Raw genomic sequence first — 59,132 nt, forward strand, 5'->3', positions numbered from 1 at the left:
CCCTTCTGCTTGTGGAGCAGCATGCTTGTCCATGTGCCCACCTCTCCCCTTCCCTCCTTTAAGTCCTCACACATCCCTACCCCTGCCTCCTGTTGGGGGCCCCCTCCTGGCCTGGGGGTGGGGGTGAGTCCAGTGATTGAGAGGCCGGGAAAGGGAAGGGGGAGTGTTCTCCCTCCTCTTGGCCCCAGTCAGGATATGGTCGCTCTGGGCCCAGCCCTGACCCGCTGGGTGGAAACAGGAAATATGTGAGACTTGGTGTTCGCTGGGTCTCTGCGCCTGGCTCCACAGCTGATAAGGGCCATTGTGTGGCCACCGGGGATGAGCCTGCCCTAGATAGACATGCTGCTCAGAGGAAGGAAGGAAGCTTTGCTGGCCTTTCCTGGGCGGGGGAAGCCGTGGGGAGGGAAGGAAAGGGTGCCCCGGGGGGAAGGTGCCCATCCAGGGGGCTGTCAAGGCCAGCACCAGCCCACTGGACTTCACCCCTCCCAGGCCAGTGCCTCTCTCTGGAAAGGTCACTTTTCCCCATCCTCTTTCCCTTCTCACTTCCGATAAGGAACGGCTGAAGACCTGAGGGCTCACTCCCAGGCCAGGAAAGTGTCAGCTGTGATTTAGCAACAATAAAGAAGAAAACAGGAACGCCGGGGGTGAGGGGCACCTGAGGGTGCTATGGAAAAGTAAGAAGCCGACAGGGCTACAGCTGCCCAGAGCCAAGGAGTCTGGGGACCAACTTCCCAAGCATTAAAGGCTCCAGAGGACGGTGGGACGGGGGCCTCCTCCCAATGTCGTCCTGCCTCTCTGGCTAAACCCCCTCTGTCCAACATGGCCAGCCCCCAACCGCTCTGGCCTCTCAAACTTAAGGGGTTTGCCCGCTGCTGTGGGGAGGTAGGCACACTGGGGGAACATGCAGGAGGGGCAGTGCCTATTGATGGATCCTGTTGGCTTAGGGCGGGATGTGCTTCTGGTTTGGAGAACACTGAGCTCTACGGCTGACACCGGTGAGTGGGCAGCAGGAGAGGCCTGGCCATGGAGCTGCTGTGGCGAAGGACCCTCCTAACCTTTGACCTGGAGGCCAGGGTCCCCCACGGGTGGCTGCATCAGCTCCTCTGGTTACCTGGGACAACAGGCATTTCCTCCATCCCTCGGCCCCTCCTCTTCCTGCCCCAACCCGCTGGGCCAAGAGGCCTCCCAATCAGACCTGCGCTGCTCCAGCTGTGTCCTGAGGAGCTGGACCAGACACATCCCCCGGGGCCGGAGTTGAAGCCGAACCAAGTGGCCATCCCAGTGTGAGACCAGATTCCTGACTCCGGGAGCAGCCAGAGCCAGGGGGCAGGCAGGCTTTTGCTCAGCACACTGGCTCTCCATCGGCAGAATGGCACTGCAAGTGGAGCTGATACCCACTGGGGAGATCATCCGCGTGGTTCATCCCCACAGGCCCTGCAAGCTTGTAAGCTGGGATGCCCTGGGCCGGGAGGAAGGGTGGCAGCATCTCCCCAGGGCCCAGCAGCTCCCTCTCAAGCAAGCCCCTCAGGAAAGAGGTGAGCAGTGGGGAGGGGTTCTGATCTTTGGCTGGACAGGAACAGACTGGACAAGAAGGGGTAAATGAAAGGAAGGGGTAAGAGTTTAAGCACCTCTAGGAGCAGGGTTTTTCTAAGCAGGGATCTAGGTTTGAATCCCTTCTCTCCCAGCTCCCTGATCCTCAATAGGCTGGACTATAAACTGGCCCTAACACGTAGGTGACAGGACTGCTCTGGGGCCAAAGGACCGGCGGTGCATGTAAAGCTCCAGACGCATAGTACAGGTTGAATTAATGCCTCCGCTTCATTCAGCCCAAAGAACCAGGACTGGCCAGCTCAGAGCGGTAGCTTGGGCAGGGAAGGAGGGGGAAGGGAGACAGGTAGGCACAAGTGGGGAAGAGCTGAGCTGGCCTGGCAAAAGCGGGGCGGGGGTCGGGTTTGCTCTGAGGATGCAAAGCGGCCCTAGGATGGGGAAATGCATCCCCTCGACCCCAGCGCTGCAGCGAGTGGGCCAGGTGTGGAGAGTGCGTGAGTGTGTGTGTGTGTGTGTGTGTGTGTGTGTGTGTGAGAGAGAGAGAGAGAGAGAGAGAGAGCGAGCGTGAGCGAGCGCGTGTGTCCGCGTGTGGCTGTGACGCGCGCCCCGTCCCCGGAGCTGGTTGCGGAGTGTGCGGCACCGAGTCTCGGCGGACTCAGGCGGGGGCCAGGGCCGGGGCTGGCCGGGGCGGGGCGGGGCGGGAGGGTTCGCGCGCGCGCGCCCGGGCCTGGGCCCTGCCCGGGATGACGACAGGCAGCGGCCCGGCCCCGGGCGGGCCCTGGGCGGGGAGAGCGTGCCGGGGCCGCGGACTCCGGAGCCGGCCACGCCGCCCAGCCTGGCCCCCGCCTGCGCACCCGAAGAGCCGAGCCGGTGGGTACGGGGGGCGTGGGCGCACGGCGGGCAGCAGCCGCGTGGTCTCGGGAGGGGTCGGCCGGCGGGGGGAAAGGGGGAAAGGGCAGGTGGCCGAAAGCCGAGCCCAGCCCGGAGCTGCCGTGCGGGAAGGCGGGGGTCGCCGGCCTGGGGATCGCTGGGGCCGAGGGTCGGCCCGGGCGGCCTGGCCCGGCCCGTGAGGGGTCCCAGAACTCGGCCTCGTGGAGACTTAGATTACTTGCAGGTAACGTGAGGGCGGGGAGGGGCGGCTGGGGTCACAGGATCCAGGCACCCTGTACCCTCTTTGGGCCCCTCCGGCAGCCGGGGCTGCCTCTGGGTTCCGGAGAGGACGCACGAGCCCCGCCCCTTCCCGTACTCCGCCCCCGGGGCCCTGCAGTGCCAGCTTCCCCGCGCCTGGGCGCCGGTGAGTGCGGCGGCCGGGGTCTCGGAGGTGAACGAGAGAATGAATGGTCGGTCCACGGCCTTATTCAACTCCTGGCACGCTCTGGGCTCTGTGATTCGTTCATTCATACAGGCGTCCACGAGGGGTTACTGAGCCCCTACTGTGTGCCTAGCCGGGGTGTACGCCCTGGAGGGAGTAGTCTCCCGGGAAAGACTGACAAGGAAACTGGCGATTGGAGCACGATGAGATATGGAGGGGGCTATGTGTTGGGGGAGGCAGGAAGGGGTTCTGAAGGAGGTGATACCTGAGCTGAGTCTTCAAGGATGACTAAGAGTCAGTCAGGTGGGGAGAGGGAGGGTGCGCCCAACCAAGGAAGGTGCAGGTGCAAAGACAAGAAGCTTAGGGAGAGAGCGACGTGTGATAGGGATGGGGGCAGTTCCTCCTGGCTGTGTGTGGTAGTGAAAGAAGGGACTGGAGAGGGCCACCCCTGTGGTCACACGGGAACACGGCACATCGGGGTGAGCTGAGGACAGAGGGGGCTGCTGGAGTCTATATGCAGGTTCCTGGCAAGAAGCATTAGGTGTGAAGTGTGGGCTTGGCACATGGAAGGGTGCCCCATAAACTTTCACTCCGTTAACATAAGATGTTAATTAATCAGACTTGCATTTGTAAATACTACAGGCTGTTGTGGGAAAATGGATTGGAGGGAGGAAGGCTGGGAGGGCAGTGTGAAGGTTGCTGCCTGATCCAGGAGCACAAGAGTGAAGGGGGAGCAGAGGGAAGGTTTTAGCAGGTGGTGACTCCTTGGTGTGAGAAATGGAGGGAAGTGAACAGGACTTTTGATGCCAGATGGTGATGACTAGCTGGAGGTGTCTTCCTCCTTTCTACATATAGGATATTGAACAAGGAGGATAGGTCAGGGAGACAAAGTGCTCTGTTTACTTCTGCTGGACCCCCAAGCAGAGGTGTCTGGCAGGCCAGAGACCCATGATTCTAGAACTAGAGTGTACAGCCCTTGACTGGGGCCCTGTGAACAATCGGGTAGAGCCCTTTAGTCCCCACCTTTCATCTCCCTTGCCCCTCACAAGTTGCCCTAAGTCTGGAACAGTCCTTGGTGGGGCAGCCTGGGCCCAGATCTAAGATACATCCAATAAATATAAACTGAGCATAATGAATATAAACTGAATATAAACTCTTCTGTGCCCAGCACTACACTGTGGGTGAGAGAGGCTATGAGTCTGTTTCCCCAAAAGGCCAGGAGGCTGCCTCGGTGGAAATCAGCTTTTAGCAGAAATCTGGGGATGCTCAAAACACCCTCTCCAGATCTGCATGGGTCCTTTGAGGCTCTTTGAACATCTGAGGCTGCCACTGCCTTCCCCACTCCTCCAGAGGCCAGTCTTGAGGGTACCTGGCCCACACTAGGTAAAGGGCACTGGATGACCTAGGTCTGCTGGGTCTGCCCCATCCCTGCCTTTAGAGGAAATGACACAGGTGGGAGGAAACCCAGAGGTAGTCTTGGGAAATAAGTCTTGGGTCACTCATGTGTCCATGGCTTCTCGCCAGCCTGCAGCCAGCCCCTAGGTGCAGGACCATGCTCGGGGCCCAAAGGCAGTGGCGTACTCCCTAGCTATTGCTCCTAAGGCCTACATATCAATAGTCACACAAAACTGACAGGGTTGTATACTGGGCACTGCAGTCACGGGGTTACTGAGGAAGGTCATAGCCTGCCAGGGCAGCGAGTTAACCCTTGCAGAGAAGCGGAAGCTTGGACATCCACCAGCCAGCGGGCGGGCCGCCTCTCTCCTTCAGGGCAGCCCTGCAGAAGCAGTGAGTGCTGGCGTTGCCGGTTCCAACGCCACCCCTCCTTTTACTAGTCCTGGGATCTTGAACAAGTCATTCACCTGCCCAGACTCAGTTTCCCCGCCTATAGAATGGGGTAATAACGCAGACCTAAAGGCTTGGCTTGGGAGCATGGAAGGGAGTACGGTAAGTCGGCGCTGAGAACGCAGGAAGCTCCAGGAGCTGCAGCCTTGGTCTCTGTGTGTCTCACACCCTCGGTTCCCCGCCTCCCTACCCCCTCCCTGGGGCTGGCGCTTCCGTCCAGTGAGGCGGGGCGGGCGGGGGCCGGGACCCCGGCCGGGGCCGCCCCTCTGGCCTGCCCGGCAGCGAAGACGCCCCCTCCTTCCGCCGCCGGGCGGCGGCTGTGGGGGCGCCAGCGGGCATCCCGGGAATGCGGCGGCGCGGCTCCGGGTGGGGGGTGGGGGGGTGGCCGGCAGGACCCCTCCGCACGCGGATTCCCCTCATTCCAGCCGCTTGACGCGGCAGCGGGCGGGGCGGGCTCTGCGGCCGCGAGGCTCCTCCCGTTCTCCGCTCCTCCTCCCCGGTCCGCGAGCGGCCGCAGCGCCAGCCCTGTCGCCCCCTTACCGCAGGGAGCCATGCTGCTGGTGGGGGCTCGCTCGACCTCGTTCCCCCAGTATCCAAAGGCGCTCCCCACCCCGAGTGGGCTGGAACCTGAGAACCCTCCCCGCTCCCCTTCCCTTCTGGATTTTAAACCTGGGACGCCGCAGAGGGCGCCCCCTTCCTCCCTGAGCCCGCCTCTGTTGGTGGCGTTTAATACCCCCCCTCCTCTCCCACCCATCTCCCAGCTGCGCACCCAGTCCCCTGGCCCCTCCGCAAGGCCCCATCTCCCAGCTGGTGCCCCCCCCGCGGGGTCCCCCGGGCCGCGGCTCCGACCGGGCTGTTGTTCTTGAGGTAATGAGCCTCCCCACGAGGCTGCAGCCCGCACCTGCCGCAGCCTCACCCCCTCTCGGGGGAGCCTGGGTGCGAGGGGCATGCTGGGGCTTTAGGTCTCGGCCCCGCCTTTTCCTCTCTAGGACAAGTCCGCGTTACTGTGCCTCAGGTTCCTTATCTGTCAGGTGGGAAACAGGTAAAGTTTACGAGAGCTGTCTGTAACTGGCAGGCACGCCTGAGGGGCTTTCCCCACTATAGGAAGTGTGACCTATCTGTCCCAGGGCCTGGCTCTTAGTAGGTCTGTCCCAAGCACGTGTGGAATGAATGTCGGGCCGAGAGAGGGAAGTGCTTGTTGAGGGACTGGGAGGTGCCTTCGCGCTTTATCTTAGCCTTCCCAGCAATCTTTAAGGCAGGTATTAGCCACATTTTAAGGATGCAGAGTTGGCTCTAGGAAACCGACTTGCTCCCATACAGCTCGTGAGAAATAGCCCAGCCGTTTGCAAGCACCAAAGCCTTTTAGCCATCACCGCCTCTGCCAGCGGTGGGATCTGAGCTAGAGTTTGCCCCTCGAGTGCCTTTTAAGACCCCAGCGACGGTGGGGCTGCTTGGGGCTGATTTGGGAGAAGAGTGTCCTGGGGGATCAAGAGGGAGAGGAGAGGAGCCCCTGAGCGAAGCACAGAGGCCCTCGTTAGGGTGTCTGGGATAGGGGAGAAGGGTATAGGCCCCAAATGCTGGAAGTCGGGTGTACATTTCCCAGATGGAAGAATGAGACCTCCATAGGGGCCAGACACACACCGCGCCCGGCAAAGGCTCCCTGTGGCCGTGGCTGTCCCTTGGGTGTGCGCTCCGTCCTGACTCGGAACCTAAAGAGATTTTCTTGGGCCTTAAGGACACTGGGCCACCCCCCAGAGAGTATATAGGGGTGGACAGTGTCCTGCACGGAGGCTCCGCCCGCCTGGGCGCGCCGGCCGTATTTGGACATTTCGGTCTATTTTTAACTTTCCTGGGACTTGAGGTTGGGGTGAGGGGAGATGGAAATCCTGCCTCCTTCGGGACCCAAGGGCCTCAATCTTCGTCGTGCGCCTGGCCTGATGTGTAGTGTAGACACAGCCCGGAAGTGAGTTCCGGGTCCGTGTAGACGCGGCGCCCGTGCGGGTTCCGGGCCCCACCCTGGAACCAACAACGCCCCTCCTGGAAAACCTGACTCAGGCCGAGCCCCTCCCGGGCGGGGAGCTCCGTCCCCCCCCCCCCCCATTTCCACCCCCGCACCGAAATCCCGCGTAGTTCCCACCCCACTCCCACCAGCTGGGCAGGAACCCCCAAGTGCGAACCCCGTGGGAGGCGCGGGCGGCCGGGGAGTCCCGCGCTTCTGAGGCTCGCGCAGGGGGCGGCGCGGGGGGCGGGCCGGCCCCTCCCTCGCTGACGCCGCCGCCGCCGCTGCCGCCGAGCCCCGGGCGGAGAGCACGGGCAGCGGAGCAGGGCGCCAGACCGGCCGGGCAGGATGCGCTACCGGGCGTCGGTGAGCGGAGGTGGCGGGCAGGGCGGGGGTCCCGAGCGTCCCTCTCTGCCTCGCGGCGCCGCCTCGGCCCCGCCAGGAAGCGGGCGCGGCCCAGGAATTTCGGGTGGAAAAACGTCCCGGAAAGTTGCAGGGGGAAGAGGCGGAGGCAAAGAGGGCCGCGGGGCACTCGGACCCAGAGCCCGGCTGGCGGCTCTCAGGGAGGGCTGAGAGCACAGAGACCCGTCACCCAGAGGGCAAGGGGGCGGGAGCTTTGGCCAGATTTGGCAGCAGCTTCGGGACAGCATTGGGGGGAGGGGGGGGCGGTTAAGGCGGCGAGGGACAAGCCTGGGAGAGGCAGGCCAGACCCAGAGGGGTGCCCCAGGCCAGAGATCTGGATGCTTTGTGGTTGGAGGAGAATTGATGGCCTCAGTGGGATCTACACCCCACCCCCCTCCCACACTGCCACCTTGCTGTTCTCCGAACCTTGACACTCTTGACGTCAATTTCCTAGAGCCCCCTCTCCTCCTATGTGAAGAGTGTAACCTGGGGTGAGGGCCTCGTTGAGCCTGTGTGCTCTGGAGGCAGCTGGGCTTTCCATGGTAAAACCCCCACCCCCTTGAGGCTTCTGGGGCTCTCAGGAGGAGGGTGTCTGGGGAGGCTGGCAGCTGGAGGAGAGGGTGTGGCCCAGCTATGGGAAGGAGTGCCCCCCCCCTCCTCCCCTGCAACTTCTGGGGTGGGTGTTGAGTCCAGCTGGGACAGGAGGCCCTCTGGGGAAATCCCTCTCCTGTGGTCTGTTGGTGGCCTCTTGCTTGGTCCCTGACTCTCTTCTCCTGGAGATTTTTTTTTTTTTAATTTTTTTTTTTTAACGTTTTATTTATTTTTGAGACAGAGAGAGACACAGCATGAACGGGGGAGGGGCAGAGAGAGAGGGAGACACAGAATTGGAAGCAGGCTCCAGGCTCTGAGCCATCAGCCCAGAGCCCGACGCGGGGCTCGAACTCGCGGACCGCGAGATCGTGACCTGAGCTGAAGTCGGACGCTCAACCGACTGAGCCACCCAGGCGCCCCTCTTCTCCTGGAGATTTTGATGAGTGAGGGTGGCAGAGATGGCTCCACCCTGACTGCAGAATTCACTCTGAGCCATTTTGTCCTCCAAAGCACCTGTCACACGTGGCCCAGAACTAAGGGACTTGAGGTCACCTGGTCTAACTCAACTCCTCCTTGAGGAGGAAACAACCCAGAGAGAGGAGGGGATTTGTCCAAGGTCAACAGAGCATTCTTTTTATTATTCCAGGGAGTTTCTTCTCATGACTCCTCTTTCTCTACACAAAAAGCAGTGCCTGCCTGGATTTAGTGGCCTTGCTTCACATTCCTCAGGGTCTTCCGTGCCCCAGTGTCCTGTGTCCAGGTGCCATGTGCCCCACATGGTCCTTGTTCTGTATGACCCATGTCCTCAGTGTTCCATGTGCCAGCTTCCTGTGACCCTGCCCCTGTACCCAGCATGGTCCATCTCTTGGGTGTTCTCTGTGTCCTGGGTGCATGTGCCCCTGGTTGCCCTCTTAGTCCCACAGGCTGAGGTGGAAGAGAAGCAGCCTTACCTTACCCTGCTGGCTCTGACCGTCCTGTGGTCCATTCCCTGCAGGCCTTGGGCAGTGACGGGGTGCGGGTGACCATGGAGAGTGCACTGACGGCCCGTGACCGGGTGGGGGTACAGGATTTCGTGCTGCTGGAGAACTTCACCAGTGAGGCAGCCTTCATCGAAAACCTGCGGCGACGCTTCCGGGAGAACCTCATTTACGTGAGCCCCAAGTGGGAAGAGAAGGGTTTCTGGGGGGCGCAGACACAGGTCTGAGGGGGAAAGAAGCACCAGGAGCCTCTGGGAGAGACTTCTGATTCTCCTCCCTCAACCCCCAGACCTATATTGGCCCCGTCCTGGTTTCTGTCAACCCCTACCGAGACCTACAGATCTACAGCCGGCAGCACATGGAACGTTACCGGGGTGTCAGCTTCTATGAGGTGCCACCCCACCTGTGAGTGACCCCCAGCCTCTCCAGGAGTGACCCCCCCCTTCCACCTGAGATGACCCCACCTGAGATGACTCTCACTCTAGAATATCCCTGACCTCCAACCTGGGATGAATCATCTGTGAGGGGTCCTACAATCTCTCACCTTAGAGTGACCCTGATCCCCACTTGAGATGAATCTCTCAACCCCATCTGGGGGGGGGCCTCCCCAGCCCCCACCCCACCTCACACCCCTAGCTCCTTGCCCCCAACTGTACCAGGGCATGGCTCCCCAACCTCAGTGACTCTGCGACCCCAATCTCTACCTGAATGACTTCCAGGACCCCCACCCGTGAGTGATCTCCTCAGTCCTCCATCTCAAAGTGACCCCCATTTCAGGGTGAAGGACCTTCCCTGACCCGCAGTCCTGAGGGTCCCCCAATCCCCATCTGTGAGGGTATGCCCAACTCCCACCCACAAATGAATTCCAAGCAAATATGAGAAATACGGGAATCCCTGTGCCCCATCCCCCTCCTACCTTGCCCCACTCCCATCCCTTAAGCTCCTGACAAGCCTCTGCCCCAGGTTTGCAGTGGCCGACACCGTGTACCGGGCACTGCGCACCGAGCGCCGGGATCAGGCGGTGATGATCTCTGGGGAGAGCGGGGCAGGCAAGACAGAGGCCACCAAGCGGCTGCTGCAGTTCTACGCTGAGACCTGCCCAGCCCCCGAGAGGGGGGGTGCTGTACGTGACCGGCTGCTGCAGAGCAACCCGGTGCTGGAGGTAGGGGACAGCAGTGTCTGCAGGGAGGGAGGGGCAGGGAGAGAACACCAGATATCCCTCATACCCCCCTCCGCTCCTAGGCCTTCGGAAACGCCAAGACCCTCCGGAACGATAACTCCAGCAGGTTTGGGAAGTACATGGATGTGCAGTTTGACTTCAAGGTACCTGTGGATGGGTCAAGGCAGGGGGAATGGGATTCCCAGGTGGTAGGCACCCACTCGCCAGGTCTTTGGTATCAGCAAATATTTATTGAGCGTCTACTCTGTGCCAGGTGCTGTTCCAGGTGCCAGTGGTACAGCAGTGAAACAAAATAGACAAAAATCCTGCCTCCAGGGAGATAGACAATAAACAGAAAAATGTAATTTAGGTGACGAGTGCTATAGAAAAAGTAAAATGAGGTGAGGGGTGGGACCAGTTGCTATTTTAAATAAGGCAGATAGGGTAGACCTCACTGAGAAGGTAGTATTTTGGTAAAGGCTTGATGGAGACAGGGGAGGAAGCTGTGCGGATACCTAGGGGAGAGAGTTCAGGCAGCGGGACTAACCAGTGCAAAGGCCCTGGGGTAGGAGAGTACCTGGTAAGGACAGCAAGGAGGCCAGAGAACAAGGTGCCCAGGAATAGGAGGGGAGACTGGATGGTGCAGGCACTTCTGGGTCTTTGTAAGAAGTTTAAAAAAAAAAACAACTCTGAGTAGGGGCACGTGGGTGGCTCAGTCGGTTAAGCCTTTGACTTTGGCTCAGGCCATGATCTCGTGGTTCATGAGTTTGAGCCCCATGTCGGGCTCTGCGCTGACAGCTCGGAGCCTGGAGCTTGCTTTGGATTCTTTGTCTCCCTCTCTCTCTGCGCCACCCCCCCCCCCCCCCAGCACATGCTCTGTCTCTGTCTCTCTCAAAACTAAATAAAACAAAACAAGAAACTCTGAGTAGAAGGGGAGCTGTTGGAGGGTTTGGAACAGAAGTGCGTCATGATGTGACGTTGCTCTCAAACAGATCCCTCTAGTGCTTTGTCAAGAGTAGATGGTAGGAGAAGCAGGCTGAACAAGGAAACCAGTCCAGAGGCTGGTGGTTATTAAGCCGAGATGACAGATGACAGTGGCTGGGACCAGTGTGGTGGCAGTGTAGAGTTGTGGATGTTTTGAGGGTTAAAGCAGCAGGATTGGCTGCGTGGCGGGACATGAGGTTAGGGAGGGAAAGAGGCTTCCAAGAGGAGGGCAAACTTCTTGGGTGGAGTGGCCATTGACCAAGATGGGAAGAGAGGAGCTGGTCTGAGGAGGGGACACCATGAGTACAGGGTGCAGTTCCAGGCCTGTTGAGTGTAAGCGGCTCGTCGGACAGCCAAGTGGAGTGGCCAGGTAGATAGGGCTGGACGTGCTCATTTCCTAGATGAGAACACGGAGGCCAGAGGGGGTGGCTGGCTGAGCCCATGCAGCTAGTCGCAGCTCTAGAATTAGAAGCCAGGAGTGCAGAGGAAGGCGGGGGAGGGTGGGTTGGAGCCTATCCCCAGGCCCCCTGAATAGCCACCACGTCCTGCCCTGCCCACAGGGTGCGCCTGTGGGTGGCCACATCCTCAGTTACCTGCTGGAGAAGTCCCGAGTGGTTCACCAGAACCACGGGGAGAGGAACTTCCACGTCTTCTACCAGCTGCTGGAAGGGGGCGAGGAGGAGATGCTGCGCAGGCTGGGCTTGGAGCGGAACCCCCAGAGCTACCTGTACCTGGTCAAGGTGAGTCGCGAGTGGGCAGGGCGGGTGCCACCCAGGGAGTGCAGCGCTGGGGCTGGTGACCCAGCTCTGCTCTTCCCCCAGGGCCAGTGTGCCAAAGTCTCGTCCATCAATGACAAGAGTGACTGGAAAGTCGTCAGGAAGGCTCTGACAGTCATCGACTTCACTGAAGATGAAGTGGAGGTGAGGCCCGTGCTGGGGACCCCCCCTTTCCTCCTGCCGCACCTGGAAAACCTCCGTCCGCTTTTACAGCCCTTACAGCTCCCTTCTCTCAGACACTCCCCCACCTATTCCTTGCTCCATCTGACTGCTCACTGGTTGCCCTCCTTGGCTCTCTGCCCCTCCTGTGACCCCCACCCACCCCTCCCTGTTTGTCCAGGACCTGCTGAGTATTGTGGCCAGCGTTCTGCATTTGGGCAACATCCACTTTGCCGCTGATGAGGAGAGCAACGCCCAGGTCACCACCGAGAACCAGCTCAAGTATCTGACCAGGGTGAGTGGGGTGAGCAGAGGGCGAGGGCAGAGGGGCTGGGGTGAGGAGGAGTGCACCCCCACCATGCCCACCCCCTCCCTTGACAGCTGCTTGGTGTGGAAGGCTCGACGTTGCGGGAAGCCCTGACACACAGGAAGATCATCGCCAAGGGGGAGGAGGTGAGGCCAAGCCTTTGTCTCAGGACGTGGGGGGTGAAGGGGGTGCAGGTGCTCCAAGGCCTCTTCTGAGACTCCCACCTCCAGGAACGCAGCCTCCTGTCCTTACACCGTCTTCCCTCTGATGTGGCCACTGTGGCCGCTCCTGGCGTGCCCCACCCCCCAGGCTCACCAGGAGCCGGGAGGACAGAGCGGTTGTGGTTTTCTGGTGCTCGGCCTGAGCCCATACGGGAGGCAGATGGAAAGGGGTCTGTGGCATTCATCTCCCGTCTCACCTTGGCTGGCAGCTCCTGAGCCCGCTGAACTTGGAACAGGCTGCGTATGCACGAGACGCTCTTGCCAAGGCCGTGTACAGCCGCACTTTTACCTGGCTGGTCAGGAAGATCAACAGGTCGCTGGCCTCCAAGGTGAGCTCGTGGCCCTTGGCCCATGCTGCTTCTGAGGCAGCAGAGAGGGCAGTCCAGGGAGGCCCGGGGCTGGGTGCTGGCAAACACCAGGACCCACGCTCTTTGTTGAACCGCTGGCCCTAGGATGCTGAGAGCCCCAGCTGGCGGAGCACCACGGTCCTTGGGCTCCTGGACATTTATGGCTTTGAAGTGTTTCAGCACAACAGGTCAGCCCCCCCGTCCACCTGCCCGTCTCTCCTCCCATCTCCCCTGTCCCGGTCCCTCTCCTCTTGCCCCTGCCTCTCGTATTCCTGATGAAGTCCCCGGCCACCTCAGGTCCTGCTCTGTGTACCTTCCCTTAGCTACTCCGAGTCCTCCCCGTATCTCTCCCCTGTCCTGGTCCTGTGTCCCCCTTGGACTACCGTGGGCTCTTCTGTTTCCTTCACAGCTTTGAGCAGTTCTGCATCAATTACTGCAACGAGAAGCTTCAGCAGCTCTTCATCGAGCTCACCCTCAAGTCGGAGCAGGAGGAATATGAGGCAGAGGGCATCGCGGTGGGTGCGAGCCTACAGGTGTCCCTATGGACACCCCATAGGAAGCCAGGCACTGGGGTCCCCTGGACAAGGTGCTAGGACCCCATGATGATGCTGTCCTTCCCTTTTGCCCTTCAGTGGGAGCCCGTCCAGTATTTCAACAATAAGATCATCTGTGACCTGGTGGAGGAGAAGTTCAAGGGCATCATCTCCATTTTGGTGAGTCCTTTGCTCTTTCGAGGACTCATGTTGGGGGCTGGGTGGGAGGATGTTACTCCGTTCCCTGTTCTCTTAGGCCTGTCCACGGAGGGCCTGAGTTTGGTGTTGAGTAGGGACAGGGCAGGGCTGTGTGTGGAGGGTGAGGTGAGGTGCTGGTCTGGTCTGGAAGCTGTCTGTGGGAGGCTCCCTATGATCTGCCCCTGTCCGCTGCATCTCTGCTTCCTGGCACGATGCCCCTGAGTCTCCTGTGCCCTCCGGCTCCTTCCCTGATACATCCCTCATCCTCTGCCACACCCCCCCAGGATGAGGAATGTCTGCGCCCTGGGGAGGCCACGGATCTGACCTTCCTGGAGAAGTTGGAGGACACAGTCAAGCACCATCCGCACTTCCTGACGTAAGCGGGGTGGCCGAGCAGCTTAGGGGCAAGGGCTCGCTTGGGGAAGAGCCTGTGAAGCGCGGGATCCCCCTACAATCCTAAGACCCCAGCCATAAGGAGGGATGACCAGGGGAGTTGCTAAGCTGAGGACAGGCGCACAAAGCCACAGCTTGTGGTGCATCAAAGTAAGAAGCTAAGAGGAGCATGGCTCCCTCCTTATTCTTTTTTGAGAATGAAACTTGTTAAGATTTTTTTAGCTTCCTTATTTGGAAGTTGCTCTTTCTTTAAGGATTCCCCTAATGTGGGAAGGGGAAGGAAAGAAGCAAGCACCTCTGCCCTGCATCTTTTGTGCACATCACCTCCTCTAACCTGAAGCAAGCCTGTAAGGAGGCATTCGTGGTGCTTTCTCCACTGTACTGAGGCTCCAAGAGGTGACGTCATTTGCCTAAGGTCATCACACATTTAGTAAGTTGCAGAGCTAGGACTCAGGCCTGGAGCTGTTGAACGCCAAAGCCCTGAGCATTTTACCTTTTTATTTTTTTATTTTTATTTTTTGCTTAGTTGTAACCTTAAGGGGCACCTGGGTGGCTCTGTCGGTTAAAAGTCTGACTCTTTTTTTTTAAATTTTTTTTCTAATGTTTATTTATTTCTGAGACAGAGACAGAGCATGAGTGGGGGAGGGGCAGAGAGAGAGGGAGACCCAGAATCCGAAGCAGGCACTAGGTTCTGAGCTGTCAGCACAGAGCCCGATGCGGGGCTTGAAGTCACAAACCGTGAGATCATGACCTGAGCCGAAACTGGTCATTCAACTGACTGAGCCACCCAGGCACCCCAAAAGTCTGACTCTTGATTTCAGCTCAGGTCATGATCTCATGGTTTGTGAGTTCAAACCCCGCATCAGGCTCAGCGCTGACAGTGCAGAGCCTGCTTGGGATTCTCTCTCTCTCTCTCTCTCTCTCTCTCTCTGCCCCTCTCCTGCTCATACTCTCTCTCTCTCTTTCAATTTATTTATAAATAAATAAACTTTAAATTAAAAAATCGTAACATTAAAAACCTCTTCCTGGGGGCGCCTGGGTGGCTCAGTCAGTTAAGCATCCAACTTCGGCTCAGGTCATGATTTCAGGGTTCTCAGGGTGCAGCACTGACGGTGTGGAACCTGCTTGGGATTCTCACTCTCTCCTCTCTCTCTGCTGCTGCCCCACTCAACGCTTTCTCTCTCTCTCTCATAGTAAATAAATTAACATTTTTTTTCTGATTGTAAAAATAATAATGCTCATTAGAGAAAAATTGGAATGTGTGCAAAAGCCACTTGTTATCTAGCTTAACACCCAGAGGTCATCACTGTTAACAATGTGAGGCATTTCCTTCCTGCCTTTTTCTATATGTTTTTTTTTCATAGTTGAAAACTTATTGTGTATAAGGTTCAGGATAATGTTATATCCTGAGTGTTTTCCTGGATCATCAAACAGAAAAATTTCCTCAAAACACTTCCTCCAGTGGCTCTAACTCACAGATACTCCACTGCTCTCACCCAGCCTCTGGAGGCCCCTAGCCAGCCTCCAGGCTTCTGCTGGGGTAACAAGGCTGCCACAAACATCCTTGTGCCTTAAATCTCTCCCTGTATCTCTGGTTAGTTGCTTGGAATAGTTGTAGAAAATGGTGGGGGCGGGGGTGCGCCTGGCCGGCTCTGTCGGTGGACCATGTGACTCTTGATCTCGGAATTGTAAGTTTGAGTCCCATGTTAGGTATAGAGATTACTTAAAAAATAAAATCTTAAAAAAAAAAAAAAGACAATGGGTTAAAGGGTATAAATACACTTAAGTAATCTTTTGGGGCAGATTTCCATTCTTAAAATGCAGTGGGCAGCACTGAGCCTTCTGAGCAGAGTCACATAACAGCCACAGGCAATGAAAGGAGACCTCTGCCCCGTGAGCCCCAGCCGCGCAGAGGCCTGCATCCCGGGCCTGGCACTGTGTGACCCTGGGAAAGGCCGTCTGCCTCCCTGAGCCTCCACAGCCGACGGCCCTGCCCTGTCTGTCACCAGGCATGGAGGGTTGTGGCGTGGCCCAGGGCGTACCTGCTCCTTACTGGATGCCCGGTTCGTCTCTTGAGCCTCTTCAGCAGGAAGGCGCGTGGCTCAGGCCAGCAATCTGTAGCTTCCTCTCGTTCTCCAGGCACAAGCTGGCTGACCAGCGGACCAGGAAATCTCTGGGCCGTGGGGAGTTCCGCCTTCTGCACTATGCTGGGGAGGTGACCTACAGCGTGACCGGTGAGGATTCTGGAGCTGGGTCCCCACAGTGGGCAGGGAGAGGGGCTCGCCCTCACCTCGTGTCTGCTCCCCCCTCCCAGGGTTTCTGGATAAAAACAATGACCTTCTCTTCCGGAACCTGAAGGAGGTGAGAAAGACTGGGGAGAGGGATCGGGATCTGGGCACTGGCTGACCTCTGCCCCAGGAACGGGTCCCACCTGCCCCTGTGCCCTGACTCCCTGCTTTGCCCTCACAGACCATGTGCAGCTCAGAAAATCCCATTATGAGCCAATGCTTCGACCGGAGTGAGCTCAGCGACAAGAAGCGGCCAGAGACGGTGTGGAGGCTGTGGGGACCTGAGGGGGCACGTGTGTGCACGTGTGTGTGGATGGGTGCCTGTGTGAGCCGGGAGTTGGCAGTGTGCATGTGAGCTACGTGTTCACTGGTACACATCTGTGTGCGTCTAGGAGGCTGCCCGTGGGTGCATCTGTGCTGGCTTCCATGTGTGCACCTGTCTCTACCTGTAGACCCACACGTGAACCCCCGAGTCCTTGTGGGGATTGTACCTGTCTCTTCGTCGGCACTTGCCTGCATTCACCCACTCGGCAGACATTTGGATCAGACATTCCTAGGCACTTAGGAGACCAAAATGAATAGGTGCTTTCATAGAAATGTGCACAGGGTGCTTTGGAAACAGAATAAGGAACAGCAAATTGCCTGAGGGAGTAGAAGTGGGGGGAGCAGTCTGGGAAGGCTTCCTAGAGGAAGCATCTGAGATAACTTGGGACTGAGTATGTGCTTGTCAGAGGGACCTATGGGAGAGCACAGCAGGCAGAGGGAGGCCCAGCACAGACACGCAGAACCCAAAAAAAGACCAGGAGGTTGACAGGAGAGTGACATCATCGAGAGAGAGGCTGGGAAAGGCGGGTGCGGCCAGTGGTGCCTGATTCAGGGAGAGCTCCAGTGAGCTGAGGGCAGAGGTGTGGCTGTTGGGTGTGGCGGGAGGAGGCCCCGGGTCCCAGCAGGAGCGGGCTCAGTCTGAGGTAGAAGCTGGAGTCCTGCAGGCTGAGACACGCTGGCAGGGAGGGTGCAGAAACCATGGGTTGCCCAGTGTCCCACTCCCCAGTCCCTTGTTCCCTGATGCATACCCCTCGCCCTCCCCACACACACATACCCCCCTTCGGGGGAAGGACACGCATCACTGTCCAGGCCTCTCCAGCAGGCTGCAGGTTCACGTATCCACTGATCTCCTCCAGTGCCTTCCAGGCAACCCACTGGTCTAAAATGGGCCCTTGATTGCACAGTGCCCCAGGCCTGCCCCTTCTGTGTCCCTAACTCAGGACGAGGATCACCCACCACCCAGTCTCACAGGCCAGAAACCTGGGCAACATCCGTGACTCTTCAGTCTCCCCCATCTCCCTCATCCAGACAACTACTGGATCTTGCTGGTTCCTGCTGCCTGAGTACTTCTCAGCTCCTTCCCCTCAGCCTGTCCCCATAACCACTGCTCCAGTTCAGTGCTCTGAGCCAGCCAGTGTCATCTCTGGTCTCCTCCTGGCTTCCTGGCTGCCCTTGCCACCCACCCTCCATATATTTGCTTAGAGGTCTTCCAAAATGCAGATCTGTGCCTGCTGTTCCCTCATTCCGGATTCCTCATTGGCTCCCTATTTCCCTCAGGAGAAGTCAGTCCCCCGAATGTGACTCTCCAAGCCTGTCATGATACTGCATCTGCTTGCCTCTCTAATCCTATCTTGTTTACTCCCCATCTGGATCCTTTCACTGCTTATAGCTCCCTGGGTACATGAAACTTTTGCTCAGGCTGTCCCTCTGCCTGAATACCTTCCTCTCCTCTCTTCTGGCTATCTCCTACTTATCCTTTAAATCTCAGCCCAAGGGGCATTTCCTGATGCCCCTTACCCCACTGACTAGATTAGTTGCCCCTCCTTGATGCTTTTGGAACCCCCAGGCATACACCTCTGTCACTGATGGAATTGCGAATCTGTTGAGAAGTCTGCTTCTCCCATAGGCCTGAGATCCTTGACGGTCTTGATGAACAGTGTGCAGAGACAATGGTTGGATGCATAGGCATTAGGACACATTGGTAAAGAAGGTGGCCCTGAAATTCTAGAAGGAGAAAGAGTTGTCATCAAAGGGAGATTAGAATCGGGGTTGTGGGGATACCTGAACAAGTGTTTTTGTTTTTGGTTTTTTAAGTAATCTCTACAGCCAATGTGTAAAAGATTGGATGTAGAGATTGGGTGTGGCTTGAGCCCACAAGAGTAGGTTCCAATGATTGAGTCTCAGCCTGGTGCCTCCTGAGCAGAGTTTTTAGATAGGAGTGAGGTTCCTAAGCTGATGTCTGTAGCCCAGCTGGAAGATGCCAGCAGTCTGGTCCCTCCCTCTCCTGTGAGCTTGGGGAAGCAAAAGGAAGGGCCCAAGTAGGGCCCAGGGGACTGGCGCCACTCCGCTCCAGGAAGGGGCATCTGCAGGGTTCAGCAGCTTTGCCCCAGTGAGGGGCAGGGCTGCAGGGATCCACAGCCTTGGCCAACCTTCCATTCACTTTGGCTGCCCAGGTTGCCACCCAGTTCAAGATGAGCCTCCTGCAGCTGGTGGAGATCCTGCAGTCCAAAGAGCCCGCCTATGTCCGCTGCATCAAGCCCAATGATGCTAAACAGCCAGGTAGGTGCCTCTGCCCGCCATAGGCCTGTGGGGACTGGGTCACCCCTGCAGGGGCAACAGGCTATCCATCCCTGAAAGTCCACTGACCACCCTGTTACCCCTCCCCCAGGCCGCTTTGACGAAGTGCTGATCAGGCACCAGGTGAAGTACCTGGGGTTGATGGAGAACCTGCGCGTGCGCAGAGCCGGCTTTGCCTATCGTCGCAAATACGAAGCTTTCCTGCAGAGGTGGGGGCGTGGCCTGGCTCAGGCCAGTGAAAGGGGGTAGGAGGGTCGGAAATTTCTGGATCCCGTGAGAGCAGACGGGGATTCTTGGCCCCATTTCAGAGACTAGGACACTGAGTCTCTGAGCTGCTGTGGGTCGCATGTCAGGTGACCCTCCATGCTTGAAGGCCTAATATCAAGCTAGGTGGACAGGACGCCAGCGCTCCCAACCCCCACCCCACCCGCTCAGGGACCTGCCCTCATAGAGTACCTGGTTAGGGGTCCATAGGCATGCATCCACATGCTTGTCACCAGGTGGCATAGTAAAAGTCTATGAAGAGGACAGAGTTTCCAATCAGTTCAGAAAGGATAGAGCAGCTTTGTGGTTGGTCTAAGGGGCTGGAGAGTCAATTAGATTTGAATTCCATCCCTGCCACTTTCTAGCCCTGTGGCCTTACACAGATGAGGATACATCAGTTTCCTCCTCTTTAAAATGGATGCAGTGGTGGGGCGCCTGGGTGGCTCAGTTGGTTAAATGTCCGACTTCAGCTCAGGTCATGATCTCATGGTTCGTGGGTTCGAGCCCCGTGTCGGGCTCTGTGCTGACAGCTCAGCACCTGGAACCTGCTTTGGATTCTGTGTCTCCCTCTCTCTCTGCCTCTTCCCTGTTTGCGCTCGCGCGCTCTCTCTCTCTCTCTCTCTCCCTCCCTCTCTCAAAAATAAATAAACGTTAAAAAATTAAAAAAAAAAAAATGAATGCAGTGGGGCGCCTGGATGGCTCAGGTGTTTAAGTGTCCTACTCTTGATTTCGGCTCACAGTCATGAGATTCGGGCCCCTGTGTTGGGCTCTTTGCTGAGTGTAGAGCCTGCTTAAGATCCTCTCTCTCCCTCTCCCTCTCCCTCTCTCTCTCTGCCCCTCTCCTGCTCACTCTCTCGAAAAATAAATAAATAAAATAAAATGGATATAGTGACAAAGTGACCTCTGAGGCTTTTCATGAGCTGCAAGTCATGGGTGGGAGTACCCAGCATGTACCCCAAAAAGCTGATTTGGGTCCCCGGGGGTGGGGGGGAATTGATTGGGGTGGGGCCTGGGTGCATTTCCGCTCCTCCTATCTCCAGGTACAAGTCACTGTGTCCAGAGACATGGCCCACATGGGCAGGACGGCCCCAGGATGGGGTGGCTGTGCTGGTCAGGCACCTGGGCTACAAGCCGGAAGAGTACAAGATGGGCAGGTGAGTGGTACCCGCCCACACCCAGTGTTTGGGGTGCTAAGGGGTAGCAAGCAGGTGCTGATCACTGCTGCCTCCTCAGGACCAAGATCTTCATCCGCTTCCCCAAGACCCTGTTTGCCACAGAGGACGCCCTGGAGGTCCGGCGACAGAGCCTGGGTAAGAGAGAGGCCGCACCGTCCTGTCCCAGTGGGGTCTGTTCTGGGGAGAAGGAAAGAAATCACTGCATTTGGGCCTTTTCTCCAGGAAGCCCAGTTCACTCACATTCAGCTCCCCTCCTCCTTACCAGCTCCAGTCCTGCTCCTGGATGCAAACTCTGAGCATATTCCCACCTTTCTTTGCTCCCTCCTTCACTCCTTCACGCATCGCATTCTCCTTCTCTTATGTATCCTCTCATTCAGTAGTTCCTTCAGCCACACTCATTCGTGCCCCTCAGTGAGCTCTGACAGTGCCAGGCCCTCAGCTGGTTCCCCAGGGCTCTGGCCAAGTGACTTTCTTTCCCCACCACAGCCACGAAGATCCAGGCCGCCTGGAGGGGCTTTCACTGGCGGCAGAAATTCCTCCGTGTGAAGCGATCAGGTTCGGGGGCCCAGGGGTCCTCAGAAGGGGCAGGGTCTGGGGCTAGAGTGGGCCGCCATCGTGAGGAGATTAAGGTCAGCCGTTTGTGGTCTCCGCAGCCATCTGCATCCAGTCGTGGTGGCGGGGAACGCTGGGCCGGAGGAAGGCAGCCAAGAGAAAGTGGGCCGCCCAGACGATCCGGCGGTGAGCACCGGGGCGCCACGAGGGGGTGGTGCAGAACAGGCGGTGGGGCGCTGCCAGGCCTCTCACCCCCACCCCTGGCGGGCCCACACCCCCAGGCTCATCCGTGGATTCATCCTGCGCCACGCACCCCGTTGCCCTGAGAATGCCTTCTTCCTGGACCACGTGCGCACCTCCTTTCTGCTCAACCTGCGGAAGCATCTGCCCCGGAATGTCTTGGACACTTCCTGGCCCACACCGCCACCTGCCCTGCGTGAGGTCCGTGGGCTTCCCTGCTGATCTGGGGACCGTGAAAGCACTCAGCGGAGGGGCCTACTGATCTTGTGGACGGAGAAGCATTGGAGGTCCCCCGAGGGAGAACTGGAGCTGGGCCACGGAGAATGAGTTCTTTTGAGAGAAACGGCTCAGGAATGGAAGGGATGTCCAGGTTGAGGGGGTGGGGGTCACTCCGGCAAAGGCCCAGTAGTGGGCATATGCCTAGTGTCTTCAGAGGGAAGGGAGCCGGGCTGTGTAGGTGCCCTGACCTCACTCGTGCCCTCAGGCCTCAGAGCTTCTGCGGGAGCTGTGCATGAAGAACATGGTGTGGAACTACTGTCGGAGCATCAGCCCGGAGTGGAAGCAGCAGGTATGGAGAGCGAGGAGGCAGGCGTGGACTGGGACTAGCCAGCGAGGTCGGGGCAGCGTGCTGGGAGGAGCACATCACCCACCCCCCCACCCCGGGTTTACGGTGTGATGTCAGACGGATCCCGGGCCCTATTTGGCCTCGTGTGTGAGGTCAAGGCTGGAGTGGCTCCTGGGTGGCAAATAGGATTCGTCCTCTGGGCCCACTCCACCGGACTGGTAGAGGCTCCCCAGAGCCCTGTGTTGAAAAGGCTACAGATTCAGTCTGATCGGTTGGTAACGTCTGCCGTGGTTCCACGGATGGACGTTGGTGGCTGATGTGCCTTGTGTTGGCCAAGTCACTATTGGATGATGCTGAAAGACCCACCAGCTCAGATAACCTGTTAGTAGTTTCGAGTATCAGCAATCAGCCAGCTTCAAGGTGCCAAGCTAGAGCTGAACGCCAGGGGCCCCAGGGCCTCATACGATGGGGAGTTAGCCCCCAGGTCGAGCCTAGCCCCTGGAACTGCTGTCTTGACCCTTCTGGAAAGCCTTGTGTCTTGTTAGTGGGGTTGGGGGCAAAGCAGAGGGAGAGGCCAACAGCAGGGTTGTTGGCAGGGCCTCGCCTCCTGGTGCTGGGGCCAGAGAGAAGGTGAGAGACTGTCTCAGTTCCTGGGGCTGGCCTGCCCCTTCCCGCTCCCTGATGGTTCCCACCCCTTGTAACCCCCACCTCCCGCCCTTGTCTCCTCAGCTGCAGCAAAAAGCCGTGGCTAGTGAGATCTTCAAGGGCAAGAAGGACAATTACCCCCAGAGTGTCCCCAGGCTCTTCATCAGCACACGGCTTGGTGAGCCCCTTTCAGTGCTCCGACCCTCCAGCACCATCCGACTTAAGTCCCCTCTCCCCTCCCCTGACCTCTCTCTCCCCCATCTGCGTTGCAGGTGCAGATGAGATCAGCCCCAAGGTACTGCAGGCCCTGGGCTCTGAGCCCATCCAGGTGAGACCACGGTTCTGCGGCCTGAGGGCTGCATGGGGGGTGCTCAGGGCCCGGGCAGAGAATGAGGGGCTGCCCTGGAGGCCTCGTAGCCCCTCCCCGAGCCCTCACCCCACCTTCCATCCGCAGTATGCGGTGCCTGTGGTGAAATACGACCGCAAGGGCTACAAAGCCCGCTCCCGGCAGCTGCTGCTGACACCCAGCGCCGTGGTCATCGTGGAGGACGCCAAAGTCAAGCAGAGGATTGACTACACCAACCTGACCGGTGAGCGAGAGCCCAGGGCTGCTTAGGGAGGGCCCCTGCTCTGACCCTTGACCCCTAACCTCTGCCCTTCCCCTCAGGAATCTCTGTCAGCAGCCTGAGCGACAGCCTCTTCGTGCTGCATGTGCAGCGGGAGGACAATAAGCAGAAGGTACCCTGTTGGGGCCTGGGCGGCAGGGCCGAGGTGGGTTCTCTAGCTTTGGGCAGGGCCTGACCCCTCTCTCTTCTGGACCCCCCCAGGGGGATGTGGTGCTGCAGAGTGACCACGTGATTGAGACACTGACCAAGACAGCCCTCAGTGCTGACCGCGTGAACAACATCAACATCAACCAGGGCAGGTGAGGCGGTCAGGGGTGATGAGGGGACCAGGTGTGCGTATGCAGACAGCCCTCACACACCCCCTTCCTTCCAGCATCACGTTTGCAGGGGGCCCCGGCAGGGATGGCATTATCGACTTCACGCCTGGCTCAGAACTGCTCATCACCAAGGCCAAGAACGGGCACCTGGCTGTGGTGAGTGGGGCCAGCAGGCAACAGCCCACCTCCCTATCAGTAGCCCTGGGGCTCGGGTGAGCCTCGGGTGGCCATGCTTCTCGGCAGCTTGGCAGAGCCTGGGCAGCTCATCCATGGGTCTCCATCCGTGGGGCATCAAACCACCTTGTTCTTCCCATTGCCCATCGAGGGCCAGAGAGTGGGGCCATATGAGCCTCCACGGTGCAGAGGGTCATAAAGATGGCAGCATCGGGAGGTGGGGGAGGCCTGGGAGGCTCGAGGGGAGCTGTAGACAAGGCCCACTCTGGCAGGACGGGGAGTCCTATGGGAGTAGGATCAGAGGCTCCAGGACTGAGGCCACCAGACGCCCACCCCTCAGACCGCCACTGCATTTATCTAATCCATGTAGACAAGCACCCAAAGCGCCTGGGTCTGCTTCCTACTCACCACTTGGGCTTCTCTCTCTGCCCCCATAGGTGGCCCCACGGCTGAACTCTCGGTGATGAAGGCGCGCACTGGACCCCCTCCCACCTCCCAATGCTTTGCTTCTCCCCACCTCCCCTTCCCACTTACCAAAGACTCGAGCTTCTAGACAGGGACCCAGGGACACCTCAAAGCCCACTGACAAATTCCTGCCTTTTGCTCACCCCTCTCTTGAGGGAGCAGCGGGGGCCAGGGAGCCGCCCCAGAAGTGGGCCAGGCCGGGCCACAGCAATAGGAAAGCCGGGGACAGAGGCGGCCATGCCAGCCCCACTGCCGATGCCAAATATTTGAGAGAAGGGAACTTTTGCTGAGGTTTTCTCTGAGATTTTTTGATGCTTTATAAGAAACTATTTTTTAAAAAAGCTATTTTCCCACCCCAAGACACACTGGATGTGTTTTCCCTGATGCCAGCAGGGCAGGGAGTGTAGCCGAGGGGTTGGGTGGTCTGGGCCCCGGTGCCCTCTCCCTTGCCCAGGCCACTCTCTCCTCTTCATTCCCTTGGCACCTTTCTTTCTGCCTGCCTGCCCACCTGTACCCTTTGCAGCCCACTCTGCCATCCCCTTGGGGGCTGAGACCACCTCTGCCTGCCCCCTTCTTCCTGCCTTAAAAATACCCTTTCAAAATCATCACCCCCGCCTGAGGACATCCTGGAGCGGGGGAAGGGGTCTTAGACCACAGAATTTGGAACACGCCGAGAGATCATCCAGTGTAAGCTTCCTGGTGTGACAGAGCAGGAGACAGAGGCCCAAGAGAAGGGATGTGCCCTTCATCCAGCAGGTTGGGGCAAAACCAGGACTGCAGTCCTGTCTTCAACACACCTCACTGCCTCTCCAGGGACAGGTTCATGTCTTTAAGGGTGCATGTGGCTCCCTAACCAGCAATCACCCTGGGGGCCAACAGGTGGGAGAAGCAGTCCTACCTGAGTCTATGCCTTAGGATGACAAACATCCTGTTTATATACTTTGGCCCCAATTCAAGGATGTAGGCCCTTTCCTGGCCCTTACGCCCTCCTGTCTGCGGAGCCCAGGGAAGAGGCTAGCCTTGGGAGGAGCTGCAGAGGCATCACCTCTTTCTGCTGTGTCCCCCCACCTCCCCAGAGGGCCTGAGCGCTGCCCAGCTGCCTCTGCCCTCCTGGGGGTCTCAGCCCACCGCTGATACTTCTGCAATCCAGAGAAACACTAAATAAAGCAATATGTGTTTGCCAACATTGGTCTGCTTGCGAATGTTAGGAAAGGGACAGGACCCCTAAAGGCAACCCGGGGTCTTGTGTTAGAATTTTTGCCTTGTCCACAGAAGGAGGAAGGCAGGGCGCCTTCCCGGAGGGAAAACAGAAGTAACCAGTAGCTGCAACACAGACTTGCTTTTTCGTTAACTATCTACCGAAGGGCTGCTCAGCCTGGCCCACTGCTGTGGGCCAGGGGAAGATGCATCTCACACAGTCCCTGCCCAGTGGTCCTCAGCCCGGCGGAGAGAAACACAGCCCAGTGTGGGAAGTGCAGGCCCCAAGGGGCCTGCTGACTAGCGATGGACTCAGTTGGGGAGAAAGGCTGTAAACACTTCACAGAGAAGATGACATCTGAGCTGGGTCCCAAAGGATAGGCTCCAAATTCTGTGGCAAGTGGCAAATAAAATCTAAATTGGCTTGGGCAGGAAAGGCATTTATTAGCATTAGCGACCTAATGGTCCCAGGGTAGGGCTGCTTGCAGGCACTCAAACAACATCGTTAAGAACATGTCTGGGACCATCTCTTGGCTCAGCCTTCCTCTGCGGTGGCTCCACTGTCAAGCAGGTTCTGCCCTGTGGCATGGCGGCAACAGTCAGCAGCAGCTCTGGGCTTTCACTCTGTGAGTTGAGCATAAGGAGGTAGGAAAAAAGAGCGTCTTTCCCAGTAATTCAAAAGTCTCAGGGGGCGCCTGGGTGGCTCAGTCGTGGAAGCGTCCAACTTTGGCTCAGGTCATGATCTCGCCGTTCCAAGTTCAAGCTCCTCATCGGGCTCTGTGCTGACAGCTCAGAGCCTGGAGCCTGCTTCGGATTCTGCGTCTCCCTTTCTTTCTGCTCCTCCCCCGCTCATGCTCCGTCTCTCTCCCTGTGTCTCAAAAATGAATAAACGTTAAAAAAAAAAAAAAGACCAAAAAAAAGTCTCAGAGCCAATGCAGAGTAGACCAACTTGAATGAAGACCTTGAACTGGGTCTTCCCTGACCCAACTGTTGCAGTTAGGGAGAAGAGCACATTCTGTTCTGATAGGTGCCTGCCAGGTCTAGGTCATGCGTCTATCCCCTACCCCAGCCCAGACACCAGCAGCATGAACCACACCTGACTCATGGTCCAAGAGCGGGGGCAGATGGCTTCCCAAGAGATCATCAGAGTGGTGCCTCCAGAAGAAAGGGAATGAGTGTTGCAGGCAGCATCCACAGAACTTGGCAGATGGCTAAGAGTTTTCCCAAGTGGGACAGGCGTGGTGAGCAGAAGGAATGGCAAAGGAAGGGGTTAAAGGCAAGAAAAAGTTTAATTTGGGGTCAAGCTATCTGCCCAGGAGCTTAGATTCATCACCCGGGGCAGAAGTTCCCGATGAATGAGATACTGTGCAACGTGGGACTATCTTGGGCTTGACGCAATCCTGTGCGCACAACCTAGATTTGACACTCCCCCAACTACGGGGAAAAAAAAAGCACCACAATAATTTGTCCGCTCTATCAGTAGTGGCAGTGGCTGCAAGAAGCCGACAGATAAGATAAGCATTGTGCTGGGTGCAATTAGCAGCTTTAGAACCCAGCAACACGCCTTTCTCTAGCAAACTGCGATGTGTGCAAGGGCCGCGTCGCAGACGTGACCCACGTGCGGCCCAGGAGCCTTGGCCTCTGGCGAGGCAGTCAAGAATGGTCTGCACCCCCAGCTCACGTCCTGCAGGAAGTCCAGTGCCCTCCAGGAGTTGCGTGCCAACTGTGGGAAGCTACATGGGGCCCTGGACAAGAGTCTCCACCCAAATCTCCGTCCATTCCTTCATTCAACCAGTATTTACTTAATGTCTATTATGTGCCAGGCTCTCTGCCAGGCGCTCGGGATATAGCAAGAACAAAAAGCACCCAAATCCTTGCTTTTACGGAGCTTACGTTTTAGAGGAGGAAAATAAATAAAGCAGAGAAGGAGGAGAAGCAGAGGTGGCTGCACCATTCGCCTTTGCAAATGGGCGGGTGAGGGAAGGTCTCCCTGAGGGGGCAACACGGGGCACAGACCTGGAGGAGGTGAGGGACTGATGGTGGGCCGCCAGTGGAGGGAACAGCAAGTGCAAAGTGCGGAGGCTCGTCAGAGGAGGAAGAAGAATCAGAGGAGCCAGGGACGGGAGAGCAGGGGGAGACGACAAGATGGGCACGGTTGCATCTTGCCTCCTTCAGATGTTCTTGACTTCCTCAGCTTGGAGAGGATGGAGACAACGAAGGTGACACCTTCTCTTGGATGCCTCACTGCAAAGGCTTTCCTAAAGGATGGAGGCGGGGAGGGGCATTCACCTCGCGGCAAGGCATACAACGCATTCTGCCTTTCTCCGTCTTTAAAAAATTTTTTTAATGTTTATTTATTTTTCAGAGAGACAGAGACAGAATGCGAGTGGGTTAGGGGCAGAGAGAGAGGGAGACACAGAATCCGAAGCAGGCTCCAGGCTCTGAGCTGTCAGCACAGAGCCCGACGCGGGGCTCGAACTCACGAGCTGTGAGATCGTGACCTGAGCCGAAGTCGGACGCTCGGCCGACTGAGCCACCCAGGCGCCCCGTGTCTTTCTCTCTCTTTTTTTTTTTTTTTTTTTTGTCAAATATTTTTTTTTTTTAATTTTTTTTTCAACATTTTTTATTTATTTTTGGGACAGAGAGAGACAGAGCATGAACGGGGGAGGGGCAGAGAGAGAGAGGGAGACACAGAATCGGAAACAGGCTCCAGGCTCCGAGCCATCAGCCCAGAGCCTGACGCGGGGCTCGAACTCACGGACCGCGAGATCGTGACCTGGCTGAAGTCGGACGCTTAACCGACTGCGCCACCCAGGCGCCCCATCTTTCTCTCTCTTTTTAAAAAGATTTTAAGTAATCTCTACACCCAACACGGGGCTCAAACTCACAACCCTGAGACCAAGAGTCGCATGCTCCACAGCCCGAGTCAGCCAGGCGCCCCCCACAACCTATTCTCACCGGTCCCACAGCACATCACCACATGGGAACATCTCACTGACTTTCCTGGGAAGGTCTGGCCTCCTGCCTCGGTTCCTAGCACACTCTCCTCTCCTAGGCCCTCCTGGAATCCCCTCACAATTCCTCACAGAGCTTCCCCCCCCCCACCGCCGCACCGCCCCGTGTCTGCCTCTAGATCTTATCTTTGCACATTTTAAGACCAGTCCCATCTCTGCAAAACTAAGGGCTACCCACTGGGAGGTGGGGCATTTCTCTTCATAGTTCAGAAACTCCAGCAGAGGTTTGGAGATTTTTGTGTCTCCTTCCTTTCCCGCCCCCCCCCACCCCGGTCTCCCTACATGGATGAGAACAGGGTAGAATGGTGGTTTTGTACTAATACGAATTGTGTCTCCACATACTCACCCACCTTTTCTTTCTCTCTCTTGCAAGGTGATCCTGTCAGTTTTCGCTCTAGATAGCAATATTTTTGTCGTCTTTGGTACAAATCGTCTTTGTTTGCTTTTTTTTTTTTTTTTTAAGGCAAACTGTGTAATAGTAGTAACCCAACTCCAAGGGCTTCCTTACATAATAGTGTGGACTTATGCAGTGCACAGCCTGCACAGCTGTACGAGGCAGCTCTGATTACTTTAGGTAACTCAGTGCAGGCACACAAGCAGATCACTGATCCCCTGCTCCTCCTCCCCTGCTAAAATAAGGAATGCCTTTCTCTGGTTAGGAGAGTTGGGAGTAAAGGACTTTGGTGTGTTTTTCTCTTGAATGGGGCAGGCTTCTCTTTTTCCTTTTTCCTTCTGCTTCTCTTTCAGGTAACTCCCCCACACCCCACCCCGGCACCAGGAGCCATTCCTAAGCAGGAAAGTCACATTTTTTGTAGGGCAAAGAATGGGGGGTGTGTGTGCAAAAGCCACCATTACAGCACAAATCCCAAATGTATGTAGGGGAGAGAAGGAGGAGAAGAGAAAGGACGGAGGCGCAGGATGGGTTCGTCTCCTCCTTGTTCCAAGGCCACTCCTGTTCCTACCTCGTTGGCCTCTCTGTGCTCAAGAAAGAACACACGCGAGTAGCCCCTTGGGTCTAGGTCTCCCTCCTTGTCGATCTCCTTGCTTATAATCCAGTTTATGATCTGTTTCCTTCCTTCCTCTGTGCCTTCCTTCCTTCCTTTCCCTTTTTCTTCTTTTAAAGTACGTTTTCTGTCATATCCATATGCCCCGGAGAGAGGGTTTGGAGAAATGGCTTCAGAGCCCACAAGCAGCCTCCTGGTAAGGCTTTGCCTCAAGGCTCCGCCATCCTGGAGAAGCGGAGAGCAGGCACTCCTCTTTCCCAAAGGGCCAGAATTCACACTGGGATGGCTTCTGCTGCTGGCTTGTGGTAACTTGGCTGTGACTAAGCCAGGGTCACGATGAGTCACCCACAGCATGGAAGGTGCCTTTGCTCCCCTTCCCTTCCCAGAGCAGGCCCAGGAGTGTGTGAAGTAGATCCGGAAGAGGTGTGCTGTTCATGTTAAGACCAAAGGCTGATTTTTTTTAATGCCTATTTCTGCCATCCTCCCCCAGCCTCGGGTCCCTCTCCGTTCCTATCCCAGGAGCCTGAGGATGTGGCACAAGGACCATAGCTCTCTGTTCCTTCCAGGATTTGAATGCCAGCTCCTCACTCGGCAGCCGTGTGTCTCTGGACAAATTACTTAACCTCCCTGAGCTTCATCTGTAAAATGGAGATAGCTGTAAAATAGGTTGTTAAGAGGATTAAATGAGATGACCCGTATAAAGGCGGTTAGCAATTGGCACTCTGCCTAGCAGGTAGTATTCCCTGGATAAATGTGAGCCGTTATCATAAAACATTTGTGTAGTGCCTCCTACACTAGATGCTTGGCCTTCGAGGAGCTCTAGTGTGGGACACGGACAGATCTGTAAACGAAAGTTTACAGTACAATGGGTAGGAACTGTAATGGAAATAATACGGACACAGCGCTGTCGATGCAGAGAGGGAGGGATGGGTGGTCAAGGCCGGGACACATTTGAGTTTGAGATCTGGAAAGGACTGAAAAGGTATTCCAGGAAAAAGAAACACAAGGTTCACGCAGGAGCAGTTAAGAGGAGACTGTGGCCCCATTTTACGCTGGGAGCTACACCGAGTTTTCACACCTGGAGACCGTTCAAAGTTGTACACAGGGTGGCAACAGACTTAGAGCTGTAATTTAGAAAGCTGACGCTGGCAGATATGTGCAATGCACTTGGGGCAGCAAGACTATAGAGCACGAGTGAGCAGCTGTTCACAGGAATACAGATATAGATGCAGAATACAGAGACAGACATGCTCATGACAGCAGGGAAAGTACAGGATCCCCACGGCCACAATTAGGGTTTAGAAGAATCTGGGCAAATGACTTGAGAGATTGAATCAGTACGGAGAACTCCATACCTCTACCTCGCTTGGCACATTCCGCTTCCTTTGTGTTGAATGCTCTTCCCCCACTTGCCATTCAACATTCAGCTCAAGCCACCTCCTCTGGTAAGCCACTTCATATTGAATCCCTTTACAGACTGGATTAGCACCCCCACCCCCACCCCCCACCGTGCTCCTAGAGTCCCTTCTCGGTTCCCTATCACAGCACTTGGCATTCCTTTGTCATTGTTTCCTGGTTCCTCCCACTGGTGGTGAATTCGGTGAGGTCAAGGCCCAGCCTTGGTCACCTTTGCACCCACAGTGGTGTCAGTAACTGCTGAATGAATCAATGCAAACAAAAAACTTTAGCCAGTATAGACAAAAGCTGGAGGAACCACCAGAAAAAGACGGGTCTCCCGGAACTCAGGCCCTGGGGCCACATGCATCTTTTGTACTCCAGTTCTGGCCCGGAGTCGCCGCCTAGAAATTCCGGGCCTTCCAGGAACTTGAAGCCTGGTGCAGAGAAGAGCCTCGGGTCGCAAAGCAGAAACACAAACCTCCGCCGACTGCTGGCTGAGCCCCTACCCCTCGTCTCAGACTTTGCCTGTCCATCCTCTGCAGTCCCGATCCCCGCCAGGTGGCGACGCACGTGAGAACGCACGCGCAGTGAGCGCTCGAGCCATCCTTTGCCCTTCTCCCAATGGCGGGTGGCGGTCCCCTTCCCGGCATCCTCGAGGGGGCAAAGCGCGCGTCATTTCCGGTGGGGAAGGCCCGCGGCCGCCGCCGCCATTTCAGGCGCTGCTGTGAGGCTGAGACCGGAGCCGGTCCGCTGGGCGGCGGGCGCCGGGGCAAGAGGGGCGCGCGCGCGGCGGCGGCGGCGGCCCAGCGTATAGGCGCGGAGGCGGCCATGGCGGGCAACTTCGACTCGGAGGAGCGGAGTAGCTGGTACTGGGGGCGGCTGAGCCGGCAGGAGGCGGTGGCACTGTTGCAGGGCCAGCGGCACGGGGTGTTTCTGGTGCGGGACTCGAGCACCAGCCCCGGGGACTATGTGCTCAGCGTCTCCGAGAACTCGCGCGTCTCCCACTACATCATCAACAGCAGCGGCCCGCGCCCGCCCGTGCCACCGTCGCCCGCCCAGCCTCCGCCCGGTGAGGACAGACGGGACGGGAGGCCCGGGGCGGGGGTGAGGGCCGCGGAACTCCCCAGCCTGGCTGGCTGCTCCTCGCGAGCTGACCTCCACGAGGGACACGGGCAGAGGGCTGGAGCGACCATGGCAGGGGGGCAGCCTGGTGCCCGGGCTCGTTCCCACCGACTAGCGGGCGTGTGTTGGGGGGTGGGGAGAGGAGGAGCCGCTGACCCAGGCCTCTGGGTGTGACTTGGGAGGACAGCCCGGGGGAAGGGGAACTGCTTCGGCCCCAGGGTGGGGCTAGCGGCGGGGCCAGGCACAAGGGCAGGGCCGGGCAACGTGGGGACAAAGAGCTGAGGGGGATGTTGGCACTGCGGGGGCATCACTTGGCACCGGTTCCCAGAATGAATCCGATAATCCTACAAGTGGCTTTTTAGGCTTGAAACATTTCCTGTAGTGTTAGAGAGCCGGGTTTGGTTTGGAGAGCTATTCTCCCCTGCTGGCCTTTGGTAGGAAGTCACCACATACTAGCCGGGAGGGATGGAGACACCCTCAGGAAACCGGTCAGCTTTTTCCTTTCTTGGGCATTTTTCCAAAATACTTTTACTGCCCTCTTCCCCCACAGAGGACGAAGGTGGTGAGCTAAGCGCCTTGGTGATAGAAGTAAGCCCTCTGTGATCAGCCCAGAACAAGTTGATGCCCAGCTGATAGTGTCCGAGAGATCTTAGCGTCCAGAGACTGTTCTCCACAATTACGGGTTCTAGTTTTCAAGGTATTTGGGGGAGGACTTCCCCCCCCCCCCCCAGGAAATAAGCCAGTGGAAACCATCTTTTCCTTCAAAGTGAAGGGACCTTGCAATTTCATTGGACTCAAACATTGTCAGTCTTGTAAGTCAGGGCCTCTCCTTTCTCAGTAACTTGGGGGCTGTGACCTAGGTTTTCCTTAGCAAGGATCGTTGAGACGTGACTGTCTTATCGATGTCTTTGGAGAATGTTAATGAGATTTGTGCACTTAGTACTTGAGATTTGTGAGGTACAGAGTAATTCTGAGGTTCCTATCCTCTTACCATCATCTGTGTCACAGCACGGAGAGGCTTTGTCTTTCTCATTGTTCCCAAATTGAAGCAGTTTCCTCCTGACCAGTTGAGGCAAGCTCTGGGCCAGTCTCAGTGAATTAGGAAGCTCCTGAGCCAGGCTTTGCAGACTTGCAAATTAGGTAGTCCTAATTTAGATTTATTCACTCTGGCCAGAAAGGGGGAGATAGGATAGTCCGTCTCTTTGTTGCTAGCACATACCAATGCCTAAGTCTTTCTCAGTCTCTTTGGTTTAATAGCATAACATGAGACAGGAATATTGATGTAACATAAATTTGCCCTAAACCAGATATAGTCTACCTTTTACCACCTTCTTGGTATCTAGGTTTTTGCATTACAATGCAGTAATATGATGTCAAACTGTCACCAAAGCTTAATTTTCAGCCTTTTTGTTTGTGTATCTGTTTTGCAAAATTTGGGAATGGCAGCAGGAAGGTTTGCTAGTTTGAGCTTTCTCCACACCTTGGTGTTATGACTTTGTATCTCTGCACTTACCTTGATATTGAGCTCCACCTTGTCATAACAGATACGAGTTCACATGCTTGTCCCAAGAGAGAAGGTGAAGATTGCCAAGGTTTGTAGATGGGGTGTGGAACATTCATGGGCATTGTGGTAATTCTCGTTTCTGGTAACGTGCCCACTTTTTCCACGTAGAGCAATTGATTGAGTTGCTGTCTTTATAAAGATTACTTAATCTTTGTTCTCCCCCTCCCCCATCAAGCTATTTTCTTTTGAAACTACACAGGAATTCTTGAGTTTTAGAAAAGCATGCACGGTATTAGCTAACATTTATTGACTGGTTATTCTATGCCAAGGACTTTGCTGAGTACTTTCTGTGCTTTATTTCATTCTCTGTCTATAACAATCTGAGGACAAAGTGCTATGATTTCTATTTATTAAAGTGTTTTCATTTTAACAAAAAAATATTTTTTTTTTTCCATTTTATAGCTGAGGAAACAGAGTTAAAGATTCAGTAATTTGCCCAAGGTCACATAACTAGTAAATGACTGAGCCAGAATTTGAACCTTCGAATTCTGACCAGAGAGCTTACGTTATTATACTTTACTTCTTTCTCTTTCAAGATCTCAACCATGCACATAGAGGATTCAACACTTCTGTCTCTGTCCTGGGGTTACAGGTTCTATTTAAAGACCAAAAGGAAAGGATGACAAGAAGAAACTCGCTTTAGCATTTAGATAATACATGTCTGCCATCTAAAAGTCAATGATGAAGCTTTAAAAATCCTTATTTGGTAATTTGAACATGAAAAATGAGCTTTTTACGTAGGATTATATAGCATATTTTCTGGACATAATACATAGGTAGAAATTGTATAGAATGGCTTAGTTTTTAGAGTCATAGGGGTAGGATGGAACAGGTATTCTCAACCTTTTCCCGTGAACCTATTTTTAACTTAGCTGTTCAGCCTCCATAGGCTGCCGTAGTCTGAGAGCAACCTGCCTTATGCCTCAGGGCCATAAGGCAAGGTTTTGTCAGGTCTGCTGGTCATACCTGGTCAAGTTAGACTTCAAGGTTGACCTCTTGGGAAGGCTTTGCAATCACTGATTCACACGTTTCTTCTTCAGACAATGAGGTATTACTAGACCTTGATCAGTAGACAGTCAACGAAACTGAGTAAGTGTGATCTGGGAGAGTAGTTATAAGTTTGAGCCCTGGAGCTTGGATTTGAATCTTTCTTACCTGCCACTTACTACTTATATAACTTTGGGCAAGTTCTTTAACTTCTGTCTGTTTCCCCATCTGTGAAGAAGGGGGAAATAGTAATACCTCATAGAGTATGATACCTCACTATGTTGTGAGGATTAAATGAATTTAGTATATTAAATACTTATGAATGGGGCCAACATATGGGAAGTACTCAGTAAGTATTAGATATGTTAGTCTTATGAGGTTGGGAGAGCAGGACTTGAAGCCAAATTGAAAACTCTCAGCTTTGAGAGGCTTACAGGTAGGCACAGTGTGGATTGGTGGACACTGGCAGGTGCCTGGGTGGAGGGGAATGGGGTGCATCAAGAAGTGTGAAAAGGACCTTGGATCCAGGACATGGAAATAAAGAAGACACCTGTTGTTACCTGCTTAACTCAGAGCCTTCTACCTGTTGCTCTGGTGGATGAAGGGAGCATAAAAGCTTGCCTCCTTTTGAGGGGGGAGGGGCAGAAGCTAAGGTGGTTATTGTTTGTGCTGCCTCTTCAACGTGGTGTTGCACTAAGCCACTTAGAGATCTTGTGGGACTGCTCATTACCCACTGCTCCTTTTTTTGTTCATCCACCATCTGTGTTTCATTTGTTTACCTGGTCTTTGCGGTTCTGAAACCTGGTCCTCAGGTTTTACTCGTCAGTTACAGAGCATCCATCCATCCAGTGGTTCTGGGGGGAAGTTCTTCAGTGAGTTACTTCCACGTTTTACAAGAAAAGGATTCCATGGTAAAAGGAAGTAGGTTTATTTACTAGAGGACTTCTCTAAGCCTTTACTATGCTTATGTGAAATTAGTAGGTATTGAATACTGGGTTTTTCAAACATATTTGACTACAAGACTTTTTGAGAAGCATTTGAGATTCTGTAGAACCTTTTCTGGGAAACAGTATAGTGGACTTTGGGTTTGGGATTAATTGGAAATTTCTAAAGGAATTCAGAAGTTTGGGCAGGGTATTAAGCTGAATTTGCTTTTTATTAAGCACCTGTAAGGTACCAGCTACTTTTAGGAACTTTGTTGTAATAAAGTAGGTGTTTGGCCCCATGAGAAGTTAAATAACAGCTCATACAGCTAGTAAATGGCAGAGCCAGAATTCATCAAACCCAATCAGTCTGAGTCTGCAAAGTACCAGGCTGATAGCTAATAGCTACCATTTTTAGAAAGTTCTGTTTGCTTAGGAGACCAGACATTTGATACCTCTTTAGGAAACCTTCTCAGATGGAAGTCAGCAGCCTTTTTATCCCTTTGTATTAGACAGGTGGTGGGGTGTGTGTAAGCAATTTCTATAAATACCATAAGCAGAAGAGAAGGAGTGGGAATTAAGGAAAGGGAAAGGGAAAAAGGAAGTGCTGTGAGATCAAGGAGACGATGATAATGGAGCTGCTGAGGTGGTACCCACGTCAGAAGTGACCTTGCCTGTCATAGCCCACAGAGCTCTTGGGTGTCCACATAACCTTCAGGGAGCCGTGTTGTAAAAACTGATGTAACCCAAGGGCTAAAATGCTTAGAAGTAATGAGTTGAGCATGTACGGAAACCAAAAGAATATCTAATTGCTTGCATTGATTGTGATTTCTGAACGTGTGTGTTCATAACTGCATGTTCAGAATACCAGCGCAGGTTTAGGTAGAACAAATCAGTGAGGTTTTCCAAGCTCCAGCAATGAGAACCTTGTCATTGGTTCTTTTCTCTAGACTGACTGTATCTCCTTCCTTTCCCGCCCTTCTATTTCCTGCCTTTGGCTCTTTGTGGTTGGAGGGAGATGGACTAGGGAAAAGGAACCAGGACACACAGCTGTAATGAGGTTTGGGCTTATCTGAGACTTACCTTTGTTCTCTTCCCTTCCCTTCCCTTCCCTTCCCTTCCCTTCCTCTGGAGTTTGGATCGATGAAACTTGATAGTCTATATAATCTGATTGCTTCAGCAGTACACAAAAACAGGCATTCTTCTTGTGGTATTATTATAGTGTCATTAGAAGAGAAAAAAATTTATGAGTAAGGAATATCTAAGATTTCCCTTGGTGTTTTGCCTATATTTCTGTGACTGCCGGGGTTGCCAAGCCAAGAAAGAAGTCATAGTGGGCCCACTTCACACCATGTAGCAATTGAAGAAGAAATGAACAGCTTCCTACCTTTATGTTTATGGCGGAGGAGCTGCCAGTTTTTCCTTTCAGAATTCTCCCAGCAATCTTTCTAAGGGAATTGGTTTTGTGGTCTTATTTGTTCTTCTAAACTCTTTTCCCCCAAAGAAACACAAACACAAAACACATTTTATTTGGGCTACTACAGTAATGGAGGAACTATAACAATGGATAACAGGGAGTGGTTACTTTCCTTTTTAGAGTGAAAAGAGTGCCTTGGAAATGTTCAGGCATGATCAAATCTTTCATCATGATTTTGTTGTATCTAAGAACACAGTTTGATGTTGCTACTGTTTTTTGTAAGAACACCTCTCCCCTTCAGAGTGAAAGCAGGAGGTGGGGCGCCTGGATAGCTCAGTAAGTTAAGCGTCCGACTTTGGCTCAGGTCATGATCTCGCAGTTGTGAGTTCGAGCCCTGTGTTGGGCTCTGTGCTGACAGCTCAGAGCCTAGAGTCTGTTTTAAATTCTGTGTGTCCCTCTTTCTCTGCCCCTCCCCCTGCTTGTGTGCTCTCACTCTCTCTCTCTCTCTCTCTCTCTCTCTCTGTCTCTGTCTCTGTCTCTCTCTCTTCTCTCAAAAATAAAACATTTACAAATTTTAAAAAAAAGTGGAAACGGGGGAAATAACGTCTTCCTGCGATACACTGCTTTGGTTACACTGTGTATGCCTTTACATCCCCAGTTATGCTGTGAGCTTCTCAAAGCTGGGAACAGACTTTCATTTTACTTCTTTACCTCACTTCAGAGTTTTGTTCATTAATAATATCTAACATTTATTGAGTATATACCGTCTTCCAACCACTGTCCCAAAAAGGCAACTAGTGAAAACCATTTGGCTGTTGCACCTTGGCATGTAGTCATGTAAACTCGAGCAAAGAAACTTTCCTCCCCAGGTGTCATTAGGACCATTTTCTACGCCATGGATACTCTGCTGGTGTGAGAGTTCTCTCTACCACTCAGCCCTGAAGGCATTCTTGAGCAGGCAGTGCTAAGTAGGTTTCCTTGGAGCTCACACTGACCCAATCCTTAACAGTTATGCAGGTCTAAAGGATCACTTAATTAGCCTAGTGGTGATAGGCAGAATGACCATGTGTCTCCCTGCCTACCAGACTTAAATAAGAACAGTTCCCCTTCATTGATCCCCTTTAGTGAAGAGAAACCCCAAAATATAGCACCACCGTGCTCTGGTGTATTCATAACCGAAATTCTCTTTCTAGTTCAACACTCAGAACTATCGTGATTGTGCCTGCTAAGTGTTCTCCATAGATATGTAGTCCTGGGTCTGGACATCTATTTCAGCATCTTGAGTTGGAGAGACAGCATTACTGAATGTGGGCTATTAACTTGTTTTAGCTTACAGCTTGTTTAGCTTACAGCTGTTCATTCATTCATTTATGTAAAAACGGAAGGCATTCATTCATCAGAACTCATTCTGTATTGAGGACTTCAGGTTAACTTCCAAAGTTTATCTTCACTTCTCACTACTGAATTTTAAATGTACTTTTTCTGGTCATTCTAGAAGTGATTTCTAACAACAGAATAATTGGGTCTCATTTCTTTTAGAATGCAAATTAATTTATACTTCTGGGCTACCACAATATTGCTATTTCACCATATTAATCACTATGGCTTTTAGATGGTGGACCAGTGTTCTTGGAGTGGAGAGCAGAAATTGACCATTTTCCCTTAACAAAGGACTTGAACAAGTAACCTTCCCAAAAAAAGTACAAATAGTAAACTTGAAAAACACCAAATAATCAAAGATGATATTTAAAAAGAGATCACGTTTCTCATTAAATTGGCAGTGATTTTTTAAATGCTGTTTTGGCAAGAGTATGGGGGAAGTGGGAACTCATAAACCACTGGTGGGAGTGTAAAATTGTACAAATTTTTTGGAGGGCAATTTGGCAACATAAACCTTAATGGTTTTTTCTTTTTTCTTTTCTTTCTTTCTTTTTTTTTTTTTTTTTTTGAGGGAGACCACACGTATGCAAGGGAGAGAAGGAGAGAGAATCCCAAGCAGGCTCCACAGACATGTAGCTCTCACAACCACAAGATCATGCATGACCTGAGCCGAAATCAAGAATTGGATAGCTTGGGGCGCCTGGGTGGCTCAGTCGGTTAAGCGTCCGACTTCGGCTCAGGTCATGATCTCGCGGTCTGTGAGTTCGAGCCCCGCGTCGGGCTCTGTGCTGACAGCTCAGAGCCTGGAGCCTGTTTCAGATTCTGTGTCTCCCTCTCTCTCTGACCCTCCCCCGTTCATGCTCTGTCTCTCTCTGTCTCAAAAATAAATAAACATTAAAAAAAAAGAATTGGATAGCTTAACCAACTGAGCCATCCAGACACCCCTAAACTTTAATGTTCTTACCCTTTGCTCCAGCCATTGCATTTCAAGGAATCTATCCTAAGGAAGTAATGAGAAAAAAGTTCATTAATAGTTAAGAAAAAAATGCTCACAATAGAGGCACCTGGGTGGCTCAGTTGGTTAAGCATCCAACTCTTGGTTTTGGCTCAGGTCATGATCTCATTGTTTTGTGGGTTCGAGCCCCGAACCAGGCTCTGAGTACTGACCACGAGGAGCCTGCTTGGGAGTCTTCCTCTCCCTCTCTCTGCCCCTCCCCTGCTTACACTCTCTGTCTCTCTCAAAAGAAAATAAATTTAAAAAATTGCTTGTAGTAGCATTTTCACTAGCAAAAAGTTGGGAATACTTCATTTTTTTAATTTTTATTTTTTAAATCCATTATCAGCATTTATTCCATTATCTGTATTTATTTATTTTTAAAGTTTATTTTCAAAGAGGGAGCGTGTGAGCAGGGGAGGGGCTGAGAGGGAGAGAGAGAATCCTAAGCAGACTTCGCACTGTTAAGCGCAGAGCCAGATGCAGGGCTCCATCCACAAACCGTGAGTTCATGTCCTGAACCGAAACCAGGAGTCAGATGCTTAACCAACTGAGGCACCCAGACACCCCTATTTGATTTATTTTGGTGTTTATTTTTCAGAGAGAGAATGCACGTGTGTGCATGAGCTGGGGAGGGACAGAAAGAGAGGGAGACGGAGAATCCCAAGCACGCTCTGCACTGTCAGTGCATATCCTAATGTAGGGCTCAAACTAATGAACCATGAGATCATGACCTGAGCTGAAATCAAGAATCAGATGCCAACTGAGTGAACCACCCAAGCACCTCAATTTATTTATTTTTAAGAAGGCTCCATGCCCAGTATGGAGCCCAGTGTGGAGCTTGAACTGATGATGCAGATCAAGATCTGAGCTGAGATCAGAGCCAGAAGCTTAAGGGACTGAGCCACCCAGGCGCCTGGGGAATACTTTGTAGCTATTAAAAGTCATGTTCTTGAAAAGAGAGAAAGTTTTTATTGTATAAAATAAAATGTTTTTCATAGTAGGAGAAAAGGCAAGATATAAAACTTTATAGCAACCTGGCTATGAAAACCTGTATAAATTTATGACACACACATACACACAGATCTATATTAAAATCTGGGAGGTTGTGGGCACCTGTCGTTAAGTGTCCAACTTCGGATCAGGTCATGATCTCACAGTTCGTGAGTTTGATCCCTGCTTTGGGCTCTGTACTGACAGCTCAGCCTGGAGCCTGCTTCAGAATCTGTATCTCCCTCTTTCTCTCTGCCCCTCCTGCCGCTGGCACTCTTGTCTCTCTCTCCTCAAAAATGAATGAACATTAATTTTTTTTTTAATCTGGGATGTTATAACTCAATGCTGAGTGCCTGTAGGTTAAGGCTGATTGAAAAAAAAAATCCAACCTCCACAAAATCCAGTTTTCTATAGAGTTATTTATTACTTTATCAGGAAGCCAAAGGTTAAAAATCCAATGAAGACAATTTGATATTTTGGCACTTAGCAGAGTGTTAGAGGTGCTCCTTACTAGAAACTTTGTTTCTCATTTGAACTGATACTATGTTAATTTATTCAATTCTAGAATCTCAGGATAAAGGGAATGCATTCTTTTTTTTTTTTTTTTTTTTTTAACATTTATTCACCCTTGAAAGATAGAGACAGAGCGCAAACGGGGGAGGGCCAGAGAGAGAGGGAGACACAGAGTCTGAAGCAGGCTCCAGGCTCCGAGCTGTCAGCACAGAGCCCGACGTGGGGCCGAACCCACGGGCCACGAGATCATGACCTGAGCCAAAGTTGGCAGCCCAACCGACTGAGCCACCCAGGCGCCCTGAGAGGGAATACATTCTGAAGTATGCCCTGTATGTCTAGGGCCATACACCTCTTTGCATCATATGAATTTTAAAGATTCCTAATGCATTTTCTCCTTGACCCTCAGGATGTCCTCAGAGGTTGAGAATTTTATTTTTATTTTTTAAAAGATTTTAAGTAATTTGTACACCCAACACGGGACTGGAACTCACAATCCTGAGATCAGGAGTCATGTGCTGTGAGTGAGGAAGCCAGGTACCCCTAGACGTTGAGAATTTTAATGCTGCTTTATTTTTTCAAGCATCCTTATTTACTTTTTTTCATGACCTGTTTGCCTCAAAGGGAACAATACTGTTTGCATGTTTTATTTCAATGAAGACATTAGGAATTGATTTTTAAGCAGCTTTTTAGTTTCTTTTTATAGGCTCCTTGATTCTTTTGCCTCATTAAGATTCTTCTTTTTTTTTTTTTTGGCTGTCAGAAATAAAATTGAAATCAGCAATCATAGATTAAAAAAGATAGTCTTGGGGTGCCTGGGTGGCTCAGTTGGTTGAGCATCCAGTTCAACCCAGGGTTGTGGGATTGAGCCCAGCATCAGGCTCTGTGCCAAGTGTGGAGCCTGCGTGGGATTCTCTTTCTGTTTGTCTCTCCCTGCCCCCCCCCCCCCCCACATGCACATGCACTCTCTCTCCCTCTCCTTCTCTCACTCTAAAAAGTAGGTTAAATGAAAAAACAATTTTTAAAGAGATAGTGCCTGCCTGGCTGGCTCAGTCAGTAGAGCATGTGACTCTTGATCTCAGGGTCATAAATTTGAGCTCCACATTGGGCACAGAGCTCACTTAAAAAAACCAAAAAACAACCTTTTCTTAGCAATTGTACATTCTAAATGTGAAGAGAAGGAATGTATGAGCCTGGTATAGATAAATAGCAAGTTCTCCCCACCTCTTCTTGGAAAAGCTGCTGAGACCTGTGGAAAAGAACTCGCTACATTTCCTGAGGTTGAAAAGAAGATTTTAACAAAATGTTAAGCCTTATGCTACTCTGTAAATGGGATAGCACAGAACATTTTGGGAAAATGAACAAAGTCTCCATGTTGCTTTGTCTTTTATCCAGTATGAGAATATGCCCCGACTGATCTGGTCTCTTATGACCTTCTCTTCCTTTTCTGCTGCAGGTGGTGCTGGGCATCTTTTGAGGGTATGTTTTAGCTACAAAGTATTTCAGTTTACCATAAGGAGATGGGATTATCTTTTCTAGACTTTATTTATTTATTTTTTTTCTGATTACTGACTAAATGTGTTTGGGAAATGCTTAAAATCTGCATTTCATATCCTGTATAATACATCTTTAAATAATAGCCTGCTCTGTTTTTTTTTCCAGGGGTGAGCCCCTCCAGACTCCGAATAGGAGATCAAGAGTTTGATTCATTGCCTGCTTTACTGGAATTCTACAAAATACATTATTTGGACACTACAACGTTGATAGAACCAGTTTCCAAATCCAGGCAGGGTAGTGGAGTGATTCTCAGGCAGGAGGAGGCTGAGTATGTGCGAGCCCTCTTTGACTTTAATGGGAATGATGAAGAAGATCTTCCCTTTAAGAAAGGAGACATCCTGAGAATCCGGGATAAGCCTGAAGAGCAGTGGTGGAATGCGGAGGACAGCGAAGGCAAGAGGGGGATGATTCCAGTCCCTTACGTCGAGAAGTATAGACCTGCCTCCGCCTCAGTATCGGCTCTGATTGGAGGTAACCAGGAGGGTTCCCACCCACAGCCACTGGGTGGGCCGGAGCCTGGGCCCTATGCCCAACCCAGCGTCAACACTCCGCTCCCTAACCTCCAGAATGGGCCCATTTATGCCAGGGTAATCCAGAAGCGAGTCCCTAATGCCTACGACAAGACAGCCTTGGCTTTGGAGGTACATAATGTGCAAAATGTAGAAAGAAGAGATCTGCTACAGGGTCTCCCTTTCAGACCTCTTAGAGCTTTATAGGAATGCTGAATACAAGCACCAGCATTGTGATGTTGTAGATGTCGAATCATTAAGTACTGATTTTGGCATTTAATGTTGGGTTTTCTCTTTTTTTGTAGAAAACCTATTTTGAAATGAGTAAGCTTAAAATTGTATAACTGAATGTTCTGATTGATCTACTAAACATACTTTGACCTCTTTAACTCTGCCTAAATTCACAGGAATTAACCTAAAATATTTTTTTCTCCTCTGCATTCTAATCTGATTCTTTCTGTTTATCGGTGTTGAAAATAATAAGATGGGCTCTATTGAAGTACTTAAATGGAGTTTTCCCATAAAACCATAATGTTTTTACTTTAGAGGGCATGGGGTTCCTTAGCATTGACTGATTGTGTTCATAAAGGAAGAATTCAGGAGGAACAGTGTAGCATAGTACAGGGGAGAAGAGATATGTACCTAAAAGCATACACTCCAAGGAGCAGCAGGTTTACTTGGCTTTTGTTGTTCGGTACCTTTGACAGGAGGGAAGCCAGTTCCTCCTGAGGAATAAATTCTTGCCTTTTACTGGTGAATAGTTAATCTTGGTAGCCCATCTCCTCTGGCCAACCGTTGCATTGTGTTTATTCTTTTATTCCTCTCTTTAGCACTCATAGCTTTGTCTCCCTGCCTTTCTGAGTTAGGCAGAGCTAGTGGTTTAGTGTAAAGGCTTGTACAAAAGTGGTATGCTCTCCTGTCTTTCAGGGCTTACGATAGAATGTGAATTTAAGCAAGGAGCTACCTTTCATAAGCACAGACTGAAGTTATGTGAGTACTGACTAGCAGAGAAGGGGCCAAAGTGTGTTCTTATAAACTGAAATCTCTAAATGCTGTTTTCTTTGGGTTATGTTCATACACTGAGGAGTAAGAGCTGCTTAGAAGTGTTAGCCTATAGAATAAGCTAGGTTTTATTTGAATCAGTCTCTGATCATACTGGATTTGAAATTTTTCTTTTACATTCTGAATAGTGAATGCAAAGAGGGTTAGCTGAGTCATACAGATTTTACTGAAATATTATTTTTAAAGTGCTTGTTTTTTGAGATTGTGCTGTGAGTTAAAAGTATTGTGTTTCTGCTTTGGCGAGAAACGAATGTGTGTTATCTAGGGCACACCACTTTTTCCCACTTTGAGTCTGGACATACAGCATGATGCTGGGCACATACATGACAGATGTAACTCTTGACATTTACTGCAGACCTTGTTAGCACTGGGCTGGAGTATGAAAATAGCATTCATGAAACAAGCCAGCCAAGACCCTGGAAAGAATAATTATCACAGTACTTTTGTTTCCATTTGCATTTCCTTTTTTTTTTTTTTTTTTTTCTTTAAAGTAATCTTAGTACCCAACACGGGGCTCAAACTCACAACCCCAAGACCAAGAGTCACATGCTCTACTGACTAAGCCAGCCAGGCGCTCTTGCATTTCCATTCATTCATTCATTCATTTGAGAGAGAGAATGAGAGAGAGAGAGAGAGACAGACTTTTAAGCAGGCTCCATGCTTGGTACGGAGCCTGATGCAGAGCTTGATCCCACTACCCTGGGGTCATGACCTGAGCCAAAATCAACAGACCCTCTACCTACTGAGCCACCCAGGTGCCCCTGCATTTCCTTTCTTGAAAGAGATTTCTTTTTAATGAAGTGGTGTTGTTTTTTTTAATATTGTGAGAATGACAGAGTTGGGGAGGGGCAGAGAGCGAGAGAAGGGAGTGAGAAAATCCCAAGCAGGCCCTGTGCTGTCAGCTCAGAACCCAATGTGGGGCTTGAACCCTGAAACATGAGATCATGACCTGAGCTGAAATCAAGAATTGGACGCTTAGCCAGCTGAGCCACCCAGGCTCCTCAAGAGAATTGTTTTTAATGATGCCTGCCTTGACTAAGAGATTTTAGTGCTCAAAGTGGTTGAGTTGCTCTCCCTACTATGAAACATAAATCTTGTGAATAACTAAGTAGAAAATAATTTATTAAAAAAAAAAAAAAAAAGAAGGAAAGAAAATAATGTCTGATTTCAGTAAGTTTTGTTTTTTGGTCAGATACTGGTTTTAAGCCACATATATTGATTGCTGAAGATGGCCTCTTTCAAGTTCGATACCCCACAGTAATAGCTTCAAAATACCTCATGTGCTTAAAAACACAGTGTCAGTTTAGCATCATACAATTTTAGAGCTGGAAAGGACCTTAGATATCTTTATCTGTTATATAAAAAGAACTGATGTTTAGACAGATTGGATTGTTCAGACTAATTGGAGGTAGAGCTATAATGAACCCAGATCTCATGTGGTACCTTTTCTACCATGCCCAATCTAATCTCTGATTCTTTTTGTTTTTTAACAGTGCCACTGCCCTTCTCAATGTAGGTTTTGTGTGATTTCACTGACAGCATATCCTCACTTGTACTGTATGCAAGGATAGTTGTGCTCTCAGTACAGTACAGCTGTATAGGAGACAGTTGTCTACAGTTCTCCTTTCCCATGTCTAGTTTTTTATAAGCTGATGCCTTGTCCTTATTGAGGTGAGGCTGGGAGATAAGAGTAGGAGGCTGTGGTGTTCTGACCTTAGCATTCTGGTTTAATAAAAACAAAACAAAGTAAAACATTCATTGCTATATATGACCCACTAGAAATCAAGATCTGTAGACCAGCGAGGTACATTTTAGTGCAGTTTTACATTTAACTTGAAATTGACAAATTAGAATCCTTGCATTTTAGAATTGGTAGGGCCCTAGAGATACTGTATTAGACTAGCAGTCTTCATAAGTTTTTTTTTAAGTTTATTTATGTTTAAGAGAGAGCGAGCAGGGGGAGGGGCAGAGAGAATAGGAGACACAGAATCTGAAGCAGGCTCCAGGCTCTGAGCTGTCAGCACAGAGCCTGACATGGGCCTCAAACTCACAGACTGCAAGATCATGACCTGAGCCAAAGTCAGATGCTCAATTAACTGAGTCACCCAGGCGCCCCTTCATAAATTTTTTTTAATGTTTATTTATTTTTGAGAGAGACAGAACGTGAGTGGGGGAGGTGCAGAGAGAGAGGGAGACACAATCTGAAGCAGACTCTAGGCTCTGAGCTGTCAGCACAGAGCTGGACGTGGGCCTTGAACTCACGCACTGCGAGATCATGACCTGAGCCAAAGTTGGACACTTAACTGACTGAGCCACCCAGGCGCCCCTAAGACCAGCAGTCTTCAGACTGCTTCTCAGTGTCATAAGAGTCCCAAGAGGTACATAGTGAGAGGGGGAATCGAAGGATGCAGGGCTCTGGCTTCAACCAAAGCAACTGTTTTTAACTGTGTTACGTATTTGGATCTCTCTAAGATTTTCTTTGAAGAAAGGATTTCTGTACTTAAAAACATAAATTTAAAAAACAGAGTTCACAAACCACCTGCCCTCACCTTAAAGATGGAATTTTTCTGCATTAGTACATTTATTCTGACCACAGTCCTCAACTGGAAGATTATTAGATATTTTCTCTTTTGCTATGCACCAGATTTCTCTAGTAAGGTTGAAGGGTTTGGAAAGTAGGGATTGATTCCAGCTAACCACCAAAGTAAGGGTATTCCTCTGCCCACTATAGTTCTGTGGGTCAGTTGGTCATATCTGGGGGGAATATAACTAAATCAGATACCTTCTGTTCCATTCTGGAGCTCCTGAGATTTTAAACATACAAATATGCAGTGTTTTAAAGGAGAGATACTGGCAATAACATTAGGGTAGTGCAGTGGCACCTTTAATTTTTGTTCTTAGATTTTTGTGTAATGGTTCCTTGGGAGCTGGAATAGGATGAATCTTATTTTATGAATGGCAGATGTTGAAGTTAATTTGATGCCTCTATAGACTGTCGAAAATAATCAAATTATCTTTAAATGTACTAATCACGTAACTTTCATTCTCTGATTCAACCTGGCATTTTGCCTTTGATAGATGATAAGACTTGAGAGTAATCAAGGAGCTTCTCAGGTATTCTTAGACTTGGACCTGTTCCTCAGGGCACAGATAGGAAAGGAGTAAATGTGCTTTGGGTCCCAGATTATATGCATTAGTGGCTACACCAACTCTATCTCCCCATGTGGAACTCTATGAAACCTAAGTTTTTAAACTTTCCTGTGTTGGAAAAAAAAAAATTGAGATCGGAAAGTGTAAGAACACGAGTGGCAGGTTCTTGCTGTGTCAGTTTGGTTTGTCTTTTCCTGGAATTGTAATTACAGATTTCTGTATTGCTTATTGAGACAGATGTCTACTTTTCCTCTTCTTTCCATTCTTCTTGGACATTACCTTTATTTCAGCTCATAGAATCTCAGTTGGAAAAGACTTTTGGAGGTAAACTAATCTAGCCTCTCAGACATTAAAGGCAGATCTTCTGGTATCTTCACAGGTGATTTTTTAAACATCTGCTTGGATATCTCTACTTTTGGGGAACTTGCTGTCAACACAGAAGTATAGTCCAGAGGTTCCAAACTTTCTTGGTTCGTAGCACCTATAGTGTCTCAGTAACATTTCACAGTGTCCCAGGCCAAAAGAAATACATGACAGTTGCATTTCTTTAGTAGATAGGTTAAAATTTTATATCCTAATAACTTAGTACCCATTTGAAAAATAATAAACATAGTGGAAAGAAGACAATATTTAAGAAAAAAATTTTTAAGTTTATTTTTGAGAGAGAGAGTGGGGGAAGGGCAGAGAGAGATGGAGAGAGAGAATCCCAAGCAGGGTCTGCACCGTCAGCCTGGAGCCCAATGTGGGGCTTGAACTCACAAACCATGAGGTCATGACCTGAGCTGAAACCAAGAGTCAGACACTTAACCAGTTGAGCCACCCACGCTCCCCAAGAAAACAATATTTTAATTTTAATCTCAAATAACTGCAATTACTTAACTATTAAGACATGTACATCTAGGGGTACCTGGGTGGCTCAATCGGTTAAGCATCCAACTTTGGCTCAGGTCATGATCTCACAGTTCGTGGGTTCAAGCCCTGCATTGGGCTGTCTGTTAGTGCAGAGCCTACTTCAGATCCTCTCTCTGCCTCCCTTTCTCTCTGCCCCTCCCTTGCTCATTCTCTTTCTCTCTCTCTCAAAACTAAGTAAGAACATTAAAAAAAGAAATCAAAAAAAAAAAAAAAAAAAAAAGACGTGTACATCTATTAGATGCCGTATTGTTTCCAAACCTTGAGATCATTTAGAACACTGCCATTCTTGTTTCTTGTTCCACACTTATTTCATGAGGTACTTGTTTTTTATTGCAGCTTGCTGCCACCTGGTTTTGCAAAGAGATGACATCTTTGAAAGGAATGTTGTGCAGTCTAGTGTAGAAATTGTCAGCTGCCTTGAGCTAGTAGTTCACGTGGCATAATAGATGTCAAGTATTGCTGTTTCCCTCAAAACTTTAACTGTGTCGCGGCACCCTCTGAATTTGCTGCAGTGCCTCTCTCTGACACTACAGTTTGGGAACCTTAGGTCTAGTCCATTGTGTTGGTTTTTAGAAAATCCGTGGGGGGCCTGGCTGGCTGAGTTGGTTGAACATGAAGCTCTTTACCTTGGAGTTGTGAGTTTGAGCCCCACGTTGGGTCTAGAGATTACTTAAAAATAGAATCCTTAAGGGAGAAAAAAGAAGAGGAGAGCCTGGGTGGCTCAGTCAGTTAAGCATCTGATTCTTAATTTCTGGTCAGGTCATGGTCTTACAGTTTATAGGATCAAGCTGACAGCACAGAGCCTGCTTGGGATTCTCTCTCTTCCTGTCTTTCTTTCCCTGTCTCTCTGCACCTCTTCCCTCTCCCCCTCAAAATAAATAAACTTTAAAAAGAAAAAAAAAAAAAAAGAAAATTCTTTACATTTAGCTAAAAATGTATCTAGTATATGTGGTTACCTCCCCAACTTGTCCAGGGGGATAGGGAACTTAGTTTTAGGTAGTATCGGCTGTGGAGCTAGAGAAGATCTGTTCTGACTTGGACTAGAATTAGGATGAGACCTATTTTCCAGGATTTGTTGAGATGCTTTTTCTTTTCATCCAGAAGCCTACCAGTTAAATCTCAAAGACCTGCCACTTTCTACCAATATAGCCCATGGCAATTTCAGTCCATCTCTGAGGCAAGTGAATCTTTAAGGCCGAACTGTCTGCAGTTGTTTCCATTGATTTGCAAGACTGTAGATGTACCCTAAATATTACCTATTCCCTTAGATCAGAGATCTGCAAACTTTTTCAGTAAAGGGCTTTTCAGACCATACGCTTTCTGTCACAACCACTCAACTGTCATTGTAGCAAGAAAGCAGCCATAGACAAAACAACAGATGAGTTTGCTGTGTTCTGAGAGAACTGTTTACAGAAACAGGGAGCAAGCTGGATTTGGCTCATGGACCATAGCTTGCTGACCCCTGTCTTAGATTGCTGTCGTTTTCTTAACTTTTGTTCTCCTCCAGCCAAATCTGGAAGTATTTACTAAATGTGTTCTTGGTGTGTTCAAAAAGGTTTGAAGACAAGGCCTCTGTATTCCATCTCTGTATGTGCTTTTCTCTGGTTCTATTTATATGAATTTGTATGTGTTTCTTGTCAGATCTCACTGGAATCCTACAGCAAGTTAGCATCAAAGGAACACTGGTGATTGTTGATGCCTTTCCTGTTAGATAGTAGGGACTGAAACTAGAAAAGTAGTCACCTGGAGTTACACCAGCAAAGGAAGGAGATCACACAGTTCCCTGATGTCTCCTATTTAGCGAGTACCAAAAATGAATGCTAATTGGGTGCCAGTATTTTTCTCACTATAATGGAAACTCACTGGTGAATATCGATTGGGTAGTCTTTTGCTCCTGGACCAATTGTAGATCTGACTCATGTGTACCAAAATTGTGATTTACCTTGGGAACTACACAGAGCTAGGGAAGAAACCAGTATTCATCAAATTCTCTAGGAGTGAAAACACTGAAGTAACCACATTCAGTCCTCTTTATAGATGATGCCATGATTTACTTGCAGGCTTGCGTCCAAGTTCATGACCTAGGATCAGGAGAACTGACTGGACAATAGAACAGTACCTCAGTGAAAGAATCATCACTGTCTCTCCTTTACAGGGTGGTGATGAAGTCTGCCTCATAAAAAGAAAGGTGAACTGTCTCATGCTTCAAATCCTTTATAAAGTCTTTCTTATTCATTGATAGGTAAATTAGGGTTTTTTCCATCTATAACTTGAATTTTGAAATCAGTAGTGTTAGAACACCGTTATTACTGCACTTACTGATTAGTACATTCCTTTGTATCTTAAGATTATAGCATTTCTGGAGCAAGTACTCTGTTTTGCTTTCTTTGTCTTTGGAATAGCATGCCAAGCTTGAACCCATATCCGTCCCCCTCATCCTCCTTGGTGTGGCCTTGGAAATCCTGCTTTAGTGAGTTGTTGCCTAACAGGAGGAGAAGTGTGAATTCTCGTGTTGTTTCTGATTTGGAGGAAGAACTGCACTTAGCGTAGCCCGTGTTTTCAGACTGCCCTGGCACCTTCTGAGCTCCCCCAGCCTGCATCCTCCAGGCTTGACAGCCACCTATTCTTCCAGACTACGAAAGTACTAGGGCCTCATGTGATCTAAGGATAGTCGTGTTGCCCTTGGGGTTTGCCTTTTCTTGACCCTAGGAATCCCCATGGGCTTTGAATATTGCAGTAGAAAAACTCCATAGGGTACAAAGGGTTATTTAATTTGATAAGATCTTCCTCGAAGTACTTGTACTTAAAGGCCACTTTGGACAGGTTAATTAGCCCAATTGACTGCTTACAATTTTTCTCTTTTATCCACTTAAATATCAGAATTAAAAAAAAAAAAGTTAGAATTGTTTTAGAGTTGTGCCATAGCCTTTGTTTCACTCCCTGATGTTTGGGCCTCTCTGCCAAGAACCTGATCAACTATAAAAAAAAAAAGGTTTTGGATTTCAGAATATGGTGTGGTTTTCCAGAGCCTCTGTAGGGTAGAGCCAAGACACCATGTGCGTTAGAGATGGCTCTGGTGTGTCCCAAGGTCTAATCTGTACAGAATCCACTCCTCACCCCTACCAGTACCATCTTGCAATGTTTCTCCGTTTGACCTCTGAAAGAAGAAAAGTCTGAGGGCAGGCCAGCAGGTTCTGTCCTGCTTGTGGAGCAGCTGTTGTGTTTCTGTGGTACTGATAAAAGCAAGAGGCTGGGCTAGTCCACATTTCAACCTGTCCTTCACTTCTCAGAGCTCTGTGGGATGCGATTTGAGATAACATGTTGAATGCTTAAAAATAAAGACAATGTAACATTGAGAGAAAAGTGTTTAAATCTAGATTTTGGGGGTGCATGGGTGGCTCAGTTGGTTAAGCATCTGACTTAGTTTTGGCTCAGGTCATGATCTCAGGGTTTGTGGGTTCAAGCCCTGCATTGGGCTCCGTGCTTGACAGCATGGGGTCTGCTTGAGATTCTCTCTTTCTCTCTCTGCCCCTCCCCCACTTGCTCTCTCTCAAAATAAAATAAACAAACTTGAAACAAAATGAATAAAATAAACCTAGATTTTGCTATCAAGTAGAATGGTGGACTTAAGGGTATACCCTGAAGAACCATCTTCTCAAAAACCCAGAAAATGCGGGTAAAATATAACAAATTTTCATCTTTTCATTTAAATATGAAATCATTTGAGGGAGTGGGGTTAGGAGAAAAAAATATATGAAATCATTTGGTAAAAGGTACTGGTCCTGAGTATACAGCTTGGAGTTTTACATGTGTATTCACCTATGTGATAACCACCCACATGAAAGTATAAAACATTTCCAACACTCCAGAATGTTTCCTCATGTCTCTCTTGTGGGTTTTTAATATCAGTAAAATGATGGATTCAGATATGACAGCTGTTAGGGGTGTTAGATATTGTCAAACTAGCTTCCCCCCACCCCCCCCAATGCCAAGTAAGCGCTTCACCCAACATGGGGCTTGAATTCACTACCCCGAGATCAATAGTCACATGCTCTACTGACTGAGCCAGCCAGGCACCCTGTCAAACCAACTTCTCAAACTGGGGGCCCTTGTCCCCATCTGGAGGGGAACTTAATGTGAGTGGCAATTTAGACTTTTGACATGAGTGTACACATCCCCTAGGTCTACTATCCTATGTCTAGCTACCAGAATAGCATTTAGCACGACAGGAGTGTTTTAGTAGAAAATACAAATAAATACTAAGATGGGGAAAAGAAGTCCTACACTCGGTATAATTGACCTTAGCATAGCAAGAGGCTAGTGGTGTGATTGGGGGCTATAGGAACATCTTGACTTGTCATGGTTGGCTTGCTTGGACATCAGGAACTTTGAATTCAAAGATTGCTTGGAATAAAGAACCCTGGTGCTAGCAGCCTTGGGGGACTGCATTGTGCATGTGGATGCAAGAATGGACGTGCAGCATCTTTTCTTCTCCCCTTAAACCATCAGCCTCAATCTTTACAACATCAGCAGACTACACTGCTGCCTTTTCTCACCCTTATATTTTATCCCCTTTTCTCAGATATTCTCTAGTTTCTGTCTTCCTTTTTTCTGCACCCTATGGTCCCCACAACCACCTTAGGCCTCTGTAGTTCTCAGATAGTTCTTCAGGACATTATAGACAGACCAGTAGACAATCTGTTTCTTCTTTAAGATCAAGCTGGTTTTGCAGAAGGCTCTGGTCCTAAACTCGAGTTCACTTAAGCAAGTGGTTGACCTACAGACATTCTTAGGGAATCCTGAAGGTCGTGGGAGCATAATTTGAAAGTTCCTGCTATGGTAGAAAGAGCATAAATTAATTGGCTTTGGAGCCAATACTTCTGGGCTTAAATCCCAGCCCTGCTCCTGGCTATGTGACCTCAGGTATATCCTGTAATTGCTCTGAACCTCAGTTTTATCATCTATAAAATGAAAAATTCCTGTTTTACAAGGTTATCATAAGGACTAGAAAATCGTTTATATAAAATATTTTGTACAGTAGAGGTGCCTGGCTGGCTCAGTCAGTAGAGCATGTGATACTTGATCTCAGGGTTGTGAGTTCAAACCCCATGTTGGATCTTGGAGCTTACTTAAAAAAAAAAAAAAAAAAAAAAAAATCCTCTACAGTACTTAATGAAAGTTCAGTAAATAGTAGCTATTAACTTAATAAAACCAAATGAACAATTATGCTTAGAAACTTCTTGTATGCTCAGAACTCAGATGTTGATAATTAAAGGGTAAAGTTCTTTAGTCCAGTGTCATATGGGGCCTGATCTCACCATTTGTTCAATATTTTGCCACAGGATGAATCCATTCATCAGACTGATTTTGTCTTAAGTTTTATAGGAGAATAGACATATATCCTAGATTGTCAAAACTTTATAGTTGATGTTGCAAAGGAAAGTTTTTCATAACAGAAACGAAAACGTAATGTCTCCTTAATGAATAGGTACCAAGTGGCATTGAAGGCCAACAAGGTCTGTTAGTACATGGTAGGGTGGGGGTGGAGAGCTGGCAGGCAGTGGCCTGCCAAGTAGAGCTTGATGAAGAAGATGGGGACTTTGCAGGGAGCTGATGGAATTTGGAGTTTTGGCCTATACCTGCCCAAATGGGAAAAGCCTTGCCTTGATAGGAAGGTGATAGAACACTTCATTTTCTGGGACCAGATGAAGTTGATTTCCATGATTATCTTCTCTGCAAGCACTAGTAGGTAGTGATATGTATACACTAGTGGGTTGAGGGATTGTGCTGCTGCTTGTATGCCAGTAGGGGTGGGGGATCTCTCCTCCTAGGCCATGGCCTGGGGGGCAAGCAGGAATCTAAGGGCAGTGGGTACCAGAAAAAAGAATACCGGCTCATTCTGGTTGGGATTGCTCTTCCAGAGATGATTAAAATTTCCAAAAAGTGTCATTTTTTAGGGCCCTTTCTATTTTCTGTACTCTGTGTTTTTCTGCACTGCTAAAATCACTTCTTCCTTCTGCCTGCACTAACCACAAGTAATCAGTCTGGTGGCTGGGGCTTGGGAGGCAGCAAATAGCCATTTCTATAATGTCAGCCCTAGAGCAATCACGTGGGCAGGGTATGCCTAACCAGAGAATGGAGTTTTTCAGTTTGCATTCATAACTGGAAATAAAGCGCTTTCCTTATTCTCCTCCTGCAGGTCGGTGAGCTGGTAAAGGTTACGAAGATTAATGTGAGTGGTCAGTGGGAAGGGGAGTGTAATGGCAAACGAGGTCACTTCCCATTCACACATGTCCGTCTGCTGGATCAACAGAATCCTGATGAGGACTTCAGCTGAGTATAGCTCAACAGTTTTGCTGACAGATGGGAACAATCTTTTTTTTTTTTTTTTTCCAATTGTCATCTATACGATTTTCTTACAGACGTCAAAGCAGTCTAGTTTATATAAGCATTCTGTTACCTGTGATCTTTTTTAGACTGAACTACTCCATCTCTAGTCTCATTTACCATATTCAGGGTACGAAACTGGAGGGCTCGTGTGTTAACTTCTGAATTGGCAATTTTAGGCGATAGCAGCCATGCCTGAGTGTATCAGAAGGGATGGGTATTTTGCCTCCTTTCCCTCAGGTAGTGCAGATCAACCTGTGGAAAACTGATGGACAGGAGAGGAATATTGGACACTGCTTACCCTGATTTACTCAATGGTTTTGTTTTCATTTTGAAACCATGCTAGCAAATGGCAATAGACTGTTCCCTTCCACCCCCATGAAGTAATATTGCACCGTGTGAATAGGAAGTACCCAGTGGGATTGCTTTTTCATTTATAGAACATGACCACTGTGTGACTCATTCTGACAGTTCAGATCCTGAGATTTCTGAGGACACTACTAGAGGCATTTGTCTTCCTTCCTAGTCAATGCTTCATACTTTTTCTTGGGATTCTTTAAATCCTTGTCATTCTTTTCCCCTAAACCTACAAACAGGTTCATTCTTGAGAAAAGTATTTTTCATTCCAGATGACAAGCAGGATGTGCAGAGCACTTTATTCAGTGCATAGCTTTAAGCCAGTATTGGATTCACTGAGTGGACACCCAAACTCCCAGCTTTCTGCCTTCCCTCAAGGGGTCATAGGTTCACACTGCTACCACAACTAAACAGACTCCTGGCTAATGGGATCCAGTAGGGCCATTTCTTCTGAGTGCCAGTATCCTATTAGGGAACTCTCTGAATTTCTTAGCTTCTACTTGCTTGGAGTGGAAGGACCAATCACTTAGAATATTCCATAGAGGGTTGTAGGGCCAAATTCTGCCCTTTGCTTTATGTGCAACTTGTATACAAGTCAGATTAAAATTACATGAGTTTGGGGTAGGGTTAGCGCTTTTAAAAACATTTGAACCAATCATGAATTATGTAGTATTCATTTTACATGGCCAGAATAGTGCTTGAAGTGCATTACGTTATCAACTGCCTTCATTTTTGGCTCTTTTTCTTTGTGTTCCAGTTTAGTTTACAAATCCTTTCCAGTATGGAAGGTTTATGTGGGGTCAGGTGCTCCAAAGAATTGACTTCTGAGACCAAAAATGATCTAGGCTATTTAGACTACAATATGAAACCTTAAAAGTTAGTTCCCAGTCTAGAAAGGCACTTACTGGTCTATGGTGTGGTATGACCCATAGAAACACCTTATATTTTGCTTTGGGCCTCATTTTAGAAAAGTAATGTATCTTTCTCATTGTTTCTACATAGGTTAATGATTAATATGCATTCTTTGAACTATACCAAATCATGGTATCCCAGTGACTAGCACAATGCCTGGCATAGTCGGTGTGCAGATGTTTGTGTGAGTGAATGAGGGGTGTGCAGAAGCTCATTATACGGCACAGGGAAGCCAGCTGACACAGGATTACATACCACAAGCAAACTAATGAGTTGACGCTAATTTATTTTTACCTCACACTAAGGTAATGCTTGATAAATATATTAATACTCAACTTTTAAAAGTTAGCACAGTGCAATGCACGTAGTGGGTGCTCAATAATGTTAAATGAACATATTTGCAATACTAGACTTAATTCCATCTGACTACTCTTAAATTTTCAGTTAGAGCATAGATACTGTAAAATCCAAATCCAATTACACATTAAATTAAATCTTGTTTTCCTGAAAGTATGCCATCTAAAATACTTGTAGAAAAACCTTGTCATAAACTGATTTGAATGTTTGTATTTTCTTTTGCCTTCGACTTTGATATTGGCTTGGATATGTCTCTTTTCATCATATGTAATATTAGTGAACATTCAACTCTACCCAAATCATAAGAATTTCTCAATGATCAGTTTGATCAGTTGTCTGAAGCCATTATATGAACTGTTGGGTTGGATTTGGCTGGGTGTGTCAGTTGTTAGACCTTAAATCAAAGGACTTCTAAAAAGTATCTTCCAAAAGCAAATGCTAGAATCCTATTCAAGTGCATATGTACATTGTCACAGAGCAAGTAAACTGTAATTGGCTGCTATATTTTATATAATCATTTCTGCAAAAGCCCAGTTTTTGGATACTAATATTTGACGTGGTTAATTCTTATTAATTTGTTGGAATTGTTTATTGTTAATAATGCAAATAGATAATTTTTAATTATCCTTAAGTAACATTTCACTATTAATGGTTTGAAATGGGTGGTCAGCAAACCAATTTGAAATAAAATATGAACATGTGCCATTGTATTATAACACTATACACTTTCTTGACAGTTAAATTTAAAAAAAAAATGTTTTTTTGTAGCATGTATTGTATATGTTTATAGTATATGTAGTAAATAAAAATATGGCCAAATGTTTGGCTTGGTGATCTTTTGAAGAAAGTAATCCTTGAATATTTTTCACAAAAGAGCTAAATCTTTTATGCTTAGGGAATAAGAGGTGTGTACATTCAACAACCTACGAACAATCATATAATCGGATAAAGGAACAATTATGTATAATCTGTGGGTACTCATTAAAGATGAGGTTAATCATTGGTGATATTTTGAACAAGGGTCTCCAGAAGTTATGAAATAAATTGATTTGAGAGGAACATAAGAGATTATGTAATGATCAAAAAGCTGGAATAATGTGGACAGAGAACATCAAACTTGTCCAGAAATGGTTATATGTGGGTGTAGAGAAAGTAAGGATATGGTAGGGGACTTTATAAAGCAAATGAGAAATTTAGACATTATATAATAGGTTTTTAGAATGTTAGTGTGGATAGATACACAGTTTAATTTCTCCTTTTTTATGTAAGTAGCACATTTTCAGGATAATTTAGTAAATACCAAAAAAAAAAAAAAAAAGGTTAAACGTTATGTTTTTTCCATCCTTTCTCAAAGCACGTGTATATATCGAGACACACACAGTATGACACTATATATACCTAACAGGTTGACATTGTCCTCTAGTTTTGTGTCCTATGGGTGGTGAAGTTTTAAAATGAAAAGGACAGGGACACCTGGGTGGCTCAGTCAGTAGAGCATGCAACTCTTGACCTTGGGGTTGTGAGTTTGAGCCCCAAGTTGGGTATAGAAATTACTTTCAAAAAATGAAATGAAAAGGACAAGCTTTGCCAATTACTTGGACCCAAAATAAAACATCTCATTACCGCTGTAGACAAAGCAGATTGTCAACCCGGAGTTAAATAAAGGAATCTCCCCCAAAGGGAGCCAACTTTGGCATATACAAGCTTAACAGCAAGGTGATTTAAGTGTGTTTCGACTTTTTATCAATAAAAAATAAAGTGTTAAAATCTTGTTTTAATATGTTGAGTGTTGGGTTCCTTCACATAACTTTGAGTGCCCATACCTACTCTTACGTTTATGACCCTGATTTTCAGATTAAATTCTATTCCTTTTACAGATAAGAAGAGAGAAGAAGCCCCCTCTGTAGAAGAAAATGCGAGAATAGGCCTCTTGAGTTTGACAGGAGGAAACCAAGTATTTGGAGCTCTACTACCATACATACCCTGAATATAGAAAGAAATGGGTGGAGGGCAAGCCAGAACTAACCATCAGGAAGTGAGGTTCATAACGGGAGCAATGGTTGAGGATCCTCTAGGGATACAGGATGAAAGCAAGCAAAAAAAAATGAGCACCCAGCCTGGCTTCTGGTCAAAGGGATGCTTCCAGTATTTCTGTAGTTGGCCTGATTTTCTTAGATTTGAGATTTGCATTGAATCTGCAAGGTGGGTACTAGAGTATTGACCAAATGGTCAAAGGTAAACTGACTTGGACAGATTTTTTTTTTTCTATCCTCCTACTTGAAATGGGAAGACTTTGGACATTTTAGCTTTCTGGGAGTGGGAGGGAGAGAGATTGTATATCAGACCTGTGGAGGTTGACTTGTTCCAAGCCTCCTCTCCTTAATTTGGGACAATTTTGTGGAGTTTTCTAGCTTCATTTCAAGCTGGTGGCCCTGGTGGGCTTCTGCAAGGTTCTGAGTCCCAGTAAGGAAACTAGGAAAGTAGAGACCTGAGTTAAGATGTAAGATGGGCTCCTCCTTTCTCTTTTATGCCAGGAAAATACTGTGAGTGAAAACTTGGTACAATGTTAGGGTATAGTAATACTGTTCGTTGGATACCTCTGGGCTACCTTCATGTACTATGTAATGCAGGATTAAGCTTCCTGAAGTTACTGTGTTTGTGCAGGTTTGTATACTCAATGCTACATCTCTCCCCTTAGACCTCCAGCGTGACCATAGGGCTCCTGTGAGCCCTTAACAGCTGGGAGCCCTAACACAAAGTCTTGACTGCCTTGGCTGGTGTCGCTATGGTGTCTAAAGATTACCTACTTGACCTCACTCATGGTTTTGTAATCTTTGTTTTGAGAGAGTGTCACATGAACCCAAGGATACCTCTACTGCCACAGAAGGGAGCTATTCTAAATGTGAAGTATTTTAATAAATAAATATGAAGTACTCATCTGTTGTCACTAAAGGGAGAGATTGACTTCATATTTTGCAGGCTGTTGAGCTGTCAGGGCTAGCTGAGTGCTTCTGTGACTAGGTTTGATCAGATTATAGCAGCTCTAAGTGTGGTAGTTCCTACAGGATAGATCCTTGCCCTTGTGAATCTTACATTCTAGGAGAAGCAGGACAAAACCCACATCCATTGCCCCCATGGAGGCTGCTGGTGGCTTTCTGAAAGTGTTCTGTCAAGGTCACCAGACACCAGCTTGGTGGGCAGTAGGAAGGCACTCCTTCCTCTTTGTGGACATGGCCCATGCCAGGCTCGTGGCTTCACAAGTCCAAACAAGAGTGTGATGTAGATTATAACCCCTCTTGCCTCCTCAACTGATTGCCCTTTTCTGATGCAGAACTGTACGTGGTACTCAGTAAATAGTTTGGGTTATTCTTTTTAATGTTTCAGTTGGCTGCCCATTTATAGATGTCTCTCTTCCTCACATCCCCATCATCACCAAATCCTGTCTGCTCTGCCTCTAAAATATTCCCTGCATGCCTCTACCACCACCACCCAAGCAGCCATCTCTCCTGTAGACCACTGCAACATTCCCCTGGCCATGCACTTTCCCTAGTCTGTTCTTCAGAAAGCATCCAGGATGATCGTCCTCGGCAGACTTGAGCATGGCATTCCTTTGCTTAAAATCATTTAATGGCTTCCTCTTAATCATAAAATACAATCCGTATTCCATAGAATGGCCTACATGGGAATGCTGACCTTTTCCTTGGCATATCTTATTCTCTGTGCTCCTGGCAGGCTTTCCTTT

General features: G+C 49.8%; 2 protein-coding genes and 1 long non-coding RNA gene across 8 annotated transcripts; 2 read left to right on the forward strand and 1 right to left on the reverse strand.

Annotated features, from left to right (window-relative positions):
• Positions 1–1,227: 1,227 nt before the first annotated feature.
• MYO1C (myosin IC) lies at positions 1,228–24,868 on the forward strand. 4 transcript variants are annotated; one of them, XM_019429619.2, is made up of 32 exons: positions 1,228–1,444; positions 8,692–8,847; positions 8,964–9,079; positions 9,638–9,836; positions 9,917–9,997; positions 11,378–11,557; positions 11,639–11,737; positions 11,934–12,047; positions 12,134–12,205; positions 12,490–12,609; positions 12,733–12,815; positions 13,037–13,142; positions 13,260–13,340; positions 13,643–13,734; positions 15,891–15,985; positions 16,066–16,112; positions 16,221–16,301; positions 18,538–18,643; positions 18,753–18,870; positions 19,966–20,079; positions 20,159–20,235; positions 20,587–20,655; positions 20,754–20,838; positions 20,934–21,093; positions 21,377–21,460; positions 22,187–22,280; positions 22,375–22,430; positions 22,557–22,692; positions 22,770–22,840; positions 22,930–23,027; positions 23,102–23,201; positions 23,657–24,868. In XM_019429619.2, the coding sequence occupies exons 1-32, from the start codon at positions 1,370–1,372 to the stop codon at positions 23,681–23,683; spliced, it is 3,192 nt and encodes a 1,063-aa protein (XP_019285164.1). In that variant the 5' UTR covers positions 1,228–1,369; the 3' UTR covers positions 23,684–24,868. The 4 variants fall into 4 exon arrangements, with proteins under 4 accessions (XP_019285164.1, XP_019285166.1, XP_019285165.1 ...); XM_019429621.2 differs by lacking the exon at positions 1,228–1,444 and adding an exon at positions 2,292–2,418; XM_019429620.2 differs by lacking the exon at positions 1,228–1,444 and adding an exon at positions 6,894–7,070.
• A 437-nt stretch (positions 24,869–25,305) lies between these two features.
• LOC109255157 (uncharacterized) lies at positions 25,306–30,926 on the reverse strand. 2 transcript variants are annotated; one of them, XR_002075101.2, is made up of 4 exons: positions 30,255–30,926; positions 28,858–29,554; positions 25,978–27,139; positions 25,306–25,749 (listed from the first exon to the last, which is right to left on the reverse strand). It is a non-coding gene; the product is annotated as an uncharacterized LOC109255157 (long non-coding RNA). The 2 variants fall into 2 exon arrangements; XR_002075100.2 differs by having other exon boundaries at positions 25,978–27,209.
• A 62-nt stretch (positions 30,927–30,988) lies between these two features.
• Positions 30,989–56,224, forward strand: CRK (CRK proto-oncogene, adaptor protein). 2 transcript variants are annotated; one of them, XM_019429628.2, is made up of 3 exons: positions 30,989–31,366; positions 41,850–42,385; positions 53,577–56,224. In XM_019429628.2, exons 1-3 carry the CDS (start codon positions 31,126–31,128, stop codon positions 53,712–53,714), a joined length of 915 nt encoding a protein of 304 aa, XP_019285173.1. In that variant the 5' UTR covers positions 30,989–31,125; the 3' UTR covers positions 53,715–56,224. The 2 variants fall into 2 exon arrangements, with proteins under 2 accessions (XP_019285173.1, XP_019285174.1); XM_019429629.2 differs by having other exon boundaries at positions 30,992–31,366; positions 41,850–42,215; positions 53,577–53,694.
• The last annotated feature ends 2,908 nt before the right edge of the window (positions 56,225–59,132 follow it).

The sequence above is a fragment of the Panthera pardus genome, unplaced genomic scaffold (assembly GCF_024362965.1).
Source record: "Panthera pardus isolate Hobbes unplaced genomic scaffold, ASM2436296v1 HiC_scaffold_3, whole genome shotgun sequence".
In the NCBI taxonomy this organism is placed as follows: domain Eukaryota; kingdom Metazoa; phylum Chordata; class Mammalia; order Carnivora; family Felidae; genus Panthera; species Panthera pardus.

Coding starts and splice junctions, on each gene's coding strand:
- MYO1C (XM_019429619.2), top strand. CDS start 1,370: ATGGCACTGCAAGTGGAGCTGATACCCACTGGGGAGATCATCCGCGTG. Junction 12,816..13,036: donor GAAGTGTTTCAGCACAACAG/GTCAGCCCCCCC, acceptor TTTCCTTCACAG/CTTTGAGCAGTTCTGCATCA. Junction 13,143..13,259: donor ATGAGGCAGAGGGCATCGCG/GTGGGTGCGAGC, acceptor TTTGCCCTTCAG/TGGGAGCCCGTCCAGTATTT.
- CRK (XM_019429628.2), top strand. CDS start 31,126: ATGGCGGGCAACTTCGACTCGGAGGAGCGGAGTAGCTGGTACTGGGGG. Junction 31,367..41,849: donor GCCCGCCCAGCCTCCGCCCG/GTGAGGACAGAC, acceptor TTTTTTTTCCAG/GGGTGAGCCCCTCCAGACTC. Junction 42,386..53,576: donor AGACAGCCTTGGCTTTGGAG/GTACATAATGTG, acceptor CTCCTCCTGCAG/GTCGGTGAGCTGGTAAAGGT.